The sequence below is a fragment of the Acanthochromis polyacanthus genome, chromosome 17, assembly GCF_021347895.1.
Source record: "Acanthochromis polyacanthus isolate Apoly-LR-REF ecotype Palm Island chromosome 17, KAUST_Apoly_ChrSc, whole genome shotgun sequence".
Classification (NCBI taxonomy): domain Eukaryota; kingdom Metazoa; phylum Chordata; class Actinopteri; family Pomacentridae; genus Acanthochromis; species Acanthochromis polyacanthus.
This window is the reverse complement of record NC_067129.1, coordinates 20,520,387-20,582,145: the sequence shown is the minus strand read 5'-3', so window position 1 is coordinate 20,582,145 and position 61,759 is coordinate 20,520,387. Positions and strand designations below refer to the sequence as shown.

General features: G+C 42.8%; 1 protein-coding gene across 2 annotated transcripts; it reads right to left on the bottom strand.

The window, feature by feature from the left end:
* Positions 1-6,898: 6,898 nt before the first annotated feature.
* Positions 6,899-45,992, bottom strand: nrip1b (nuclear receptor interacting protein 1b). 2 transcript variants are annotated; one of them, XM_022196619.2, is made up of 2 exons: positions 45,680-45,992; positions 6,899-13,210 (listed from the first exon to the last, which is right to left on the bottom strand). In XM_022196619.2, exon 2 carries the CDS (start codon positions 12,750-12,752, stop codon positions 9,123-9,125), a length of 3,630 nt encoding a protein of 1,209 aa, XP_022052311.1. In that variant the 5' UTR covers positions 12,753-13,210; positions 45,680-45,992; the 3' UTR covers positions 6,899-9,122. The 2 variants fall into 2 exon arrangements, with proteins under 2 accessions (XP_022052311.1, XP_051793111.1); XM_051937151.1 differs by lacking the exon at positions 45,680-45,992 and adding an exon at positions 40,789-40,844.
* Between the last annotated feature and the right edge of the window lie 15,767 nt (positions 45,993-61,759).

Here is a 61,759-nt window from a genome sequence, read left to right as displayed (position 1 = left end):
GGAAGCCAATCAGAAAATAAGTTGATGAATCAATTGGCAAAGTCAAACTGTTGCCGCTGCAGTCTGAATAGATCCTTCGCTGACAAGCTGATATAAAGAGCTCAGACTTGTTTGTTGAAGATCAAAACGGATCCTGAAAGCGAGCCTGAGGGCTGTATGATAATAGCTTCACTCACACCAGGACATTTAAAATCCCCCTTTGTATCTTATTCAGTAAATCAGCACAACTGTACTTGATTTTAAATTTAGAAAATAAATGACAATAAACATCATCAAATATTCATTACTCATTACAGGAGTTCTGTTTTAGAACAAGTACATAACCAGCCAAAAGTCTGAACACACCTTCTCATTCAGTGCCTTTTATATATTTGTATTATTTTCTACATTGTAGAATAATACTGAAGATTAACATTGTTTTTGTTTACAACGTAATTCCATATGCATTCTTTTTAGTTCTGATGTCTTCAGTATTAATCTACAATGTATCAAATAAAAATGATTGAATGAGGTGTGTCCACACTTTTGACTGATGGTGTATAAATTTATGAATATAGGAGCACAATAGCTATGTCTAATAATGCCTAGTACCTATTTTTTTGTAATACAAACACAAGTAGATACATTTCAGTCACAAATTCAGGTCATGTGATTTTTTTTGTTTGCTTACAAAGGGGCATATTTGTGTTGGAAAAACACTGTCAATTGTAGAAACACTACGGATGAATCTCAACTTGTCCTGTCATCAAACCTGCCATGTCTTTTGTCTTTAAGCTGCTCACTGAATAGAGCAGTAAAAGAATAAATTAATCCATTTCTCCTTTTTAAATGTATTAATGTGTGTGTTTTAAATGCTGAAGCTATTAGTTTGGGCATGACTTTATTTTAACCAACGAATGCTTTGGATAGATACCAGCCCCCAGCTCCAGGAAAAGAAAAGGCAGGAGTAGAAAATGGATGGATAAAAATGTTTTGACATGAGGCCATTTTCCTCAAATGTCTCATCTTTAAGCACATGATACCAATCACAGTGCCTGGTCCGTGGCTAAAATAAGACCCTTTGCAAACAGACCAGGTTGAGCTGACTCCAAGCACTCTCTCTGTATGCACACTATATTGCTAAAATGTTTTGGAAACAACATTTTGAAACATATCCATGGCTATCCCACTTGTGCTGCCCTCTTCAGTCTGTTTATGCACCTGCCAGGTTTTACTCGCTGCCCATGTTTTACTCAGGGGTTTGAGACACAGGCCAGGCTCCAAGGCTACAAACTGATACTGACACTGCAGAGTTATTGTCATATTAGTGTGAATATATTATAAAGGCAGTTGCATGTCTCTGAATTGGGCCGACAAAGCATTACCCGACATCATCCACCCACTCTAGGCCACTGTGCTGGCCACTATATGAAATTGAATTGTGATAATTTTTAGGAGTGTTTTCTATCACATTATGGCTTTAAGTCCAAATGAACTGGCACAGTCAGCATGAAATCTGATCTAACTGTAAGGAGTCCAGTTTCTGAAAGCATGCTGAAACACATATTTCACAATGTTAAAGGCACAGAGAGTAAAACTGCCTCATTAGTAAATCTTAACACTAGTTACCCAATTACACATGCTTCTAATCTGTAAATAGAAAAGAAAATACAACAGACTGAGAACATTACATCTTTAGAAGTTGCAGTGGAAAGTAGCCAATTAATCAATAAATCAATCAAATGCAGTCTTTTTCACACCCCAGTAGTTATTTCCAACATGCCGACTTATTGTTCCCCAACAGGATATTTATCTGCCATAAAACACGAAAGCATAAAAGCTGATGGGTCATCTGAAAACAGTTCTCTTCAGACTAAAGCATGGAACCATATAGAGGTCTTGGTCTTCAAATAAGCAAGATAAGGCGTGCTTTGCGGTCAGGGGAAATTACAGTGCTGCGCAGAGATCCTGGTGGTTGATTCTCATATTTAATATCACATACAGATGCAATGCTCTCCTGTAGATGCTAACATGTGATACAGATAATATGAACACAATACAAGCAGACATCAGAGCAGTGGAAGGGTTATAGTCAGTGAATATATGTCTGTATCGGTTGTTTTGTTGGAAACAGTCACGGCATCGATAATACAACATTTAATTTTAAACAACACTGATTGTGTCCTTTCCCTTTGCTATTTGTTTTACCTTAGAGTGTAATACGAGCATTGATTTTATGACAGTGTAAAGAATGAAGTAGTTAAACCCAGCGTGACTCAATGTAGGGCATCCTGACAAGATCTTAGTTTTTGAGGATTTCAGACGTTTTTCTGCATTTTCTATCCCATATGATGCCTGAAATTCATCAATTCGCACTGATCAGTCCTCTTCAGAAATAAACTACATGACAGATTTCTTCAGATTTTTTAAAAATCTGATTATTATTTAACCTGTAATAATCACTCAAAATGCATATCATGTGTCCTTTGAATGGTTTTAAAATAAATAAAAGTCTTTCTTAAATCAAGGCAGCATATGGTCACATTACTATACTTAACCATGATAGTCCAACAGCAGCATGCTAAGATGCTGATGTTTAGTAGGTTTGATGTAACCATGTTCACCCTCTGAATTTAGCATTTAAGCACTATATGTTAAGCACTGTTGAGTATGCTTAAGGTTACCATTAGTTTTGCGGTTTTCTGGTTTCAAACCAACATCATTTTGGCCTGATGGTGTTGCTAAATAAATCACTACAGTCATTAGGATACAACAGGGTGAACCCTGAATTTCTGTTGAAGATTCCATCGTAGTTCATCCAGTAGATGTTGACACTTGGTCCAGTGAAAATATACTTTTTTAACCTTGTAACATGGCCATGGAAAATGACTGAAATAAACTATCAACATCATGGCTAAGCATTTCCGCCTTTTAGCCTTTCTATCAGTGTACTGACGACTCAGAAACATTCATTCAGATTTTCAGCAGCAAACTGAAAGAAAGAATATTGTCAATTTTCAGGTTGGGACCATCTGCATCTTAATTATTATTCAGAATTAGTTTGTGATTCAAACTTGTATGGCTAAACTACTCCAATATTACAACTTGCCATGAGCACAGCACAGAGTACTTTGACAGTGTTTGAGCAGAGTCATAGGTGAGCTGGTGTGCTCATGGTGCTGTGAATAAAGAGCACTGAATGGAAAAAGAGATGGAGGCTTCATAGATCTGTCGAGCTACATCTCAGCCATTTTAGAGCAGGCACTGGTTATCATGGGGAAAAAAAACTCTTAATATCTAACTTTGATACACAGATGAGTTTTTAGGGGTTTAATAAATGACTGGAGAGGACTTAAACTAGACAAGTGAAAACTCTTGTCAAGCTGGTGGCACAAGAAGAACATCAGGTGATAATTCATCTTTTTGGAAATATGACCCCTGTACAAAGTTTTCTAGCAGTCCATCCAGTAGTTGTTGAGATATTTATACTGGACCGAGCAACAGACACACATGCTGCTGGCATGGCTAAAAACAACAAATAACCAAAAGTTAACGATTAAAATCTGAGTGATGCCAGCAGTTAGATGACAGAGACAGCAGTTATGCTTTGGAGCTACCACACTGGAATCTGGCACTTTGTAATACTGAACAAAAGCAAAGTAGCATATTTCTGTTTTTCCTCATATTTTGTAGATTGATTGTCCTTCTATATGATGTATCCCACTGTCCAACTGTAAACTGTCCTTAGCATAACATCCAAAGTTCCTGAGTAGTAACTAATCCCTCCTGAATGCCAGATGCAGCTTTATTATTTTTTCTGTATGACTTCACACTGAGCGTAACATCAGAGTGCAAACTCCACAGAGTTAAATTTGGCATGCTTCGTCCTAAATGGCCCTTAGCCCCCGCAGCACAAAGTTCACATCCCAAGCTGGTCTAAGCCAGACTGGTTGACACTGAACTGCCCTCTCTCATTCTGCCGGGGATTTTCAGAAATGTTTACTTGAAAAGTTCACAACCCTGCAGATCAAGCACAGTGTCGCCGTTTCTAATGAAACATACAGGAAATTAGTGGTAAATACATTTCCTGATGATGACATTTGTCACATGAGAGGGTCAGGAAATAGTGAGATGGTGGATAATTCTTTGGCTGTCTTAAGCTCTGAACTGAGAAGGCATACAGTTGGGTCAAGAGAAAACTTCATCACCTCTGAAAACATCCACAGAGGGGATTAGCTCCTTTATTGACCAATCAAAACCTCCGGATGTGTCAGCAAGAACTTTTGCAAAAAGATTCACAAGAGAAAGGTTTAAAAATGATCAGTGGCATTAGAAGATACTGGCAGACAGCAGACTGACACTGCTACTTTTCCCTAGCCAGTTTGTAAAACATTTACCCTTGTGCTTATCTGACATGGCAAATATCATCCATGTTCTTTCAGTGTCAGCCAAGATCCCTCAAGCTGACAGCCTGCTCTGTGGACTACAGGGACTCTCACTCATCATGAATATTACATTGGGCCTGTTTACATGCTTGTATATGGATATCAGTAAGGGAGCTTTAAAAAATAGTTGTCATTGATCGGTACTCATGAAGTAAGTGTGTATTTTTCTCTTCTTGTTTCCACCCTTTCTGCAGCCTTTCTGCACATTGAGGTAGTTAGTCTTTAATGAATAATTACCAAGTCATGTATGTAGACTAAAGGGCCATGTGAAACAGTAAGGGTCAAGAGGCTATCAGACAAGAAAGAAAAGAAGGTACACAAACCCTGCTGCCGCTTGTCATATTTACATGAAACATTAGAAGAAAGGGCTGAGTGTATTGCTCGGGAGCGGAAGAAGGGGGAGGAGGAAGGTGGGTGGTGCTGGTTGTGGTGTGTGCGCGAGTGTGGAGAGGAGGAGTAGGAAGGAGTGGGGGGCCCCACAGCTGCAGGCCAACAGTTGATCCTGTCCCGGGAAACAGGATCAGCCAGGTCAGGGCACGGGAGGTGGGGCAAAAGGTCATGACCCAGGGGGTTAAGGAAAAGACTTCACAAAGAGGTACATCTTCAAACGCACAGACCCCACTAGGGGAACTGGTGTAAGGTTGGGAAAATAAACCGATCTGACCTCTTTTCTCGGTGCAGGAGTTTCCCCAGGTGTTTGCTTTAACCTCTTTATTGTTGCCTGACTTGAGGCGCTGCTCGCATGTGTTTTGCTCTCAACCAGCCACGACAGCAGCAGTACCTCAAGGCAAAGTACAGAAGGATCCTTGCTGGTATCTTCAGGAAGACGGCTTGGTATTTTAGCATTTAGATTCTGCCTTTATTACACTCCAAATGGGGTAACCCATAAAATGCTAATTAAATTGAGAGTGCGTATGTGTGTGTGTGTGTGTGTGTGTGTGTGTGTGTGTGTGTGTGTGTGTGTGTGTGTGTGTGTGTGTGTGTGTGTGTCTGTGTGTTTACATAACATTTGAGGTCAAATCGTGTGGCTAGGGTTCAAACAGTTGCATGAGAAGTGGGTGATGAAACATCTGTGAACATATTTATCACACCAATCACCATGACAACTAGTGACAAGTGTTAGCTCTGTATGGCCTCCATGTGAATAAACAAAGCACCCAACAAGAAAGTATCTCATTAACACTAAAATCAGCAGATCATGCGTAAGAGTAGTTGAAATTTCAAACAGTCCTTGTGTTCCCATGTAGATAAACTCTCGGCTGAGCACGTTAAGTGCGGTCATTAAGTTGTTTGTCAGAGAATAAGCATGTGTAATGCCAGGAAATGGTTTTTGGAGGCCTCATAACTATGAAATGTCTGTTGTGGAACTTGTGAGTCCTTGGCCTGTATTTGAGTCATTGGAGGCCTGGTGTGCAGTGCTCACATCCTTTTGGCCTCATGCTGAGGTCAGGAAATCAAAGAGAGAAGCCACAGACAAACAGCCGATTGTCAAGTTTTACACCTTGACCTCAGCTTAAACTTGCGTCTCACTCCTTTATGTTTGCCGCTGCTTCAGCAATCGGAGGAAATCAAGAGGTTACTGGCGGTTCAGCCTTGATAAGAATCTTGAAATGGAGAAGTTCACGAAGGGGAAAGGTTACTGGGAGTTTAAAGAGAGTGCAGTCAGTCATGGGGAGGATTAAATAAAAGGGAAGTCAGGGCTGAGGAACTGTGCTGCAATTTCAAAAGTGCACTGCAGACAAAAAGCCGTCTGTTCACTTGCTGGACTTCATATTCAACCCAGTGCAAGGGAAGTTTAGCTTGAACTCGTCTTCACCTTTAGCAAGTCTCATGCTACGGGCAGCTTCTTCTCAAGTTAAGAAAATTATTACTAAATTGACTAACTTCCAGAGTGAAAACAAGAATAAAGGTTTTATATTTACTGAACAATGCCATCTATTATGTGTTCACTATACACCTGGTATATGTTCTATTTGTGTAAAATACGTCCTTGGCCATTCAATATACATCTGGTGACCTTCACATGTCCTCCCTCTTTTCTGTGTCTTTCCTGTCTTTGTTAAGACTCAGCACTGGAGTGAACAGCAGCCAACTCAGAAGCACTAGTTTTGTAGCAAATACAGGACATCCTCTCACTCCTTTAAAAGACAGAGTCTTTGATTACAGAGAGTGCTGTTTGGCTTTGATGTCCTTTTTTAACAATAATATTCTTTAATGTGAGGCCCAAGTCTGATATTGGGGAGCTAAGGTACCTCAATTTCCCTAATAGTGGCCTTGGTTTAATAAAATGTTCTGTAAAGTGACCACTCACATGAATTAGGCTGCTCATAACCCCTGAACAAATGGATCAGTATAAACGTATGTAATGTTTGAATTAATGCTGAGGTGTAATGTCTCATTTCTAGTTTGTACAAATCAAAAACAAACTTCTGAATGGCAAACTGCAAAAAGAGGAACACATTCATACTAGGTCATGCATTTTAGTACTTTATTTTTGAGATATCAGTGCAAATGAACACCAAAAATGAAAACATAAAAAAATGAAATAATGTTTCAGGTCTTCACATGAAAAAATGAAACATTTTTTTTTATATTTGCTGCTACAAATGTATTTCTTAGATGCACAATGCAGATCTATGATTGTACGTCAATCCCCCACTAGAGCCCCAAGTTCTTTCACAGAGCTTTGTTAACCAGTAACAGAAAAGAAAAATCACAAAAATATTCAATGCACGTTTATTTTTCACACATTTTTATCAACTTGCTCCACAGTCTGTGGTTATTTAGAGACTGTTCGTATTCTAAACCAACCTCTCTCTGTGATAAAAAAAAGACCTATTTTAAGACTTGACATTTTCCCCCTTCACCAGTAGGGATACACAGGTAGTTCCCATGCGTCTGCATGCAACAGGCAGCAGTGAGGAGAGTCAGACATTATTACACAACACAGCGCAGGATAGATTATCATTTACCACATAGAGACACATGCAAAGAACAAACCAACCAAAAAAAGATGGGCATTGCATCCTCTGCCTTTGTATATACACTTGTACGCATATAATTCATATTTACATATCAGGGCATTAAAAACTAGGGTAATATCTTTTCTTAAACATTACAAAATAGTCATCTTTCATACTGAAAGTACTATTTACACAAATATATTTAACCATTGTGAAAATGTATTAATAATTGAAGAGACGTACTTCATAGGTATATGTATTAAAAAGATCACAAGACTAAATGGATAAAGCAGTGTGTGAAATCAACTGAAAATAATACAGTACAATCAAAAATAAGAAGCTAGATACCAGATATCCCTCAAGACACCAAAATGTCTTGGTGATTATTGGGGGGCAGGTACACATATCCAGCTGCTTTGAAAACAAAGATGTACCTGTGGTCTTCTCTTTATTATCATGCAATTCTTTTGACTTTTTATGAGTTAAGAGACTGCCACAAAAAAAAGATGTCCATAAACCACAACAATTAAGAAATGAAGAAAAAAAATCACAAACTGTCAAATTCTCAACAGATAACAATACTGACATTTTTTCTTACATGCCATTAAATTATTCTGAAAAGGACGCCAAGGATTTAGTTTCGATAGTGCAAACTCTGAGTCCTCCTTTTGCTTTTTTTTTTTTTTTTTTACACTCAAAGTTTTTGTTTGCATGAAGAAAAGTGGAGTGGGTTTATCCAGGATGGTAAGATAAGTTTCTCAGGCGCTGCAGCCTTTTAACTGTTGCTCTAGAAACCTGTTTATACACAGTTGCTCAACTGTAAGCACCACACATGCTCTGTTGACCCATCTGCTCAAAACTGCACAGTCTGCAAACACGTTGCCCTGAATTTGCACTGTCGAATATTGGCCTTAAGCGTTCAATTCAAATAAAAGCAAAACACAATGAGTTGTGACCATTCAAACCTCCAGTGATATATTCTTTCTCCATTGGTAATTATGCCACACCATGAATCTTGAGGAAAAGCAAGACAAAGCATTCATCATGGTGGGATCCTCACTGAAGCCATTGCAGTGTGAATGTTGTTTTCAAGGTCCTCCTTTGAATGAATTTATCATGTACATTGTTGTAATAGACCGCTGTGACTGCCCTGGAATGACTTTATTTTGAATCTTATCTAAAATTGATGGGACTCTGTCTATGGAGAAAATAAATAAATGTCCACTGAACTGAGCACTAACATTTTTGGAGTCATCAATAATAAATGTTGCTTGAAATGTTCTTTCTAAATGTTTTATGGCAGGAAACAAAGAGGACATGGAATAGTGATATGTGTGCAATTCAGACACAAATAGTAAGTGTAAAACAAGAACGAATTGTAAAGGAGGACTCCATAATTGACAAAATCAAATATGTAGGGAATGATAATCACTGACGGGAAAGGTTACATTTGTGACAGTTGCACAGTTTTGGTTGTATCAATTAATCATTTTGCTAAGGTAGACCTGTTTTGTACCATTCCATGACCTCAGTATTCAAAATTGAGAAAGCAATGCAAATATGCACTTGAACTTGAGCTTGCTCTGTTCCACAAAAAAAAAAAAAAAAAAAAAAAAAATCACTTTGCATTCTTAGTTAATTGTCTCATCAAACCAATTTGGCAAGTCTTCAAAATGAAAAAAAAGAGTCAATGAATTTGCTTCAGCTTTGTATTTTTCTGTAGTTGATACAACTTCTACTCAGATGATTGGCTCAGCCCCTGGCTCTCATGGCTGTGCTTGTCATTGTGGGTCGGTGATTGAGGGGTGGAGCTCAGACTGCGTTCATAGGCATGCATGTCACTGATTGGCTCTTCTTTAACTCTGACCACAGACTGGGCTCCCTCTCCCTGATCCCTCACTTCCTTCCTCAGCTGAATGCTGCCCTTCTGCAACATGTAATACAGGATGGGGTTAGAACGTGAGAGTCGCGGAGAGTCCGGGTTTGAGTCACAACCCTCCTCCTCCTCCTCCTCTTCGTTCTCCTGACTACTCCACCGCACAGGGCTCTCAGGCTCCTGTTTGACTAGAGTAGGGGGGTCCCGTTTTTGAGTGACCGGCCACGGAGCTGGCTGGCGACTCCAGGGGCTGCGGATAGGGCTGTCACCTGCAGGAGGGGTGGGCAGTGGTCTGAGATTACTCGGAAGCCCTGAGTTGAGGGAACCATGGGGATGCCAGCTGGGCAAGTGGAGGAAGCTATGATTATGGGCAGGCTGACTGAGAATGCTGCCATTTGCCTTGCCATTGGCCTGCAGGACGGAAGGACTGGGTGCCCCCCGGGGCTGCTGGGACAGCTCCTTCAGGCAGTTGTCAGAGAGCAGCAGCTGTTTGAGCACATTGAAGCCCCGGCTCTCTCTGGTGAGGGTTTCACTTGGTGGGCTCCTTGGTGGAGCCTCCTCTTCCTTCAGACTCCTCTGCTGGTCAGACTCTACCTGAACAGCAGAATAGGCAAAAATGTTTGTGTCACCTCTATCCACTACTCTTGGAGAGCTGATATTATTAAAACTATCTGTCTGATCAGAGCAGAGGCGTCTTTTCTTAGGACTGGGGCTTGGATACTCCCTCTGTTCCTCTTTAACCTGTCTGGGCTGTGTCTCAGTCTGCATAGCAGCACTGGTATAGTAGGTAGCAGTCTGTTGCTTAAGCAGCTGGCTGAGGAGGCCATATTTTGCTATGACCTCTGCAGGCCGTGGTTCTGTTTTTAAGTCCTGCTGAGAATCTGAGAGGGGGCTATTCTTCTCATAGCCACTCAGTCTCTTTCTGTCACTCAAATCCTCAGACATGGCAGACGATGGCCCTACCTCTTCTGCGAGCTCTGATTTGACCTTTACATCCAAAGGGGGACCATTTGAGCTGTCACAGATGATGGAGGCCCCAGGGCTCTTCTCATAGCATCCCCCTGCCACCTCTACACTTCTCCTGCCACTCCCACTGGGCCTATCTTTACGGCTAACTGTAGCAGTAGTTGAGCCCGTTCCTAGAAGGAGCTGCAGAACAGTGCGCCTCTCTAAGAGGTTCTCAATTTGTGATGAAGGAGGAGAAGCTCCCTTCCGACTGAAAGGCGTGCCACTGCCTGACGCTCCTTCCGAGAGTGGAGTGGTGGTGGTCCTGTGGATTGGAGCATTGAGCCTTTCTAAAAGGGCGAGGGGCCTGTTGGCATCAACCTCCTGGCCCAGTCCTTTGCCGGAGGGGATGGGTGGGGAGGAAGAAGCTGTGCCACACTGAGCCAGATTCTGTAACAGTTTACTGGCACTGAATGCAGGCTCTGAAGCTTTCTCAGCAGGGAAGGCTTTAGACTTACACAAATCCAACGGGCTGGACTGGACATTGGGGGAGGGATAGGAAAATGGGGATAATGCACCACTCGGGTCACGACTAAGGGGGTAGAGGGGCTGAGCCGGGGCTACAGGCCTATCTATGGGGCTTTTTGTCCTGGTCTCTTCCCAAGGCACCAGTCCTTTTTGCTGGGTTCGAGACATGGTGGCCATAGTTATATCAAGTGGCAAATCTTGGTTAGCTGCGCTTTTATTAACCATCTCATTATTTCTGCGCTCAAGAAGAAGCTGCATAAGTGTGAGCTTGGGGTGGGATTTTAGGTCTGGGCTCATTTCAGGCTCCTTGTTCTTGGACACCTTTGATCCTGATGGCTCTGGCTTCCACTTGTTTATTAAAGATTCTGTGAGTTTGTCCAAGGAAGAGGTAGAGATAGAAGAGGAGGAAGATGAAGAGAGAGCAGTGGAAATAGAGGAGACAGCAGTAGAGGATGGTGAAAAAGTTGTGGTGGAGGGCTGAGCAGAAGCTTGAGGAGAGAACGCAACCGGGGTAGAGGAAAACACTGTGGTGGAAGAAGAGAAGGTAGAGGTGGAAGGAGGGGTTGTAGTTTTGGGCCCTGTGTCTTGTATATTGACACGGCTTCTCATGGAGAGGTCAATAGGAGAGCAACTTGAATAGGAACTCTCTGCATCACTGCTGTCCTTGGTCAGGCTCCTCTCCTGTGTGGAGCATTCACTGTCTGATGTGACTGAAGAGGAGCCGCTTGGTGGCAAGATGCCACAGCTGTCCTCTAGGTGTCCATTCTTGGTCAGCTGCTTCTGGTTGTTGTGGTTGTTCAGTAGCAGCAGAAGTAGGCTACTGCATGTTTGGGGGGGTCGGGTTGGACGTGAGTCAAAGGCTCGCTTCTCTCTAGGTGGCTGGCTGTGACTGTGGCTTGGAACACGTGGGGGAGTGGGAGGGGAGCTTTGGCTGTGGCCACGCAGTAAAGAGGGGCTCTGTGGACTGGACAGGGCCGTTCGAGGGAGTGTTGTTGTTATTGTGGTTGTTGTCGTCATTCCATTTTGAGTTGTTAAGGAGCTAAGTGTGTCTGTAGCTCCGGGTAGAGTCCCTCCCACACTAGGTGGCCTTTTGTCCTGGCCATGCTGCTGGTTTGCCATGGCAGCTAGTCTCTCACTGGCAGATCTTCCTGAGAGCTGGGCTTTGAGTGCGTGCTCTCTGGAGTATTGCTGGAGATGGGCTTCACTGGACAGCAGCAGGGCCAGCTGACTACAGGCCACACTGGGCTTGGGCGAAGGTGCTGGACTAGAACGAATTTTCACCATGTTGGCCACTGCCTTCAGACGCTCCGCACAGGACACGGATTCAGCAGCTGTAGGAGCGGCAGGAGGAGTGGCGCTGTGTGCTGACCGAGGTGATTCAGGGGGTCTGTCCTGACTGTGTACGCGGCGACTGTAAGGTGTGTTGCTGTGATTTTGAAGTTTGCTCTTCCTCATTAGGCCCTTTAAGCGACTTGAGGCGGTCCCATATACAGGAAGTGGCTCTTTGTCTGCAGGGGGTGCCTTGGATGGAGAGGAACACTCACTGGGGGGCTTATTAGAGTGCTGAGACATTGCCACGCTCTGAAGCCGTGAGCTGAATGATTGAAGCAGGGAAGCCAACAGGGTGCTCTCTCCAGCATGAGGAGATCCCTCTAATGCTCCATTTTGCAGGCCTCCCCCTTGGCCATTCAGCTCCGCTGGGGGTGAACTCATCCGCTGGTTCCCTGGATCATTCCAGGCTCCAGAACGGAGTAAGCGGGCCTTCTTCAGGTGCTGTGAAGAACCTAGTGTGGGCCCATTGGTTCCAGTCTTGGGAGCTGTGGGGCCATGGTTGGGCAGTTGGAAGGACCCGCTCACCTTGTCACCCTGCTCTTGATTGCTGTGGGCACCCTCTGACCTCCCACTCGCCGTGGCCCCAGGCCCGGCCACTACTGGATGCATCAGTAAACCTTCCAGATAAGTTAGAACAGCTGAATCCTTGTGTGTCTCAGGGCCAGGCTCCTCCCCATGAGTCATGTTCAATAGTAGGATCCCCTCGTATGGCTCAGCACTGCTACTGGGAAATAAATGTCCACTAGGTCATCTGGCTGACAGTGGCATGTACTTCCTAAATACCAAAAAGAGGGCAGGCAGTTGCACTGAGTGAATATGCAGAGGGGCTGAAGGATACAGTAGCTTGATGTAAACCCTCTCTATAGTGGGCACAGTCAGCACTGTGGTGAAACAGCAACCATGGTTGGAGGCAATCTGGGGCAGGTGGGCCTCCCAGGCATTGTTGTATGCCTTTAAACACCGTAGGATCCCAGAAGGCCCAGCTCCAGGCTTATGTGAGTAGCAAGCGAGGAGTCAGCGGGATTTCACCACAAAGATGTTGACACATTCCGTGGCTGTGGATGTTTGGGATGTCTGTCCTCAGGCCTGGCTGTGGTTCTGTCAGTGGCGCCTCTCAGCTTTGCAGATCTCACACGGGGGACCTATGGGAGTTAGAGAGAGAGAGAAAAGAGGGAAGGGGAGATGGTTGGGTAAAGAAAAAAGAGAAAAAGGAAAAACCATGTGAGAAGCTGGGATTTGCACAGCACTATATCACATTCATTTCACCACCTTGTCTGCCATCTCTGTTACTTAGCAACATTTCAGATTGACTGCACACGGCTCCTTCTCCTCTCTGCACTCGCCCCTCACAGCCACCGAACAGACGACAAATGTAGATTAGGCCTGATTGGATCCAAATTGAAAATTCAAGCCCACTACCTTGAAAACATTCAGGTCTGAGCAGTAAGCCCCTCACAGCGATGTCTTTCAAAAGTGAAGGGCCTTGTGAGAGCTGTGAATAATTCCTTATGCAGCTTGTCATTTCAGTGGATTATCCCACCCCACCACCTCCTGCTCCTTATGCACTTGAGCAGCATCTCACACGACGCAACCCTCGGTCTACATAAAGCAAGAGCCACCCACCCACTCACCCACATGCACACAAGTAAGCATTTAAGCCTTCATGCCTGAACACAAGAGAGAATAAGTACACAAAGACAGACATAGATATGACATGTATACGGACAGCCTCACTACTGCATTATCTTCATTAACACCTGGCCAGCTGTAAATCCATCACCAAGCTTAGCTCTTTTGACCCTGAACTGTTTTTAAATCAAAAGAGAGGAGCAAAATCTGAACTGACTTAATACGATGTGAGTGGTATTTAAAGGTACAGTACAAATGCTGTTGAGAATCAGAGCAAGGATATAACTAACAGACAAGCTGCACTCAGCTGTCGTGTGTGTGTGTGTGTGTGTGTGTGTGTGTGTGTGTGTGTGTGTGTGTGTGTGTGTGTGTGTGTGTGTGTGTGTGTGTGTGTGTGTGTGTGTGTGTGTGTGTGTATTATGGGGTGGGGTGGCTTAAGGATCAGGTGCACCTGTCACACCACACCACTGTCAGGAGGGCAGAGTCGGTGACACTGGGGTGAGCATTGTGCCAGTTGCCATGACAGTGTCAGCAGTGCTGCCCTGGGAGACCTCTGCTCTGAACCCTGTCAGCGTGGTTTCCGTGGATACAGGACACCTCCGACAGTCCTGGCTGCATCCCATAAAGGTTAATTAATACAGAGTTTCCACCTCGCCTCAGCTGCTGTCCGTGTCCTTTCGCGATGCCGTCCTCACCTTTGGTGTCCGCTGAGTGGACCGACATAGCAGGTCACACGACAGGACAGCAGCCTCTGATTATGACGAAAGGCCATGGCAACCCACACAGCCACCAGCCTAAATACTTCACAGAGAGCAGTAGCAAGGGCCAAAAACAACAAGGCAGCAGGCTTCTAATCAGGCTGAAATCCATCCCCGTGGCCAAGGTCCACAGGTTGTCATGACAGTAAGGGCAACAAGGTGGCACTTTTAATGCCACCTTGGAAATGAGCTGGGATTAGAAGCTGGATTTAAGCTGATCAGTGCACAATTAAGTCTGAGCAGCAGTAGGAAAACAATCAGCTTGACAATTTTAAGACCTTTTCAAAGCAAAGGTCCAGGGGTCGAAGACACTCTTCAGACTGTGGGGCACCATGCAGAACAGAATATCTTAACTGAGATTGGCCCATCAGCATCAATTACAGTTCAAGGCCATCTTTAAGCTGTTGACCCAAATCTGACAACAACAAAAGCCAACCTGGTCACATTGGGCCATCTGACGTCTGTTGTCATGCTAATCTTAGATGCTCAGGATTAGGACTATTTTCCCGCCAGTGAGCTTAACGCAATTATAATGGAAAGGCCTGTAACACCACGTTTGATCAGCACAGGAAACATGAGCACATATACACCTTCGACATAGCCTGGTATAACAACTAATATGCTGCGATTCATCCCCCCAGTTAGTGAAAGAAAAAATGTAAATGTGAAAGAAACACTGACACAGTTTCAACACGGGGAATTCTGTTAATCTCTCCGCTGCTGGCAGTGAACCTTTGGAATTACAGTTGACCTTGTCTATGTTTTTGCCCAAAGACACTTCTATACAGAGCAGACAAGGCAGCACAGGGACACTATGACACTGCAATATATTAATTTATATACTAAAGAGCTACTGCATTCACTATCTCATAGAAAGTATGAATTAGTCTTTAAACAAAGTGAGGACCTTCAAGCTCTTGAGAGACATGTAATGACAGAGCCGGTGTCAAAAAGCCCTGCTACAGCAAGGGCAAGAAAAAATATGTTCTCCTCAGTGACAAAGCACTGTTAACAAATAAATGACCTTAATATAGGGAAAGCTGTCCTCTATGCTGAGCCCCTAAAGCATACAGCCCTCCTCCTTTCCTCTCTCAGAATGTGTGATGTGTGCATTACTATTACATTATCTCCCCTGGTGTATACATTGAAAATGACCTTACACATCTGTTAACATGTCATCTCATCGGTGGTGGCACCCAAAAAGCCTGACCTCCACCCTCCTCCCCCACTGTGGGACACCACAGCACCAATGAGCTGCTCTACGGTTTCTGTGGTGATTATCCATTATCCTTGACAATGTCAGCCAATGACAGAGCAGGCACCATTCTAAAGTGATTTTTACCCCTACAGTCAGCCACGCACATGCAAGAGGGAGGGCAAGTGATGGGGAGGGGCGAGGCTTCATCATCCCCTGGCTGGTTGACTCTTCATCTATTTCTCTCTCTGTTTCAGTCCTCTGGTGCTTAAAAGACACCGGGAACAGCAAAGGTCACTGCACTCCCAGACGCTACCTAAGATACATGGAAGTACCAGAAGGCTGACAAAATGTGCCAATGCAGATGTCCCGAATTAGATCTCAAAATGTGTGCTTCATTCCCCTCACTGACCTCCAGATTACACCTCCTCCCTTCCCTCCATCCCCCCACCCCCCGATCTGACACAGGCATGAACACACGTGCTGATAATACAGGCTTTTTTCTATCTGACAAAAAAAGTGAGTTTCTAAATGACCTTCATCGTCAGGAATGGTAATCCATTTAAGCCATTTAAAATGTATGAGACCAAACAAAAGAATTAAAAGGGGAAGAGCCAAAGGAGTGGCAGTTAAAGTCAAGGTCATTCATGCCGCCAAGGCTTTTCCACTTGATGCAACAGCTGGTGTCCATGCAAAGCTCTGGGCGTTAATAAAAAGTGACAATGCTGCCTGAGCGGTGTGTATTACTAATGTCTGACACCAGCCTGGCAGATGTGTTCTCCCTGCATTTAAGGGGAGTCAAGGTTAACGGAATTTAAAAGGAGAGGCGATGCCTAAACACTATTATATCATGTAATCTGCAGCCCAGCCCTGCTGCACATACTCAACAGGGTAGCTCACTTACACATGCGGCGTGACCGCTATTTGTAAATTCAATATGGCCTGACATGATTAAATAAGACAAAACATAAGCTACCTGACCAAATGCAGTTGCTCCAAGCCTTCCACAAGTGAATGAGTGCACCAGAGGAAAGTTGAATTAAAAGCTCTTGTTCACCTTGAGAAAGGTAAACAAGAGAATAACATGCTTCTGAACAGCAGGAGAGCAAGAGCAAGAAAACGTTTTGCAGATAAGTCAATCAGGACAAAATAACACTGAAATGCAATACACAGAAACATGCACGCCCACACAATGAGAACTAGGGCACTCTGACCCACTTCTTGGGATGCATTGACCAAACAAGTCATGCATAGCACACACGCCCCCGTATGTGCACACTGAAACCCATGGATGTACCCCACATAAAGGAAATGTAATACACGAATACAGAAAAGTCAGACCTCTTGTGTTAAGTAGCACAGGCTATCCTGTGGGAAAAAAGCATCCTACTCAGAGCACTTGACTGTGAGGGACAGTGTGAAATGACTGCTAACAGTTCAGACTTCAGACAAAATGGGAGCAGAGTGCCAAAGTTCTTGGCCTGCATCTGGCCTTGATGAGGATGGTGGGGGCGTATTTTAACTTCATCTGTACTCATCAGTACAAAGAGTTCCTGGGGTTGAGAGAGAGAAAGCATAAAGGAATTCATGCACACTGATGAGTCATCTAAGTGTTTCAGAGCCCAGCTGAGTGGCAGAGGACCCAGCATAACTAGCCAATGCAACGATGATATCACTGCACTGTATCACAGACCTGGACACGCTCTCCCTTTACCTTACATGCCCAGGCTTGCATGGATGTGCTTACCAAAATGTTTGTGTCCATAGTAAATATTTGTGTGCCATTTGAAAGACCCACCCAAGGGCCATTTCCTGAGTGGCTGAGAATTAGTGCATCAATTAAACACACACACACACACTCTTTCTTAATGAGCCGTGGCTGTCATCAATCTATACCTGATTCATTTCTATTGGGCTCCGAGGTAATCTTCTGCTCGCATCGTCTGTCCAAAATGGTGCTCATTTCCCTCCCGAAACAACACACATTTTCCATTTGTAAACACTGGTGCTGGAAATAGGAACAGCTGATTGCCCCATGGCCAGCACGCCAAAAGGCAGAGCTCGGCCCTTGAAACAGACTGCAGTGGTGATGTCTGAGGGAAATGGGCCACTTTGCAATTGAGATCAAATGTCCCACTGTAAGGCTGCCCTGAAAGCTGGATAAAACCAGCTAAAAACCTTGGCCTTTAATGAATCATTTCCATAATATCCTTGGCATCAGCTCTAAGACAGCTATTGCTGTGAGTCAGCAAGATGTCTGACTTTATTGGGTTAAAAAGAGTGCTGCTTTTTCTTTTTACTGTGAGTAATTTAAGATGGTTTGGAGTATTACAGTGTGTGACAAAGGTCCAAGTGAAAGAAAAAGAAGAGGACATATCTGCTATCATTTTGCCTTTCATAAGGCTCCCATTGACCTACTTTCTAGTTTTTAAATCATCCTAATGCTTGCTCTGAGTGAGGTTGGAGAATGATATTACAGGGTACAATGGGTTGTGAAGGGACATTCCATTAGAATCATCAAAAACATCATTTCTATTTTTTCTCTCCTTTTACCTCGACAAGAATGCAATCCCATTCAAAGTTGCACAATTAAAGGAATCTTTTAAATCAATTAGACCCATTTAACCCAATAAAGTATAAAACAATTATGTGCAACCTTTTCTGGGAAAATCTCTCAAGCAGCACCAGTCCAGTTGGCAGGGCAGGGCTGAGTTCATGCCAGTGAACAGGAGACTTCACTAAGATTAGTCCTTCACCTGGCCCCGATGCCTGACCCAGCGCTCACACAGATATAGCTGCTGCAACCATAAAAACAACTCCACTCTGAATATTCACAACCCTTAAATGAAAGTTTGAGGGTGGTACAACATGTCTATGCATCTGTAAGTTGAATCTAGCTTATTATTTAACTAAGTATTTAAAGGACATCATGCAGAGACAAGGTGCAGATGGCACAGACATCAAGACAAATAAAGCACAGTGACATTTAATAACTGAAAAAGCCAACTCTGGTAGGAGAAAACGGAGTAGCAGCTGCTAACTATACTTTAACTCCACGAGGCGAGGGCCTTAGATAACACTGATAAAACAAGCGGCAGTATACCTGCCATCCTGACACCCCAAAGGACCTTATGCCACCCTGCACCCTTTTGTTACACAACCTGGCGAAGACCCAAATGCAAGCTGTAGACACCCTCCTCAGCTACTTAAGCTTATGTTGCAATGTGATTCCTATTCAAACAAAACACTGGGCAAAACTAATTTTAACTATTTATTAAGCTCAGATGACCCTTATCAGTTACACTGGAGATTGTAATGGAATACTTGTAAGCCTGTTGCTGCTTCAATAACAAAGTCTGAAAAGCTGTTTTTAAAATCAGGTGTCCTACATAACTTTAAGTATTCCACTGGGCCAGGACAAGACACATATACACATATAAGACACAATAATTTATGACTAATTTATATGCTGACAAAGTACGTTAATATGACCATAATTTGATATGACATACACTACCAGTCAAAAGTTTGGACAAACTTTCTCATTTGATAACTTTTTTCTTTATTTTTATGACTATTTACATTGCAGATTCTCACTGACGGCATCGAAACTATGAATGAGCACATACGGAAATATGTAGAAAACAAAAAAGAGTGAAATAAGTCAAAACATGTTTTAGATTTTATTCTTCAAAATAGCCATTCTTTGCTTTGATTACTGCTTTGCACACTCTTGGCATACGTTTCATGAAGTAGTCAACTGAAATGGTTTTCCAACAGTCTTGAAGGAGTTCCCAGAGATGCTGAGCACTTGTTGGCCCTTTTGCCTTCACTCTACGATCCATCTCATCCCAAACCATCTCAACTGGGTTTAGGTCAGGTGCCTGTGGAGGCCAGGTCATCAGATGCAGCACTCATCACTCTCCTTCTTGGTCAAATAGCCCTCACACAGCCTGGAGGTGTGTTTGGGGTCATTGTCCTGTTGAAAAATAAATGATGGTCCAACTGAACGAAAAAACGGATGGGATGGCATGTCGCTGTAGGATGCTGTGGTAGCCATGCTGGTTCAGTGTGCCTTAAATTTTAGATAAATCCCCAACAGTGTCACCAGCAAAGCACCCCCACATCATCACACCTCCTCCTCCATGCTTCACGTTGGTAAACATGCATGTAGAGACCATCCGTTCACTTTTCCGCGTTGCACAAAGATACAGGTGGTGGAACCAAAGATCTCAAATTTGGACTCATCAGACCAAAGCACAGATTTCCACTGGTCTGATGTCCATTTCTTGTGTTTCAAACAAATCTTTTCTGCTTGTTGCTTTTCCTTGGTAGTGGTTTCTCAGCAGCTATTTGACCATAAAGGCCTGATTGGTCAGTCTCCTCTGAACAGTTGACATAGAGATTTGTCTGCTACTAGAACTCTGTGTGGCATTTCTGAGGCTGGTGACTCGGATGAACTTATCCTCAGCAGTAGAGATGACTCTTGGTCTTCCTGTCTTGTGCGTTCCTCGTGAGCCAGTTTCGTCGTAGCACTTGATGGTTTTTGTGACTGCACTTGGGGATACATTTAAAGTTTTTGCAATTTTCCGGACTGACTGACCTTCAGTTTTTAAAGTAATGATGGACTGTTGTTTCTCTTTTTTTTTCAGCTAATTGCTTCTTACCATAATATGGATTCTAACAGTTGTCAAGTAGGGCTGTCAACTGTGTATCAACCTGACTTCTGCACAACACAGCTGATGGTCCCAACCCCACTAAGAAAGCAAGAAAATCCACAAATTAACTTGACAAGGCACACCTGTGAAGTGAAAACCATTTCAGATGACTATTTCATGAAGCTCATCGAGAGAAGGCCAAGGGTTTGCAAAGCTGTCATCAAAGCAAAGGGTGGCTACTTTGAAGAATCTAAAATATAAAACATATTTGGAGTTATTTGACAATTGTTTGTTTGCTACATAATTCCATATATCTTGCTTTATAGTTTTGATATCTTCAGTGAGAATCTACAATGTAGGAAGTTGTAAAAAAAAGAAAGAAAAAACACTGAATGAGAAGGCGTGTCCAAACATTTGACTGACAGTGTATATGTTTCACCATTTTTGTCAGGCAAAACAACATTCAAAACCCAGATCCTAAATGCCGCATTCACTGCCCTTTCTGTATGCATGTTCATCGAGATGGCAGTGACAGAGCTGAAGGATGATCTCAGTAAAGTGGTGGCCCGCGCTGCACTAAGGATGTGACACACCACTTTGGATCCGAGTTTAAAAAATTAACCAACACCTGACAAAGGGCTAGTGTTGGAAATAGAGAGAAGCGCAAAAGCAGGCATGTCTATCTGCTGTGACTTTTCATAAAAAAATGAAACTTTAGATCCAACACAAAAATTGTAAGACACACTGCCTGTCTTTTAAAACAGTCCATTTCCATCTCTAAAAGATATGGAGATAAATGACTAAAAAATGGTGAAGTGCTAAAGAGGCTCAGAAATATTGGAAATATGAGCTACTGTCTTCTTTTTGTCAAAGCTTTTCCTGACTGTAGACTTTGAGACTGAGAGGATTTTGCAGTTAACCATATTGCCGACAAATAATTAACAATGACTCAAACAATACTTTCAAGCATTTTTAAAGCACAAATCTTGTAAAATATCGATAATTGTTGACTTCAGACTCTCAGATGTAATAAGACATCTGCAGGCTCAATTTGGTCTCAAGAAGTTGTGATAAATCCTGTGTTCATTTCTTCATTTTACAGATTTTGTCAAGTAAAACAATAACCAAAAAGGAAAAACTCATTAGGCTGCAGCCCTGCCTGTTTTAAAATAAGATATACAACAAAGAGAATGTATGAAAACAGATACAAAAATAAGATCTAATACATTTTTCTATAAGGCATAAATACAGCAGCAAGTTAAGGTGTTAAAATGTCCAACAAACTCTCTATTTAAGAGTTAAAAGTCCTTTTCTTGGTGTGTGCCAAGATCACCATGATCTCCACTGAACCGCAGATAAATCCATATCCTATAGACACCAGGGCAAAACACACTTTATTTAGCTTGACCTCCTCCTTATATTTAAGCCTTCCCCTCAGCGATGAGTCTTAACAGCTAACACACAGTGGGCTGCACTTCTTACTAACTACAGCAGGGTCACTTCAGTGCAGGAACTAAAAAGAAGTGAGGCCCAGTCTGAGCTGCTCTTTGTCTGTCCACGATTTTGCAGATGAGCTGTCCTGGTTAGGAAGTTATTTCAAAATTTAGGTTATAAAACATGACTTGAGATATACGTCAGGCTTGTGATGGATCCTCGTGTTACTTTCCCGCTAGAGAAAGTCTACACCAGCCATTTTTAATTGAGCATTTGGAAAAGACACAATTCACCTATTAGTGTAATAAACAACTTAATGGATACAACTAATGGATCTTGGCAACGTAATGCAAGCGCGACAGTGATCAGGTGTATGGTGCCGCGTGAGGAGCGTTTGTCTCTCTGCCTTTAGATCACTGCTGATAACCTGTTAATCACGTCGACACAATAAACACACTTTCACTTTTAGGCTGGATGCTTCTAAAAGAGGGGCATTCGATAAAACTGTGCTTAATCAACTTCCATCAGTTGCATTCTATCAATGAATGGAAGGTTCATGATTTGGGTCAGGCCGCTGACATGCAGTGAATATAAAAATCCTTGCAGTAGCCACTGACTATTGACAACACAGTGCACGGAACTGACAGGCTGAACTGATCAGTGTAATTGGCTTTGAATTTAAATTTCACACTGGAAGACATGTTCTGGCCTACAAAATGAAAAAACAGGTATTTGAAGATGGAGCTACTGTTTTTTACATATTGCGTTGAGTCACCTGAAAAAAAGTCGAGGGGCAGATGAGCACAGGAATTCAAGGCAGTGGGTCTCAATTGTTGTTGTCATTACTCAGACTACTGCTGCTTTTCTCTCTAAGCAGAGGTTAATTGAAATTAATTGCCTTCACCTGGCAGCCCAGGTGTAATCAGTCCCTGATTGAGTAGCAAGAATGAAAACAGGCAGGAATTTGGAGCATCAACACCACAACTCAACCCTTCATTTGCAAGGTGTTGATGGAAATTAAAACCAAGAAAAAAAATCACCACATTTCACTTTTTTGTTGCTCCGCAATTGATCAGGTTGCCTTCACTGTAACCAATAGAAACCTGCTAATTGTCAGCTTAAATGCAGACAAGCAAGGGGCCAAGGCTCACAGGAAACGAGTCTGTCCTCCCTCAGTCAGCCATTGACTATTAAATCAGACACAGAGAGAGATAGACAAGGCCAGCACCCAACTGCAACAGGCATATTATTTCACTGTAATGAAGGAGATTGAGAAGAGAGGGAACACTATCCAGCGGTAAACGTAGTAAAAAAAAAAAGTGCTCAGCAAAGTAACAAAAAAGCGGCACACTAAGTCAAATGCTAACACACCTATTCTGCTGTGGTTGGGAGGTGAATGCAGACACACATCATGCTCCCGTACCTTGTCATCCTTAGCTGTGGAGGCTGATACAGGTAAAGTGCAGTAATCAATTTGCTCTACTGGCAGGAGTGCTCCTTTAGAATACTAATCAGGCTTCAGCCCTCCCCTCTTCCCTCGTTCCAGCCATCCCTCCGCTGCTGCCCCCTCTGCCTTTCTCCTTCCTCGTTCACCTTTCTCATGACTTGACACCCCCCCAGTGCCCCAGACCTGACCAAATGCTAAAGGAGGGCGGGCTGTCTTCTGCACAGATAACTGCTGCCACTAATCAAGCCTACGTGCACCGGGGCGTGGGATTAAAAGAGCTTGCACAGCTTGACTCAGGCACTGAATGGTGTTAGCGCGCGCACACACCCTCGCGCAAGCAAACACACACACAACCAGATCAAAATAAAAACCTATAGGGAAGCCAGCAGCGTCTTGTCCTAGAAACGCACACATACACACAAGCCTCAGACGAGCAAACAACACAACAAGGTCAACTTAAAAGCTGATGTTAGGTGAACATTCTCGGGCTATAAAAGAACACACACAAGAAGATTAGATCTAAATTTACTCCGCCAGTCAAAACGGGACTCAGTGGTGAGCCACCCATCTCTATCTCTCAGAACACATGTCACGCAGGGAGCTGCAGTGTTGTGCGCATCTAAAGCGAAAAAGAGGAACAAACTCGACTGTGAATTGACAGGGCCTTAATTCCCGTTCCTTTCTCATTTGGAGAGATGGCTTACAAGGGGGGGTCTATACACCATATCAAACACATACTGGAGTTGCCTGGAGGCTGTAACAAAGCATCCACGATGTTACACTATACACACACACATAGAAATGCAGGCAATCGGAGTGTGTGTGTGTGTGTGTCAGAGAGCGAGAGAGTGAGAGAGTGAGAGTGAGAGAGAGAGAGAGAGACAACGCCACCCTATGCATCAGCAGGGATATTTCATTATGTACATAACGAGTGCCATTAATCGCTCTTAACAAGAGGACACAACCTCACCTTGGCAGTCTCACACGCACAGCAGGAAGGTGGGGGGCGGGGGCATGGAAATATCTATAGTGCGCACAGAAATTAAAATTCACCACACTCAAGGACCCGCCGCCTCCTTTTGACCGACCACATCGCGGCCCGGGGGTGTGTGGAGGCAAGCCAGCAGTCATATAGAAGCTGCTCGTCTGATAGACACATAAAAAAAGTAAAGAAGAACAGAAGAGCAAAAAAGAAGAAGAAGAAGAAGAAGAAGGAGAAGGAGAGGAGGAGGAGGAGGGGAAGAGAGGAAATAAATAAATATATAAATAAAAGTGTGTGTATGTGCACGCGGGGGGAAATGCCGCAGTGACGGCTGCCAGCGGGGGCTCGTGCCCTTGACATACTGACATGGGTGGAGGAGGAGGGGGGTTGTGTGTGTGTGTGTGTGTGTGTATGTGGGGGGGGTGGCACCGTCATGTGACACTCTTGTCATTCGCCTGATCACCCGCCTGCCTGCCCGGCCACCTGGCAAACGGCCCCCCCTTCGTCCCCATATCTCACCCACCTTCGGGCGACCTCATCCTCCGCTGACCTGACGCCATCCCCGCCCCCTCCCCCCCCGCCCCCACCGTCACCACTCCCGCACCTATGCCCACCGCCAACACCCCCATCCCACGACTGCCTCTCTCTCTCTGCAGTCCTAGCACCCCGTCCGCCCCACCTCTAGCGCTCTGCCGTCCCCCCCCCACCCCCCCCACCCCCACCTCACCCCCTCCCTCCCCCGCGGCTGTGCAGCAAGGTCAGGCGGGTCACCGTGTCCTCATCTGTAATCCGCTGCCATTCGTCAGCAGCCCTGGCCCAGGCTGGAGGAGAGAGAGGAGAGGCAGGCGCTCCGACGAGGGGAGAATGCCCAATTAGGCAGCTGTCACACACACACACACACACACACACGCGCACACGCACACACACACACACACACACGCACACGCACACGCACACACGCACACACACACAGCTCAGCACAGCAGAGAAAAAGAGAGGGAGGGAGGCTGCAGAATCAGCCTACTGTCCACAGACAGAGGGGTGGGAGGGCTGAGGGGGTGTACATGAATCCTTTCAGCTGTGTGTCTGTGTATTGTTTTGGTGTGTGTGTGTGTGTGTGTGGAGCAGTTGGAGGGGGTCAGCCACAGTTTAGACATGTATGACTGCTATCTGAGGCATGTCAGCAGAATTACGACGATACAACAGTTGAATAAAACTTTATGATCAGGCAACTTCACTCAAAATGACATGAGTGCTGAGCATCCTGTTTAGTGCGTCTCTTATCTGCAACCTCCAGATTGATGAGATGATCAGGGGGAAGCGTCTGGTGCTACTGGGGACGGAAAAACATCACAGGGAAAGCTGTTCCTGACGGCCGGTTGGCCATTTAAACAAATCCAAAGGCTTGGTCAACAAGTACCGAGCCGGAGTGGACTGTGGACTGGGGAGGCAGCGTCACACTGAAATTCTTTACAGTCACAGACTAGCAGCAGATATCAAATGGGTGACAAATATCCCATAATTGGATCATTCATCACCAGCGAACACATCTGTTTTGAGTAATGGGAAAACTAATCAGCAAAAATGATACAGAGACGACTCCACGCCAGGCACCAGGAAGATTTATGCCAGAGCGATTCAGGACTCAAGCCTGTACCTATTGATTGTTTAGTCTAAATGCTTTTTCGTTTAATCAAAAGAAAGAGTCAAAATGGTACAATGCCAGCTGGGTGATGAACAGGTGTGATTGAACGCCCCGGTGGCTGGTTCCCGGTGGAGTTTTAAGCTGGTGAGGACACTCTTTCCACACTCTTTTTCTGCCATAGTTCCACCTTAAATGTCAAAGTTCATCAGGGTTCAGTGGAGCTTTAAATCCAGCTTTGAGTGGTTAGTGTTCAAAAGGATTGCGTCACAAGTGCGAGCGACACTTATCCGGTAAATCCCGTCTGAGTAGAAAGTACAGTTCATAGGGACTTAGACTAGATGTCATACAGGCGGGATATATATATGCTCCTCTACCCCAGAGAAAGACTGTCACTGAGCTACAGGTGTCTGGGGTAAACCCATCGTCCCCGCTAGATCGTCAGCCTACACACATACAAAATGGAAAGCAGGCCTATGCAGGCAGAAGACAAATATTGTGTTAAATTACTATAGTTAAACCATGCAAAAGGGATACACAGTGCAATCCTCTGAGCAACTCTCCACAGAAAGGACTTTCTCTGCTGCAATTTGAATGTCAATTTATTATTCAGTACTTGGAGCCACTTTTTCCAACATATCAACACTCACTTTCTATCTGAATTTTGTGGCACTGTATAAAGCCCTGTGCTGTTCACTAGCACTGTTGGGCTCCCTTAAAATCCAGTAGTTACAGTACAGCTATTAATCCCTCTAATGCCCTGTTAGATGGTTGTTGAACATCAGTTCAGTGTCTCTGCCTTTCAAACACATCTGTATCCTTTTCAAACATATCGCAGTTCAAAAAACAAAACTCACATGGCTGTCATTTTCTGAAAGAAGTCTGTCTGACAGAACATTTACGACAAATTCACCGTTCTTCTACACACAGACTTTTTAAAACTACATTTTAAAGTTTTAAGAGCTTGCTGACATGCAGGCTCCACATGGGAACAGCAAAATGAGCAAGGAACAGCAGTGAAGCACTGAAAAGAAAGATTTGGTCTTGAAAAGAAATACAACACCAGTTGTATGGAAATATTTTGGCTACAGAAAGGATGACCTTGACCAAAAACCGGTACTCTTTTGGCAGTCTCTTACAATTGTTGCCACTACACAAGCAGCAAGACACATTTCAAACGGATTCTTTCAGCTTATTCAAAATTACGGGAAACTGCAGGACTTCTGAATGGTTGTGTGCAGTCAACGAGGAAGCTAGCGGGTGTTTTCTACTTGCACTCATGTAGGTGTGGAGGCTTTAGAGTGATTTAAAGGTACAGCTGACAGCACTGGACTAAATGATAAAAAGTAATACAGTGGTCCCTCATCTATTGTGGGGGTGAGATTCCAGAACCCCCCACGATAGGCGAAAATCCGCAAAGTATCGACTTTATATTTATTTTATTACTTATGTATATTTCAAGGCTTTATAAACCCTCCACGCACTCTTAAAAACCTTTACCACGTTTATTAACCTTTCCCACACTCTTCTAACCACTTCCTTTCACAAAAACACAACACCGCAGAGCAACAGTATGCGCAGCGATCAGATATCGATGTGAAATAGACAAGGAAAGATGCAGAACGCAAGCTATACATGGGAGCTAGAGGAGACTGACACTACGGGGGCCGAACCAATCAGCAGCCAGTGCTATACGCATTTTATTTCAATTTAATATTCTTTTAATACATTTTAAATATTATTTTTTGTATTGTTTTCAGTCTTTTAGGCTAGGAAATGCTTATTTTACTACAAAATAATTTAAATTTTTAAGAAAAAATTACATATAGCAAAAATCTGCGATACAAAATTAGATATATACAATGTAAAAACATACAATGAGACTGTGAAAAGTACATTACTTTTGCTGACAATGACTCAAATGTAATTATTTTCATTGGCTAATGTGTAATAATCAACTTGTAAACAGTGTTAACTAGTATTGACATTATAGGTTAAAAAGTACATTTGTTGTTTCTATTCATTTTAACTGAAAGAAATAGCAGATTTTTTCAATTAAAAAGACATACAAAGTAAATACATTCATTATAGACCATTTATTTGACTCCCCCTAGAGTCATTTTACAACTTACAACATTAGCTTTGTTTACTTTGATGCACTGAGAGAATTTCTGTGTTAACTGCATTTTGCAACAATGTGAATAATAAATGCTTTAATCTTTGGATCACTGTAATGTGAAAAGCAATACTGTGATGGCACATTAGGCAAAAGACGTGATGAGGTCCGTTAGTAACGTCACTGCAAAATCTCTCTCAAGTCCCACAGACTCACTAGTCCCCATGGGTACACTTTTGTAATTTCTGTCAGGCTGTATCACTGTGCGGCTCCACCCATCTCTGTGATTGTTATTATAATGACTCAGTGTTTTGTCGGCCAGTTCTCGCTCCGTTCTTCCAGCACTGAAAGTACCTAAAGTGCTCCCAAAGTCTAAAGATTGTAATCTGTGATGTCATATTGATGCATAGCCTGAAGCAGCTCCATTAGCGGCCTAGGAGACTGACTTTGTGGACTCATACAATGTCTGCCTGTACTTTTACATCCACAAGGAAATTTAGATGATAGTAGGGCTATTAGTTCTGTTCCAGAAAACATAGCCTTATCTCTGTCCAAAAATCATCCCTCATTACATTCACCTTGTACTTCTTTTCCGATAGTTGTATATTGATGTAAAGTAATAGATGAAAAGCTCCTACTAATTTCTTGCTAAGTATGATAAAAACTGGACTAGTCCGGGGGAATAATACTCTCTGAAGGGTAAACTGAGCTGTATGAAATAATTATTGAATTCTATTATTAATATGAAGCAGGAATCTGAAACATTTTTCAATTCACACTGAGGTCAGAGGTCAGCTCCACAGCACAGCCCCTGAGGGTTCACTGTAGTGTACAGCATGCCGCCAAAAACAAGGACTTGAACCCATGTCCTCAGGCTGGAGGGCGCTTCTAAACCCACAACAGCACCCTGCTACCCTGAGTGCAACCCTGATATGTACAGCTGTGTTCTGTTGTAGCACAAGACATTGTTCTCACACAGTGTAATGGGCACCGCAAGCCGATACCTGATTGACGAGTGAACACATGACGGCAGTGTAAACAAAAAAGTGGATGAGCTAGTCAGCCCACCCAGAGCACACTACAGTATATCCTACACCCTATTGATGGTATGTCGTAATGGGCTCATGTCTGCTATGATGATATCAAAACACAACAAAAGAGAGACCTCTTTTAATAATGCAAATATAAAAATAGACAATTAAAAAATATGACACTTTGGAACATCAGTGCAATGAGTACAAACAAACAAAAAAACCTCTGAGTACCAGCAAAATTCATCAGTGTGTATCGTCCTTGACAAATAAACAACATCCGACAGGAGTTATCACAATTCACCTGTCAGAAAGGCCCATGTGTCATAACTTACAATATAGCAATTAATGCATATGAGAAAATATATTTTACGCTAGCTGGTTGTAACACCAGGAACCTCTTCTATGTGATGATCGGTTGGCACAAGGACAACTGATTAGATTGTGGCAGTGATGCAGCTTATAGTCTGGATCCACAGATTTGTTATAGATTTCTGTATCACTGTGCGATAGTGGCATGACATCACTGTAACTATGACAACAAGTGAACACTACGTTAGCTGCCTGTTGACGATCACGATTGTGATCCTACTAAAAATCGACCAATTATCGAGACTTATCCATCCAAAAATGATACAAGGAACAATTACTTAAACTGTGGGGGCGTTTCTGAGTCCTTTCAATTCCCTGCAGCCACCCGAGAAGGTGGTCACTGGGACTTCAGGCAGTTTCCAGTTGGAAAGCATAGAGCATTTTTGGGGTTTTGTTAGCAACAGGGCACCATGACAAAGACTTCTGTCACTTAATTGCTTCTGGCAGGCGCCCATGTACTAAATGAGAGTCATCATCTGTTTCTAGTCATTTAAGACTATTGTGTGATAACCAAGTGTCCAATGCAACGAAGCCGCTCAGACAGCAGAAGTCATATGTCCAGGCACCATTCCGATTATTTGCTATCCCTGTGCTTTTCATATGATGACGTGAAATGTATTGTGTTAAAAAGGCTTATTGTCACGCGATTACATCCCCCCTGAGCTCACCGCCCTACTGATGTTCCGATGAGCAATATGGGTCTGTAGAATAGTTCTGCAGGTCTGACATAATGTGTATGTGTGTATATTCACATTGCAGGTGCTTAGCTGTACTTGGAAATCAGTGTGATTTACAGTAAGAGCAACAGTTAAAAGCACCACATGCCAGAATGTTTGACCACAATTCTACTTCCTATTTGAAACCACCTGCTGATGTGCTACACTGTACAACAGTTTGTGCTCTCTGCAGTGAAGACTGATTGGTCAAAAGAGGTCAAATTCACTAAAGCTTAAACTCACTTTAACTTTAACCCAGAATTGAAGAACACTTGCCATTGGATCACTGTCCCTTTAAATAACTTTAAGACCTTTTTTCTCTTCTCTACCTCCCTCCCCTGAGGTTTATCACAGTGACTCTTCTCTCTTCCATCTTTTCCCCTCTCTCTCTTCACACACACACACACACACACACAAACACTGGCTGTATGTGTGGCTGGCAACTACAAAGCTGTTAGCCAAGCATCTCTTGGCTCTGTGCAGAGAGAATAAGACACTCTCATTACTGCCCTTAAAAAGCTCTTGCCCTCACAAAATCCACTGTAGACCCAGACACCAGTGCAGAAAGTCATGGGAAAGACTTGAGAAGTTAAAGGCTACTTTTCCCCCTCGCAACTCAATTCACATGCGAGTGTGTGTGTGCATGTCTGTGGTTGATGGTTTCTCTGCCCCCTCCCTCCCCGTCCCCCTTTCCTGTTCCTCTTTAATGTCACAGGGCTGGCTCATATGACCTTGAGCGGCAGCGTTGGCACGGCAAGAGCGAGAGCTGCCTCGCCTGCGGGCGCCCTTGAACTGGATCTGCAAGACAAAAAAAAAAAAAAGAAAAAAAAAGAAAAAAAACCTTCACGCGGCCTGATAGACATCTCAGCCCTCCTCCTACCCCCCAACCCCGCACCTATCCTCCCCCTTTCTCCTCAGCTCTTTTATTCAATCTACGCCACTCCTTATCTGTTCCCCCTGGTGGGAAGAGATTTATCAGGATGCTGTATCTTTAACCTCTCTATCAGACTGAGATAGAAACAGAATTTCAAAATGTCTGACCGGCCTGCGCGGATTTATTTTTAAACCTCCTCCTCCTCCTCCTTCATGCACAAGCCCTGTGCCATTTCAGGAAAAGGGATTGGGGTGGGGTGAGAGTAGGGGGGTGCTTTATGGAATACACCTGTGTGATGAGACGGCCATCCACTACGCCAGAGGTGTTGTTTACGTACAAGGAAATTCCAGACTGTTTTCCTCCTCGCCATGCTCTGAACTATTGGCACACAGTGACCTGTAGCTTCAAAACAAATATCCCAGCCTCTGTTCCAAGCATGAGCGTCAGCTTACCGGCCAATCAAGGTTCTCTGACTTAGAGAGGGGTGGCGTTTCAGAGCCGAGTGTTTTGACAGGTTGATGATGACCTGCTGGGTCCCAGTGAAGACCTCTGATTTTCTAAAGTAAACACCATGGTCCATGGTCCAAAGTCTGGTTGTGCACTGTCAAACTCTGCCTTGCCTGAGAGCTGAGCATAGTCAACTATAAAAGCACAAAGAATGGTTTTATCGGCAGGCAAATATTGCAGCACCCTCCCTGCGACTGAAACTCAGGCCACCAAGCTTCAAGTAATACAGTAAATATTTGCATTGCCCTGTTAGAAGCAATAGGTTCAATACTGGGTGTTTGAAAATTCATAAAAGGCCTTTCCTTTTGAACGTAACACACATAGTGTGTGCAGAGGACTGTATAGGAGGTTTGGACACTGGGAGACTGGCCCTCCTCCCAGCCTCCTACTGGTTCCCTTCATGCCTGACCTTTCAAAACTGTAATGTTATCACATGTCATACGCAGGCCTGCTGGAAACCATCTGCTAAAGGCACTGTGGTGGCTCCCTATCACCAAAAAAAAAGCCCCAACACAACACTGGCCGGAGTGGCTGAGTACAGGTTCTGACTGGTTTACTGCTCAGCATGTCTCACCTTCACACACACAAATACACACGTAGAAAGACAGACGGTGATACACAAACGCCCCCTCAGAGACTGCCGTTGAGCGACATGAGCCATGAGCAGTCTCCTCAATTAGTGTTAAGGGGCTTTCGCGCAGAGACATGAAGTTCTGGGGCTAAGAATAACATTAGACAGGTCTGCTGCCCGGCAGTAGCAGGGCTCGGGAGCCGCGGCACCGTGGAGAGCTGGGTGTGCGGACTAACACGGAGTCTTGCCGCTAATCCGATCCCCCGCCATGTTTAGCCCCACCTCAGGATATTATGTTATGTTTGTTAGTGTGACACCTTGGCTAATAAGGCTGTTTTTACACAGAGCGAAACCAACATGATTAGCATTAGCTGGGACTGATACAGGGAAGTAGAAACGGCACAAACACTAAGAGACCCTGTGTTTATTTGCTCCCACCAAAAACCAAATATCTAGTTTTCATATCAGGGAGATGAATGTGTTGAAATATTAAAAGACCCGCTACAGATCCCCCCCCGTAGAAGAGCCAAAAGCAGACTCGCTGTGGAGGCACCACAGTGTCCTGAGAGATTCATTACAGGCAGATTTGTTCCACATAGTGAAATATGAGTGAGCTCTACTGCCTGAAAATTGCATTGCTCCATAAGCGGACCCCAATGCCAGAATAAGCCCCGATTTTCAGTTCTAAAGGTCTTAGCTCACTACAACAGCCACAGCAATTATTTGTGAGGAGGAGATCAAACCCAGTGTTTATCCTGCTTTGTCTGTCTGAGACACAGTGGGAAGACACAAAGGCTATGAAACAACGAGCGATGACACGGCGAGTGCAAAATCAATATCAAAAATATATGTTAACTGTGGATAATTCCTTCCCATAGCTTAGGGGCAATTTTCCAAAAATTATGAGCAAAATTTACCCACCACTAAGTCTTATTAAAAAAAAAACATCAGTGATCAGTCTGGTTTTGGCAGCACCACAATGAGTTAAATAATAGCTTTTTTTTCATCACATTTCTAGTTAGAAGAAAAAATATCACAGAGAGAACATGCAAGCAAATTATCAATTCACATGCCTGTCTTTGACACAGATAATATGCAAAAGGGTCAGTGCAGCTGAATAAGCATGTGTATTGCTCATTTCTAAACCACAGTTGAACTTGGCACAGTAAATAACCTGACCTGAATAAAGTCAAGCAAATCTGGGAGAAAGGGGGCTATATTTAGAAAACAGCAACCCGTATGTCAGAGAAAGAGAAATGTGAAAAGATCCTTACTTAAAAGCATGTGTGGCTTGGGCTTTGAGCTTGTCAGGTCTGACTGTAGTAATCAAACGCTATTACTGGAGATTGAGAGGGGAAGAGAGGAACTTATAGACGGTGGCAGTGCCTCAGATACTCCTGCGCTACTGTAAGGCTAATACTATATGCGTGTGTTTTTTTGAAGTGTAGGGTTGGGGAGTAAGGAGAGACCTCAGTGCTCAGCTTGGGGCGTATAATCTATGGTTCATTTGCAGCTTTTCTCCCCGGTATGACAAGCCGTTTACAAGACGTAGCCTCTGCTGCTGACCCAGTTCTGAGTGGCTGCGTCTCGCGACAAGGCCCTGCCTCCCCATCAGGCCCTGCTCCTCGTCTAACTGACGATAACACCGCCACCCTCTGCCTCCGTGAACTGTGGGAAAAAAAATAGGTCGCCCTGACCCACTTTTCTTCTTTTTTTTTCCCCCTCCCTAAGATCGTGCAAGGAGTTCTGCAGAGCATGATCGAGGGAGACAGTAAAAGGGAGAGAGAGAGAAAGAGAGAGAGGGAAACAAAGGAAGAAAAGAAGTTAAAAAGACAGACTCAGACTTCTCTGTGATCAGTCCTTGCATTCTGCTGATGTGTGGCCTTTGGAACACAGATGACCCTCCTCAGCTGGCCTGCTGTATATTTGGCAAAAACCCTCCCATGTCTCGATACAACAACTGCTCCTGAGGTTAAACACCACCTACAGGTCCACTTCTCAATTTCTTCATCCGCTCTTCTTGGTGGCCATTATCTCATGTCTTACTCAGAATGCTAAATGGGATCCTCTGCCTTATTTAAACATAGACGTACACACTGCTTTTTGCAGTCATTTAACACCCATGAAGGTATGACATGTCATCCAGCCTGAAAAATTATGAGCCTTTCTTGGCTAGGGGAGGCATTAGTGGGCTAACTGAGCCTGGAGCTGCCCTAATGCCTGGTAGCATGACACTGGTCCCTGTGAATGCCTCTGTGTTGGTTAGGACAGCTCATGATATATCTGAGATCACGCACGGTGCTCTCATGCAACCCCTTTCCTCGTTAAGCTACACTCACTCATGCATTGCTTTTGTAATCCCTCCATACATTAACCGTGCCTCTGCTCGATGGGCATGTTCCTCTGACAACAGCTGAGAGTTTCATTCATTTAGAAAACAGACACTTAGTTCTGCAGCGTCCTTTGTATCAGTGTTGGATTCCCGTTTGAAGCCATTGTGAAATACCTAATCAACGCACACCTTTGACTGCTAATTTAAATATTAATGCGCCTGCCAAAAATCATCACTCATCACTCACTGGTGCCTTGGTGTCGCTTAGCAACCTTTGTTTAGCTTCTGTTCAAGAGCTATATTTGTAGGAGTAAGACTGACATTTAATTATTAGCTTTTAAAAACCTTTTACCTTCCTGAACTGAACCATTCTGCTTCAGCTACAGTGCACTACCTCTTTTTATAGCCGCTCTGAGCCACTTGTTACTGTGCGATTTACACTGATTTTACACATTGTAGCTCTTTTAAAACCACAGCATGTCTTGGGTAAGAAGTCCAAACACTAACGTGCCGTATGCTAGCACCCCAGTGTCACACAGTTTGCCCATACAAGAATATTAGTCCCACCAGATGCGACTAGCGACTGCATGTGTTTGCGTGTGTGCTCATTTGCATCAGCCACAGTTTGACACTTTAAAAACCAGAGGAGGGTTGACCTGCCACTAAACTCTCACCAGCTTGGTGCTAAGTCTCTGCGTGCTAATGGTGACCTAGTGCACACAGACATGTCGGTGCCTCGGAGACGAGCTATGAAGTCCGCTGCTCCACTTTCCCGAGCTGCCAGACACGCTGCAAAAACAGCAGAAGCTACAGTGCATCTTGTAAAGTGCACAGAATATGACCAGAGACAGAGAGAAAATGGCCGTTGGAAAAAAAAAGTAGAATAGGGTGTCAGGTCTCTTTATTCGGCGGGGGTTGGTGGAGGTTCTAGTTCCAGTTAAGGGGGTGGATGTAGGTCAAGCCCTGCCTCTTCGTGAGCACCAAGGTCAACGCTGAATGGAAGGGAAGGTGGCTTAGAGAGAGAGAGGCCCTGGATAAACCACATTCGTCTGGCTCCTGTGCCAGCGCTAGCCCTAAACGTGTAAACACAGTTACACAAGAAGCATGCAGCTCCACTGTGATAACCCTAGGTGTGTGTGTGGAAAAAAAGATCACACACATCACACAAGCTTACCGTAGCTTCCATTCCCTTTTATAACCCAAACAAGGCTTAACTTCAAATGACATATGAGTTAGTGTCAATGCCATCTTTGATCATAATGCAGTTATACAAGAGGAGCACATCTGATTGGATGAAGCTGAAAAATCAACCAAATTATAGAAGCTACAGATTCCGCTTGTGTGTGTATGTGCATGCTAAAGTTGTATCCAGGCGGGCAGCAATTGATGTCTGATTTTAAATGTCACATCCTGGCAGGTGATCACCTTCATTTAAGTTTTGTCTAACAAGACAACTGTCTGCACTTAATCAAGAAATATTATGAGGTGTTGGGACCACAGGGGAGAAGCAGTGCACTACCAGGATTTGAGGTAGGACACCCACTGGGGGACCATCGGAGATTTTAAGTTAAACTTAGAAAAGTTCTAAATAAACACATACTGAATCACAATTTGAATAATTGTTCAAGAAGTCTTGGCAACACAAAAGTAAAGTGTCAAACTATTAAGTGTGACCATTTTCAGGAATTCAAGCAGTGCTTTGTACATAACAGTGCAAAGGTTTTAGGCAACTGTGTTTAGATAATTCTGCATTGTGCAATACCATCAAGGAGGCGTCTGACTGGTCCAACATTCATGCAGCAGCAGGACAACCTCTGAGAATGGAAGAACTTTTAATACACCTCTGAGTGGTGGTGCTGCTTTCAAGACAAAGGATGCCTACACAAACAATGATTTAATTTAGGGTTTTCCTTTTTGCTGAACGATAAAGTTAAATGAAAAAAAAATCTAGCATTATTTGGAAAAGTATTTGCCCTACAGGTTGAGCTTTGATCAACTTGGCAGATTATCAAATCTAATACTTTGCATTTCTCTAATTATCTGTGTCATTATTTGTAATTCCCAATAAAACTGATTAATCTAACAATCGGCTACAGATGCAGCCTCCTCTCTCTGCTTGTAGTCACCACTCTGTAACTGATTGGTCACCTCATGATTAACAGCCAATTAACAATGAAGGATTGATGTTGAAAAATTGTCCTTTAATTAAACATTTAAAACAATGAAGCTTTGTGCTGCAGTTTGTATTATTCTAACCTTTGAAAACAAGATTTTCGATTGTACTGCAAATGCATAGTGGTTCCAAATACTGATTATCAGATTCCTTGATGATCAATATTTGGTATTGGTATTGGCCCTGATAAAACCATATCAGAGGCTCCGTAATCAACACTTTACTATTCGTGCTAAAACCTAGTACGTTATAAATACAAGACATCTGCTTATCTGCATTATATATTTCCTGTACCAAAGCTTCTAGTAGCTCTTGTATTGTTTTGTAGAACATCTTAGACCTTCCAGCATAAGATCAGTTAAACTATGGTGCATCTCAGTCTGTTTTCCAATAATGCTACAGTGTATCGGACAATATATGAGAATTAATGGCACTTGGCTCCACAGAGGGTAAAGAAAGAGTCCATTTCTGTAAAAACAAAGGGTGAAATTAGTCTTTGGTTCTTCATATCACTGCCCTAGCTGTCCCATGTGTAGCGTGGATGTCTTTCATGTAGCACACAATATCATGTTTATTATCACGGGATGAGAACAAATCATCCGATTAGATTGCCTAAAATTTATAGAAGTTGCACCGTGTCATTTTTTATTATTTCAGTTTTGTATTTAAGATTTAGATCAACATTTAAAGATTCATCACATTGTGTCATTGCTATTCTGCTCTGTAAATTCATCAGGCGACAACATCTTCTCCTAAGCTCTTAATAGGGCTGCTGATGGCCAAAGTGATAATCACAATTATTTTAATCAATACTGAAGATCACAGTTATTCATTATTTTGGAATTTTATGAAATATTTGCATACAGAGCACTCCTTTCACTTCCGTGTCGTGTGAATGTAACAAGGCACGGAGAATACAGTTGCAGGCTGAGGAATCTCTGTAGCACCACAACGCTTCACTATAATGCTAAGCCATGATACATTTTACTTTTATCCAAAAACTGCAGTTTCTGTAATTTGGACATTGAACTTATATTTGCAATTTTGATAACTTTTCCATTAATTGTTCAGTCCTAGGGCTGCACAGTATATTGGTGGTTGGCACTTTCGCCTTGCAGCTAGAAGATGCCCGGTTCACGTCTGCATGGAGTTTCCATGTTCTCCCTGGGCATGTGTGAGTTTTCTCCGGGTTCTCCTGCTTCCTCCCACTGTCCAAAAACAAGCTGAGGTTAATTGGTAATTCTAAATTGTCTGTAAGTGTGAATGCGAGCGAGATTGTTTGTCTCTATGTATAGCCCTGTGATAGACTGGTGACCTGACCAGGATGTCCCCTGCCTTCACCTTAAGTCAGCTGGGATAGACTCCAGCACCCCCGACCCCAATGAGGATTAAGGGGTATATAGATAATGGAAGGATGGATGTTCAGCCCCAGATGCCACCACAAAAGGTTATGGGGAAAAAAAGAAAACATCCTCCTCAATACCAAAGGGGGGGGGGCAAATTAAAAACCAAGCCACTAGTGGCACAATGTCAGTTTGGTATGTAACTAAGGAAGCACGGCCCCCTCCCTGATTGTTCACTTCTCCAACTGTAGTGTAAAGACAAGCTACATTATATACACAAAATATTCTGAAAAAGTGAACATTTACAATGCAGACATTTAGCTAAGGTTTATTAATGCAATTTTAACAAAGGAGGCTGGGATCTTGATTTACTCAGCCATATGGTTAACATATCCAGGGGGCAAAAGTGTTAACATACTAGCATTAAAATGCTCAGGAGCAGAGACAGTAGCTCGCTCTAAAGTGAGCCAGTGAGCCAGCATGGCTTAAGGAGTGGGGCAGCTGTAGGGAGTGAGTGAAGGCAACTGCAATAACACAAATCCTAGCAGCCAGCTCATTCTGGACATGAATCACTCTGGACATGAAACGACCTTTCCCTGACATATGCTGGTATCAGTGATTGTGAATTGAGAAGATGACTAAACCTGCTCAGTTTGTCACCGCACTCAAACCGGGTGGAAACTTGTGGCCGGCCACTCTCAAATTCAGATCAGGGCAGAGATGTTTGGAGCCGCACCGCTGGGTCTGACACGACCTCGACCCCGTTTGACCTTGGAGTGATTACCCAATTGAATGACAGCCCCTGTAGCTGCATGCAGGCCTGTGGCGAGTGTCTCCACCCCCTCATGAGGCTGGGTGAAGGGTGCCACATGATTGGATCTCCTTCTGGAGAGTTACTTAAAAAGCCTCCTCAGCAATCAGGTCAAGGTCACGCTCTTGCCTTAATGCCAAAGGAGAAGAGAGAAGTCTTTAAATGCGTATGGAAGAGTGCACAAATAGAGAGTAGGAGGGGGAGGGGTGATTACGTCCTGCTCTACATGTTCAGCAGTCCTGGGTCCTTGATAACTTGAAAACACAAGTTATGATTCTATTAGCTGTATTAATCTTCCTGCTTAGTGGACACTTTTATTCAAAGTCACTTACACGATTATCACTCTTGCACATCTCTTTCCATTTCTACAGCTGGATATTTACTGGAGGAATCCAGGTTAATTGCCTTTGCTCAAGGGCAGAGGGTGAGCAGAGTATGAGCCAGCAATCTTCTGGTCACCAGTCCATTTTCCCTAAGTAATAGGTCATATGGCTGCCTCCAGTCATCAGCCCAGTGCTCTCCATCTCCTCTCAAATGGCCTCTCTACTACTGGGAGCCTTCTAACACGGTTATGAGAAAGCTGTACTTCTGAACCACAGTCTTTCGGTCTGTTTACCCGGCTGCAGTGAGGACTGTAGTGAATAACGCCACCTCACTAATGGATTTACAAGTGGGCTGGAGGTTCACAAAAGGACAGCATGTTTCAGAAATTCAAGAGACCACTTTGAGTGAAAGAGGAAGACTGGGGTTATGCCAAATGTCCTCGGTCCTTCCTTTGTAGCGTAGGAGTGCATTCATTTTTCATTTAGAGATGTGCCACTTATTTAACTGCATTCTGTTAAAAGATATTTACTGAAAGTGCAATGAGTCATTTTTTTACTCATTGACAAATTTAAAATGGAAGAATCTGGAATGCCGGAGCCATTAGAAGGCCGGTCCTCATGTATCTCTAACGAGATATTATTTTGAACAAATGACGAATATTTTCCTTGGAATAACATACAAAAATAAGGTATTTCAAGGAGGACTCTAGGACATTCCTTGGTTAGAAACCTGGATAATGTGCTGCAGATCTATCTAAACTCGTAATGCTTCGACTCTCCATGGCCACCCGCACAGGTCCCTTGTTGCCCAGCAACAATTCAGCTCATCACTAGAAGCCAAAAAGTTACACAATGGCAGTTCAAGCCAAAAGAGGATTTGGGGTATACAGTGCGTAACATTATTCACTAAGTTATATCCGTGTTCTGTAAGATGTGGGTCTGAATGAATGAGGAGGTGGGTAAACCCCAGCTATGCATTTTCCACCCATCCTGCAAAGCTATGCAATGTGAAAGAGAGTTTATTCAGTAGGCTACACTGAACATCAACAAATACTGCCATAAGAAGTGCTTTAGGGGTGGTTGAGGTGGGGGCATACTAGAGCAGCTCTCAGGTACAAAGTTTAATGACGCCTGAACGTCCCAAACTTCACAGTTTTCTCAATGGATAAAAATCTTAAAGACACATCATCGAAGCGTGTGTGTGTGTGTGTGTGTGTGTGCGTGCGTGCGTGCGTGCGTGCGCGCACACACACACACACACACACACACTGCCCTCCCTCTCTTCTTCCTCCCTCCCCTGTCGTCCTGTGCAATATATCCATCATTCATTCATAAATTCTGAAAACTCCTCTTTAGTTAATTGCCTGGGAAAATTTAATTTCAAACGAAAGCTTTTAAAAGAGAAAGATATAATTAAGTTGCAGGGATCTCTCTGCCCCCTCCTTGTCCAGGGGGGCCGAGGGGACATGTGCTGTGAGCTGTGCAGCTCTGCACTGCACTGCTCCGTGTCAGGGAAGTCATACACCCATGTTTAAAGCAGAACGTTACGTAAAGCCTCCCTCACTGCACAGGCTTACTGCACCAGACGCTGTGTCCTTGCCTGGGCTGCTCAAGGTTCCCAAAAGGACAGACTGCTAAGAAGTTGGGAAGGACAGGGCCCTGTGATAGCCTGCAAAAAGAGAGGGTGGGCGGGAGGCAGGGAGGGAGGGTGGGGAGAGCTGCTGCCTGTGACAGCCTTGGACTTTGAATTCAGCGCCAGACAGGCTCATGCATCAATCCCTCAACTTACAAAGACAAGCCACTAACCTTGACGAGGCCAGGGACTCTTCAGGAATGAGTGGCATTTTCACTTAGCCCCAGCTTCTCCCCTGCACTCCTGCCACATAACCTGGTTAAAATAAGACACAGTTGAGTAACAGTCGACCTCAGTCTCTGGACTTTGTGACCTATTGTTCTAGCCTTCCACAGCCCTTAGACTTCTTAGTCCACACCAGGGACCTTTGCTATAACATGTTTGGAGGCAGCATTAAAGGCATTTAGTACACAAGGTGCAGGAGCCTTGTCTGATGCCTGTCAGAAGACGTTTTGTTTGAGTGAGGCATGACTCCAGCTCATGTGAATCCATGTTTGCTTTGATGTCTGGGATCAACGGCTCCAATATCACAGACCTAATTACAGACATCGTCTTAATACTAACAAAAGCTACAAACATGCAGACATTTATCTGCTGTCTTTATCTTCAGATTTCTTCAGAAAAAAAAACCAAGGCAGCCACATTCTCACATGCACACACAGGCTGGGCATGCCTCCTATCTGTGAGCGTCTGTCCTCATTCCCCTTGCAGCCCGCCCACTCTGTCACGCCTGTGACATTGGCCTGCTTGTGGCAAAGCAGAGACTTTCCCCTCGTCTGACTGCAGCATCCTGGCTGCACGCTTCCCACAATGGTAGAGAAACCTTCCTACTGCACCTCTACAGCCTGGGGGCAGCAGCTCTGCTGTAGGAGCAATAGAAGCAAAGAGGGAGGGAGGGAGTCAGCCACTCCACTCCTCTGCTGTGACCACACCAGCCCGGCCAGGAAAAGAGTCAGCTCCTCTCACATCACCCAAGAGGTCTGCTGCTCCACGCTACATCTCCTCAGTCTTTACTTAACGTATCACAGGAGAGGGACAGTGGAGATTTGGTGTTGAGCTGGTAGCTCTGTTACCACAGTACAAGCTACAGCTTGATGCTGTTTCCCTGCTCTGCTTCATTGATCGGCACAGTTAGGCTTCCACAGCTGTTGTTTTTGAAAGAGGCCGAAGCTTCACGTGGGTAATTTATTTGATCTGGTATATCTTGCTCTTTCAGCCTCCCTCCCATTTAGTGAGCAATTTCAGCAAAGTCTAAATAATTCACAGCAATTGCAATCAGCAGCGATCAATTGGTGGAGATAATTGAAGGGCCTGTCATTGCGCCAAGGCCAAGGTGAAGCATGAAGACAGAGGGGCGGAGAGTTGGAGGTGAGGGTGAAGGAGGAGGAGGTGGGAGAGGAGTCATTCAACAGATGAGCTCTGGCTAGAATAGCTCTCAGGGGTTGCAGAGGAGGAGTCCATCTTTCTTCCACGCATTTCGTCATTCCACCCTGCATCCAGGAGCCGTGGCTTTAAAGCAGCGTTTAGCAGTTCCTGCCTTGTCATCAAAATGAGTCCCATTGACTTTGGTTGCCTTCTGTTCATGACAGAAGCACCAACAGGAGCCGGAGTGATTGTCTCTGAATGAGATAGTGCTGCTATTACTGAGAGCCCTCACTAAAAATGCCTATCTTATAAGCAGCACACAGGAGAAATACACTCAAACTGCCCCCACACACAGTGATCTCATCTCAAAAAGCAACACTAACTTCTGTAGGTTTGCTCTGTTTTCTGATGTGGCTCCTGCTGTTCTTCTAGTAACACAATATTCTGAGAAAATATACTACAAAGACATACTGCTCAGTAAACAGCATGCTTCCACATGCATCTTTACGTATCTGCTTGACTAATTTGACTTAGAGTAGTGAGGTAGTTTTAATGTCTCTATTCATTTAACAATTCTATTTTGTTGGCTTCAGTTGCTACATCAGTCTGTGTGTGTTTACACTTTAATCACTCAAGCCCTGACATTTTAGACTAGTGTTCGTCATAACCATTTTCAGTTTTATGCAATCTGGCCCTGTTGTGGTGTAGTGGCTGTGATGTGTGTGTGTATCGCCCATTGAGAGATAAGAGTTATGGAGGAAGAGGCACAGACAAGAACTAACACACAAGAAAACTGATCGCTTTAAACCTTTGATCAAGTACAACACTGACTTCTGTCTTGTTAATTCAATCCCTCAATGAAATTTACAGCATAATTGTTGTGGTGTAAATCTCTGTCCTATAACAGCAGAGCTACTGACTTTTGTTATTAGTCGAGTGTCTACTGAATAAACAAACAATAAAGGGAACAATAAAATGATTTGGCTTAATGCATGCTCCACACCGCAGTTATAGAGCCCAAACAATTAGAGAAATGAGCTTGTGGCCCAAAGGTCTCTGGTTTGAATCCTCTGTGGGCTGACAAAGTACTGGCCTGTAAGTAGATGAGAAATGCACTTCTATTCCTCAACATCTACTGTCAAAGTGCCCTTGAACAATGTTCGGTGGCCAACAACACAAGTGCTGGGCATCTCCCAGGTCTATAATAAATCAAAAACTCTGCAGTAAATGCATGACACTTGTTCTGGTAGATTGCACATTAGTTTTTTGTTTTTTTTTTCCCCGCTGAGTATCTCAGCAATCAAAAAGCGGGATGCCACCCTCAATTTTGTCTGCCCTGTGTCTCATGCTATTGTGAGTGACAGATTTACAAACAGAGGGGTTTGAGCTGGCACAGCAGTGGTGGTTAGAGAGGCTGTTAGCTGAGCTAAGTGCCTGGGCATGTCCTCCTCTTATCTGTGGCATCATCCTGTACAAAAATGCACTACATTACACCAAATTATTGAGCGGCACAAAAGAAAGTCACAAAGTAGCAACAAGCGGGGATTCTGAAATTACTTCTGCCAGAGATCTGCAGAACGCACCTGCATGACCACAATCGCACACACGCACACGTCACAACATGCCACATTCATACAGCAGCAACAGCAGCAGCAGCGCTTTGTTTTGATGGCAGATAAGATTTGCTGTATTGAAAGGCGGCCAGTGGACAAGAGAGAAGAGTGCAGAGTCCTGTCTTGTGACTGTTCAGCAGTCTCGACATCATTTGCATTTGGCCATTTGAATGTCCTCTGGTTCTGTTGCAGGCTACTGCACATCACTCAACAGCAGCTCCCTGGACAATAGCAGATGGCTCAGTCAAATCAAGCTACATCCAATACAGAGAATCCTTTGAGTTACAGCACACAGCCCAGACCACTCAGACAAAAGTACTTCTTAAGTGCAACTTTAAAAGTTGGGCTATAAATGTGGAGGTTTTAGTTATCTATGGCAACAGAGGACAAGCTGAACTACCTTGAACATCTTGTGTAAGTTCAGGTCAAATAATTAAGCAGCTTAAATGCTCAACAAAAGAAAGGCTAAAAGGCAGACCCCCAGACACAGACAGTATTTAGAAGGCTTTAGAAAAGTTTGACTTTTCTCCACATTACTTTAGATTGTTAGTCTAAGTTACAGTGGTTTTGTGAGAGGCAGCACATTAACTGAACCTTTTTTAAGCCTCATATTGCAACATCCAAACAGGTTGCGTCTGGAAAGCTTTGTACACTGCCCTTTCAGAACCTGAACCGAAGATGTACTCTGCCCTTCTCCCTGTAACTCAGAAAACTTCTGGCCCCGACCTTTTGCCTCCACACTGATCCAAAGTCCAATGAAGCAATAGGACATTTCAGAAAATGGAACACCTACGCAAAGGCCATTCAAAAAACCTCCCTGGCAGTTACTGAAAACACATCTAAGACTTTGAAATCTATCAAAACATATCTGACATGATGACACAGTGATGTGACAGGCTGCAACAGAACAACTCCAACCGACTGTGTGCCAGTCTGCAGACTGAACTAACATCCAACGAAAAACTCTGAAGGGACTATTCAGGGATTCAGATATTTTCAGAGCTGGTGTAGGAAAACAAAACGACTATAAAACAGGGATCTCTGTATAAGCTATGAATTCAGTTCATGGTAGTTCATAAAGCATTAAAGGACCAAACACTGCCTTGACTGTGTTATAGATTTGGGTTTTTTAAGCAACCCTCGACAATACGGTTTACTGTACATGCTCCGGTGTTAGAGCAATATCCCTGCCTCCCTATGACAACCCCACTACATCACATGAAAATAAATTTTCACTATGATCAACCGCCGAAAATGTAAGTAAAATCCTCACAGTGAAATAGCTGTCATGTAATATTCTAGAGCATTCAGGGGAACGCCTTGGAGACCTTATTTGTGATTTAAGTTAAACAACGCTTAGATCTTTTGGCAGGCCTCGGGGTTCATGTAAACCTCTTCAAGATCTTTCTAAGGAGCAGGACTTGCCAGCAGTCATTTCCAGACTAGTGCAACTGTGAAGCGTTTCCCATTGGTGGTGCTAAAACTACTCCAAGATAGCAGGCTGTGGAACTATTTTGACCCAATGTGATGAACTACATTAACTGTACTAACGCCACAGTACAACTCTTATGGCACTGGACAGCCTACACTGTTATTCCACTCATCCATCTGAATGGGTGACATTCAGCGTTGTGGTGTGACAGTCGCCTAAAATGAAAATACACTCCGGATTTCAGGAGATTGAGCTGCGGTCGGTGTGCGTTTGACGGGAAATGAACATTTTACGCAGAAACACCTCCGTTGGACCAACAGAGGTGTTTCTGCGTAAATAGTATCGGAGGCCTAATGTACTGATCACAGAGGATCCAGGCAGTGGCTGCCGCTAATGAACGGCCGTGGGTGAAAGGAGAGGGAGGCTCTGGCACCGCACACAGCCAGGTTCATTCCCACTTCTTTATGCAGCGTTTTCAGCGCGGTATCCATATGCGCCTGTGTCCGCCGTACGGCACACAAACAGCCTTCCCATCCTCCACCAAACACCGTATCATCTACTATAACGCCCGACATACGCGTCCCCCCGTGCATTTTTCAAGCTCTAATAACCATTCCCCACATATGACAGTGCGTTCATGTTCAGATCCCCTACCTGCGTTGTCCACCCCACAGTCAGCCGGAGAGGCGCATCGTTATTATTCGACAAGGAGGAGGCAAATCCAATGAAAACGGTCGCGACACTTTTGGCAGGAAACTGAAATGGCGAGGCAGCCTTTAAAAAAAAAAAAGGAATAAAATTTTAGTCCAAAAGAAAAGCCTCGATTTTTTAAAATTGAAATGACTGCTGCGACTGTGAGCGAGCTGAGGTGTGGAGCGTGTAGTCTGTGGGAATTGTTTATTCTCGGAGTCCCCTCGCTGTGGAGAAGTGAGCGGAGACAGCCACACTCCTCCTCCTCTGCCTGCTGCTGACACCACCCTTAAAGGAACAAGCCTGCACTCTGCTGCTGCTGCTGCTGCCCACACAGCCCTCTGCCAGCAATAATAATAATAATAATAACGATAATAATAATAATAATAATAATAATAATAATAATAATAAAAGCGCATGCACTACTGTTCAAAAGACTGGGGTCAATTAAAATGTCCTTATTTTTTGACAGAAAATCTTTTTTTTTTCCAATGAAGACAACACTAAATTAATCAGAGATACAGTCTAGATCTACTACTCTCTTAGTTTAGGGGCCACATTCAGCCCAATTTGATCTCAAGTGAGCCAGAGCAGTAAAATCACAGCATCATAACCCGGGTCAATATATAATTGAGGAACTTTTTGTATCATAGTTGGAATTTTTTTGCTGTTTTCAGGGCTAAAATCGACATGGCCACCTAAAAGATTCTTCTAAAATATATGTTCAATGTTCGTAAGTTTGAAATTAAAAGTTATTTTTAACCTCCTAAGACCCAAGCTTTGGCTTGGTTTGCATTTTAATTTTTTCTACTTACCTGGGATAAAGAGTAATAAATATAATCACTGGATAATATCTAATATCTGATTATTTTGTTTATTGCATTTTATATATATATATATATATATATATATATATATATATATATATATATATATATATATATATTTTATTTTTTTTTTTTTTTTTACTAGATTTACATTGATATTACTATTATTATTTTTGTTGTAGTGGTAGTGGTTGAAGTAGTAATCTTAGTATTATTATTAGTATTAACAATATTCCCTTTTGGGGAAAAAAAAATCAAAAAACAAAAACATGTCCACATATGTGGATGTCAGTTCTTAAGAGGATAAAGATATTGTAGTAAACCTATTGACACACTTGACTCACACACTACTTTGTATTAAATAACTAATAAAGCCTTGTCAGTCTGTTCTTCAGGAGGAAATGACATCATGTGGAGCAAGTCATGTGATTTGGATTAACACACTTCCATAAGAGTTGTTTTTGTAATGGGTAACTTAGTTGAAAGTGATTTCTCAGACACAGATACAATTTATTATTCTCCATATAAAATTTGATATATTGCCATCCCAGAAATATCTGTCATGACTATTTCAACTTAATAAAAAGAGCACAATCAAACCAATGTTTGGTTGCTCATTTTGTTATTGCTTAGCTAATTAGAATGATTGTTAGATTGATTGTTACTAGTTATTTAGTTGTCATTTTAGTGACATCCAGTCATTTTTTATTCATAAATGATTTTGGAATTTGTAAAGACATGATCATAATGAACAGTTGAAAGTTGACAAAACATTACAAAATGATTTTAAAAAATGACACAAATGAGACAAAAAGGACAAAAGCGTGAAACAAAACAATGACTAAAACAAAACACAAAATGACAAAAATGAGACAAAAATACTAGTGAGACAAAAAGGAAACATAAAATGACAAAACAATGAGACAAAACGACAAAACATGAGACAAAAAATAAAAATCAGACAAAAAAGATTAAAAAAACAACAAAAGCAAGACAAAATATTACAAAAACAAGACACAAAATGACAAACCAACAATGAGCAAAATAGTGTTTTACTTTATGATAAAATTAACTTGTCATTGTCTAGAAATTATTTAAATTTATACTTATGCAAATTTACAATTTGCAGTTAATGTCTTCTCTGTAATTTTCAACACGTGCTTGTGTTGAAACAATGTTTAGAAGTTTGGGATCCCTTGAAATCTCCTTATTTTTGAAAGAAAAACTGTTTTTTTTTTCCAATGACAATAACATTAAATTAATCAGAAATACAGTCTAGACATTGTCAATGTGGTAAATGACTATTCTAGCTGGAAAAGGCTTATTTTTAATGAATTATCTACATAGGGGTACAGAGGAGCATTTCCAGCAACCATCACTCCTGTGTTCTAATGCTACATTGTGTTAGCTAATGGTGTTGAAAGGCTAACTGACTATTAGAAAACCCTTGTGTAATTATGTTAGAACATGAATGAAAGTGTGAGTTTTCATGGAAAATATTACATTGTCGAGGTGACCCCAAACTTTTGAATGGTAGTGTAGTTACAGTAACTTATGTTGAAATTCATTCTCCAAAAGTGAAAAATACACAGAAGCGGAGTTATGGTGTTGTCAATGGTAATTCCAGCAGATTTGTGGGGGGGAAAGAACAACAAAATGACAATAAATGACAATAAATGCTTCAATGCAAACTATAAAAGGGAAAGCTTTGGATTTTGTTGGAGGGCCTGATTTGGCTCACAGGCCACTATTTGCAATAACACCTGCCCGTGTTATTTGTTTAAAGTGCTTATCTTAAAGGTCCCATGTTGTGCCAATTTTCATCAGTTTAATAGAAGTCTCACTTGCACGCACAGAGTAACTTTCAGTTCTTTAGCATAAAATACCCCAAATATGGTTAATTTCACCATAACTGTTAAACTCCTGGTTTAATCTCTGTAGACTGTTTCAGTGTTTATAGCTTTAAAAACAACTGAGCTGCTGCTGTCCCCGCCCCCTTTAGGAAGAAGATTGGTAAATAGCAGCTGACTCTACTGAAGCACAACAAGCAACATAAAACCACATCAACCCAGCCAGTCCTTGTTTACTGGTTTTAAATTAAAGTTCTGAAGAAGTAGAATGATGCGGAAAACCACATAGTGAAGGACGACAGTTGAGAAGTCCCTTAAGTTTGTTGTAAATGAAGCCCTGGAATGTGTCTGTGTCTTTTAGACAGTCATCAGTACACTGCAGTTTCAAGCCATTGTGCTGACTGCTTATTTCACTGACTTTTAGTTACTTCTGCTATTTGTGGAACATCTCCTACTTGTACCAACAACAGAATATAATTAAACTACAACTTAAACATACATAAATACTTACTTAGGTCAGTCAGCGTCCTGTCTAATGAAAATCAAAGGTTTTACCTTGCAAACATGTCCAGCATATAAAAACACCACATGGACATGTTTGCAAGGTAAAAACTTTGATTTTCATTAGACAGGACGCTGACTGACCTAAGTAAGTATTTATGTATGTTTAAGTTGTAGTTTAATTATATTCTGTTGTTGGTACAAGTAGGAGATGTTCCACAAATAGCAGAAGTAACTAAAAGTCATGCCTGTACAGACAAGTATTTCAGAAGCAGTAGTTGCAACAGTATCGGCATTATACCGTAATTGGTATTTTGATGAAACATGGCGATCATCAAAGAGCTATACACTGAACTTCACTTCTTGGGCAAACGAGATAATGCTAAGAGGCATTTCTCCACCAATAGTCTTCATGAAGATTAGCTGTCAAGTCACTTGAAACAAAAATATCAGAAGCTGTCCTCTGTGGGTAAAGCCTGATAAAATAATCCTAATGACAACATCAGGGTAACACAAGTTAAACATCTTTTTCCAGAAAGCCAAGGACTTTGGAGCCTGGAGAAAGAAAGTTGCATCTTAACACATTTAAGATCCAGTGTTTTTCAATTTTCACTCATCGATAAAAATGTTTTTTCAGGGTCAGTATCATTACCGATTATTGTCAATCAAGGAGACAAAAAACTGATATTTCAAATTGATATTAAATATCACTCAAAAGTTTGGAATCACTTCGAAGTGTCCTTATTATTCAATGAAAATCATTTTTTTCAATGAAGATAACATTAAATGAATCAGAAATACAGTCTAGACACTGTTAATGGAGTAAATTCTAGCTGGAAACGGCTGATTTTTAATGGAATATCTCCATAGGAGTACAGAGGAACATTTCCAGCAACCATCACTCCTGTGTTCTAATGCTACATTGTGTTAGCTAATGGTGTTGAAAGGCTAAGTGATGATTAGAAAACCCTAGTACGATAATGTTAGTACACAAATAAAAGTGTGAGTTTTCATGGAAAACATGAAATTGTGTGGGCGACCCCAAACTTTTGATTGGTAGTGTATATTTGCAGTAAAATGAACATTCTAGTGTCAAAATTTGGAATAATACAAATGTTGTCAAAATGCCTCATATTTTTCATATAATTAATTAAAAAGAACTCTTTGTTATGTATTCTTCCGTGACATGTACTCATGTAAACAATCAGCGCGGTCCGGGACATTTTCTCAAGACCAGAGTCGTGACTACAGGCAGAAAGAGGCAGCTGCATCAAAGACAAAGCACATGTTTTATTAATTTATTTTACTGAGAATCTGTGAAAGTAATGCCAGTAAATGGAGAATTGCTGAATATTGGATCTGATCAATTATGTCCTAGTACCAAAGACAAGACATTTGGTTCTAAGAAGGAATTGTTTTTAAATCTGATTCTCTCAAGTCTCCTAACTCTGTGTAAGTGCAGTACTAAATTACTAAAGTTACATGTTGTAGGATTAATAGAGAATAATCCTAAATTCACTTCTGCTTTATTTATATGGGAGAAAGATTGTTCGCCTTCTTAATTTAACGTCAAACCCAATGGTGAAAATAGAATTTGCATAATTTATCACACCACCGTTAGCACCTGTGCACACAGTCTTCACCTGTTTTGTTTTCCCATGAAGAGTCAGTTAAAAATTGAATTTAAAAACCCTCATGGAGACGACACAGTAATTCCTTCGTCTATCTCCTTTCATACACACAATACGGCCTTTCAGTTAAATGAAGAAATACGTAAGAAGTGCCCCAACCTTTATGTCAGCATTTTCTAAACAAATCGTTAGACCACTACTTGGATGAATTCCAAAATATAAGAGTTAAAAGAGTATATCTGCCTCAGTCCTGAAGATTTACTACCCACGTCAGTACACACTGACCAAGTGGAGAAAATGAACAACATAAATGGCATCGAGGTGCCCTTGAACAAGGCACTGAGGCAGCTCCCAGGTGTGAACGTGTGTCACTTCAGTGTGAACCAGGGTGTCATTCACAAACAGCAGATGTGCTCATAGAACATTTTTCAGTGACGACTAGAAATACCACATTTTTCGGTCCTCGTTAATGCCAGCGGTGTGAATCTAAACCTCTGATTGTGCAGCAGATGCTTCTAAATAACTTTTTTTTGTCTTTCTTGTGCTAATCTGTGCTATCAGGTCCACTGGCCTGCAGTCTGTCATCTCAACATGGCCTTGAACAAAATGTCTCTAAGGACCTGGGGAACAGCAGTGTACTCGTGAATAAGAACACAACAACATAACCTACTTCCACCCATCCCCGTCTCTATTTCCCTTTTCAGATCCAGGATGGGGGGTGGTGTGTGTGTGTGTGTGTGTGTGTGTGTGTGTGTGTGTGTGAGTGAGTGAGTGAGTGAGTGAGTGAGTGAGTGAGTGAGTGAGTGAGTGAGTGAGTGAGTGAGTGAGTGAGTGAGTGAGAGAGAGAGAGAGAGAGAGAGAGAGAGAGAGAGAGAGAGAGATTGTGTGTGTGTGTGGCTCCTCCTCCTCCTCCCACTTGTGTGTTATCACATCATGCTGTGTTATTGGCCACTTGTATTCAGCCAGTTGGATACTGTGCCTTCTAACCTGCTGTAACCCCACTGTGGTGTTTAAACAGTAATTCAGTTCATTGCCAGTAGTATAAACAGAGGCGGCACTCAACATGTCAGTCAGCTAAATTGGATAGTTTTCTTTTACAAGGCTGTTGTTCACAATAGGTCTTACCTGCAATTTGCATTTTGAGTACAACAGCAGTTAAAAGTCTGATCAAAGTCCTCGCCAAAGTGCTATTCATAAAAAGTTGATGTTGCTGCATTTATTGTTGTTGTCCGATTGCACCACGAGTTCTGCTCAGGACATTATTTTGTGTTGAGCCGCCAACAGCAGCCTCAAGTTAGACGAGCAGACTCGGTTTGGTAATTTAGATGGTATCTCACCTTGTAACCTCTGAACTGAAGTGACCTTTCATCTTTGAACCCTGACCCTGAATGCCACATAAATGGAGATACAATATCCTCCCTTTCATTCCTCCCTCTCCAAGCAGAACACGCTGAACTTTGCTCCTGAAGCTTTTCACAGAAATGCAGTTCAGGAAAGTCTGTCCTTTGACCTGGAATATGGGGACAGACTGCGGCTGACAAAAAGGAGTCTGAGGCCTTTTAAAAAACATTTTGCCATGAGGTTATTTATGTATGGGATGTAATGCATTGTGTGAAGACGGCTGGTTACAGATGGTTACTGGCTGGCTGGGGCTGTGGCCAGTGATTAAAGACGTGGGCGATATGGAAAAAGTGTGATACTTTACAAAGGCGAAGGTTAACAAGTGTTTAAAAGAGGTCCGGAAATGGACTTTGTTGTTTTACTAGACTGACTTTTTACAATCTTGTTAACACGATGTATGCAACAATGCCGGATCGGGATTAAAATAGCATTTTGTAAAAATAATCCACAGCTAAGAGGGGAAAAAACAAGACGTTTACTTTTTTCTTTGGTAAACATACAAAGAGAGAAAATGATCAGGCATAAAAGGTCAAATCATTTCCTGAATTTAATTTCTTTAAATAAACAATTGAGGATCTGAGAGCTGTTGAAGTGTTCTACGGAAAAGCAGAAATACCTCATTGGCAAATACATATATTTCCAAGCTTTGCACCACATTTTTTCATCTGTATAATGCTGTAATATAGCTAGTTCATTACCTTTCGGGTCAGCAAGAGTTCACTGAGTGGTTACTGGGGTAGATTATCATTCAAATCTTTGGATGGGATATGCAGATTTGATTTGTTCTTCCATTCTGGAATAAAGTAATCTGACCCCAGGCCTCTCTAGAATTGGATTTTTTATACACTTATACTGCATCCAGCTGAATATTTCAAGGTAAAGAAGAAAAAAAATAGATGGAAAACATATGAATGCGTGGGCAAAGGTCAGCTCTGCAGTGGCGTTCTCTTGGCCCAGCAGTGCAAACAGACGAGAGTTTAGATTCAGACGCCTGATTGTCTCAGAAGGAGGGAGGCGGAGTGTCAGCAGACATTAACCCTCCACCTTTGACCTCTACTCCCCAATTTCAGCCGCAGTATCTCCCAAGGTTTGCAGTGAACTAAGGCCCTCCTGGGAAGGAGGCAGGTGCGAGCTGCAGTGGGAGGGCCCGCTGGAAGTCACACCATACTGTAACCTTTGAACTGGAATTCGTATGAGATGGTTGTGACATTCCCCACGTATACAGCTGCAGGCAAGGTTCTACTAAAACCATATGACACAGCAAAAACCTGCCGACGCAGAGACAGATGAGGCAGGTTGGAATTCTTTGACTGTTTTGCTAGAACGAGTGAATAAACACAACAATGCAAATGAAGCAGGTTATTAAACTTTACTCGGCAGCCTGCTATTTAGAGAGTAATTTCATTGTATAAATATGGCACTAAAAGAATGCCATCAAATGCCAACCAGTGCTTAAATGTAGGTACAGAGGAATAAAACACACATGAACAGCATTTTCCTTACAGTGTAAATAAAGAGTAGAAATGTGGAGCAGCCATATATAATTTTACAGCCCACACTCTGTCATTTCTGCGTAATATTAACTCATTAACAAACATAATTGTGAGAGAAATTACACAATAAAAGAGGGGAGGTCAGCTACAGCCACAAGGATTTATTATCAGCTCCTTTATTCAATTATCTGATTGGAATTACTGACTGTAAATAAAGGCGTTAGAACCCTTGTTTACTTGTCACTCATAGATTTCTTGCTTGGATTGGCTGACCCAGCTGTAGTCATCGTGGCAATGCCTGACTCGGCCTAAGTTTTGTCCAATCCCAAAGTGATAGAACCCGAGGCAGCTGCACTCAAAGAGGCTACATCCTTTATTCCGCATAACACATTTTAGCCCTTATGCAATCTAAATGAGTGGTTTGTGTAAATGTCCATCCCCTGTTCAGTTGTGACGAATAGGGGAATTAATTAGAGAGACCAAAACCTGTATTTGTTCCAGTAAACATGTTGATTTCAGCTGTGAAGTTGGACGTTTTGTCGTGAAGGTACATAGGGGATGACTCAGTTTTGAGGCTGGCCTCAAGTGGCTATTGGAGGAACTGCTGTTTTTGCACTTCTGCATTGATTTATGTTTTTCATTCCAGGAGATTGACGCTTATTTTGAATAAGGAGATAGAGTGCAAGAAGTGGGACTATTTTATTGAAAATGTGCATTTAGCCAGAATTCAACCAGATATATTGCATCTCATAATAGGTATGTTGGGGTTTACAATAGTCTTTTGTAAAAAGTTAGCCTAGCCACGCTAGACCCATGCTCTGAAGACGCAAGGGTCTAGGCACACTCGACAGGGAGGGAGGCGGGCTAAAAGGTTGTCTATCAAATCACTCTGCATCAATTGGGTAGGTATACAACCAATCAGCGCAACGAATAGGCTCCTAGAGCGCCGGAAATCAGAGGATGCGGTAGTTCGGTGAAACCTTATTTATACAGTCAATGGGTGAAGCTCAAGTATATTACAGACATGTTAACAGAAAGATTATTCAGAGTCGGTGCTAATGGAGCTCAACGACTGTTGTCGTTTTTGTTGTCGACCCTGGCAGAGAATTAAATTCGTTGCTGTGGGTTGTCTAGCGCGGCTAGGCTAGTTGTTTCTGGTTGCTTCTGTCAGAATCGTCGCGCCTCTGTCGTCACTTAGTTACGCCCGCCTTCTGACTCTACACTTCAGTTTTAGGAGCATCCAACCTCGAGCCTTATGGAGGGTAACTAGACCCACCCTGGCAGAGAATTAAATTCGTTGCCGTGGGTTGTCTAGCGCAGCTAGGCTAGTAAAAAGTACAATTATGGAAGGTTTCTATTGTCATCCAAGGAGAAAAACTGTAACAAAACAAAGACATGTCATCTGTCATTGGTATGCTTTCATATGCAATACTTAGACTATTGCCTGCAAACATTTGTTCTCTAACTGCACAGAAATTCTCTCTGTTCACAAGATCATTTGCTGCTGTCAGTTCCATACACTCTTACTGAATTGGGTAAAAGGTTTTTGTTTTCTCTGCACCTCTTGCATGGAAAATGTTGCAGATACAAGTGGAAATTGATCAAGTTAATCTCACTGAGCGATTTTAAGTCCAAACTGCGAGTTCTTGAGGCTGACTCCACAACATGCTCTTGTTTTTCATAACTTGCCGATAAATTTCATTTTTGTTAGTTTTTTGCTTGCGTTTTAATTATGTTTTAACTGTGTACATTTTGTAATTGTGTTTTGTATTTGCTGCTCCATATCTTGGCCAGGACTCCCTTGTAAAAGAGGTTCTTGATCTCTATGGGATGTCTCCTGGTGTAAAAAAGGTTAATAAATAAATAAATAAATGTAAAAAATATATATATAAATAATACATGCACACACTCGTATTAAGGCATGTGTGCTGTAGTTGTTCTAACCTTTTCAATCTTCAAATCTGAGGTAGTTTTTATTGTATTTTATTCTCTAGCATTGTCAGAAATTAATGTGGACTTTTATTTTTGTAAATTTAAAACACATTCTTTTTGGTGGGAGGGTGTTAGGACAAATTTTATTTAGCCTTTGTCAGGTTTTTGCCTATCCCAGTTTTAATGAGACAATAAGAGAGGCCTGTTAACACGATTTTGTCCAAACTTTTATTTTATTGTTGTTCCCCATATTGTTGTTGGTCAGAATTTTACTAGCACTTGATTCACAAGCCAAAACCATATAGTAAGCCGACTGCTGTATTATAAACTGTTGCAAAATCTAGGTTCTCTTGTTAAAGTAATGTTGTCAAGGCCTGAACAATACTGTGAATCTGACATCCCTTTTTACAGACACAACCCTGGCCTTGTGATGAGTGGATTATTCATTAACGAGTGAAACTGTCTTTATTGGCGCAACAAACTATGGATGGAGAAGAAAATGCATGACCTCTGTTCAAAATAAACAGACAAGAGTGATTATGAGTGGATTATGGCAGACATGCTAAACAGCCATCTCAGTCGTCTCAGTAAATATTCCACTTTTGTCCTTGAAGTGTGTCAGGGAGATGAAACTGTGTCTGATAGACAAGACAGATAATTCCACTACAACGTAGCACTGCGCTAAGAGAGGAGATGCATGAAAGTCACAGCTGCCACTATCAGAAAAGGTGCGCCAAGCCACTGATTCAATATGATGACCTCTATCTCTCCCACTTCACATTATTTTCCTCATCAGTCTCACAACAACTACGTTGTGCGAGTTTTTTTTAAAAATTTGAGCTGCCAGGAAAAGCCGCGCCAGGAAAGCAACATTATATTTGACTGAGGTCACCATAGGATGTTGAGAAATGTCTTCAGGGCTATTGACGCTCAGACAGTTGATACCGCGGTCACCGTCCAGGTATGTCAGTGTTATTTAGTGCAGCAGCTCCGTGTTGAGTTTCTCTGGAGAGCCAGTGATCTGACTGAAAGGATCCACACTCAGCGCAGTGCTCTGCGGAGGGATATCATGATGTTGGCCTCACAATAGAGCTGGTGTCTGCTTTCCCATTCAACAGTGTCTTCAGTCTGTTACTGGCACAGAAAAGAATAGACTTCATAAACACCTACGGTTAGAAAAAATCTCCATGACCATCCTGCCCGGAGCTGTTTTGTTAAGGTGTGACTGTGAGATGTTATTCAATAGGCTGCATCGTCTAAACTCTCAGAGCATGTAAAGTTTAAAGGTGAAACAACTAGCTTGCTCCAAAAAAAGACTGTTTAAACCAGTTTCATCATATTATCATTTTGCTTTTACCCGGCAAAGCAAATGTTCTGCCAGGGAATCAATTGTAAGGCTGCTGACAGCAGTGGGAATGTTTACATCTCCCCACGCCTGGCCTCATATCTAATGCTTAACCCATACCCACTTGCTCTGAAACAGAAAAATCAAGAGGAATTTTGGAGTTGTTTTTGGATAACTGTCAAAGTATGGGAAAAGAGGTCACTGCGTAAGCGTGGCTGCCTCTGTGTGAGCGCACTGTGTTTGTGTATGTGTGTCTGAGAGCGAGCAGGCAAGACTAGGCCAACTCCTGTGTGGGTGAGTTGCCTCACGTCCCCCTGAACATGCACTGGCCCCGCATCTTGTTGACCTAGTTGGTGCTCTTTGACTAATCCCTGACGATTCTGCGGGTGGTCTGGGAGGAGCTCTCCTCCAGTTTCCTCTGCATTTGAATATCAGATGGCAAAGGCGGGGCCTCGCGGAAAAAAAATCTCTGAACTGCCAAGGGATTTGACTGGAGCGCCTGCCAACACAACACGCAATGTTTTTTTAGTGCTCCCTGCACCTCCTCTCCCCCCTCTCTCTCGTGTGCTATCATGGGTCTTCTGCTTTCATCCTCTTGTCTGACATAAAAGGCACCCATATTTTTTGCTCATATTGACCCACTGGTTCAAAGCGACACTGATACCTTCACTGTGTGTGTGTCCAAGAGTGTGAGTGTGTTTTCTAAAGCCCAGTTGTAGTCCTGATCATGTAGCCATCTACACTATTCAGCTATCAGTGCTGGTCTCTCAGCTTACATGTGTAACAGGAGTTTTCCCACTGACACACAGCTGACATGCTGTCTTCTTGTATGAGGTTTTATTGCATATGTTTGGGTGATCCAATTACTCTTTCACCTTGTGGTTTATGGCTCTTCTAACCCACTCATTCACTCACTGTGGTCCATTTGCAAGCATAATGAGTCACAGATATGTTGTAAATGCACACACCTTCAGGCTGACATCCGCTTGGGAGTGAAAGTGTAAAAACCAGCCTCACTTTGAAGCCAGCGCCAAGTTTCTGTCATTGTTTTTTGATTTGACAGTGGACATATGATGTGCGTATTTGTTTAACATGCGTGCGACAAATGTAGCAGTGAAGCAACGACTAATCCGTAGTCAAAGCTGCTGTGTTGATGTTGGTTTTGCACTGGACGAGCTGCTTTGTTTGATTGAGGCTTTACTGGGAGGACACAGCGGGGGCTGAGCTCAAGAGTCAGATATCAGGGACAGAGGCACCTTACTGTCCCTGCTGCACAAACACACACACACACACATAGACACACAGATGGTGGTGAGCGAGGACAGTGAAAACACAGCGCTGTGTCCCTGGGCCCTCGTCCTTGCTCCACCCATCCACCACCAGCCAGCCGTTCCCACGGGGCCGTTAACATCCTATTGACCCTGCTCACTCATTATCAGATCAGCATGGAACACACTGGGGCACTTTAACCCACCCTGTATATACACACACACACACACACACACACACACACACACACACACACACACACACACAACACACACACAACACACACACAACACACACACACACACACACACACACACCCTCACACTCAGTGCAAACACACCAGCTACAGATTACACTGCTCCCAGAACAGTGTTTTGGCCTGCTGCTTCATAGCAGCCCTACCCTCAAACCCACAGTAGGGCACTAAGCTAGTTCCAGTGATCACTCCTCAGTGTTGCTGCGTTTCGACAGAGTGCTCCATCAGGAGCCCAACGCCCACCGGTAAAGTATCCTCCACAGATGCTGGCGGGCCCCGTGGGACGGCCACAGCTTCTCAGCATCCCCCCTCTGATTGTAAGTAAATGTGTTGACATAAATGTAGTGTGGCTACTAATGAGCTGCCAACCAATACCCACTGTCAGCTCCTTAAGACCTGTCAATATAAAACGGTGGCTGATTTTAGCTCATTACGCGAGGATGTCTAACAATAGATTAAAGCACAGGGCTCACAGTATTTTATTCATTTGAAGGCCACATCATTAGCCAGGAAACCATCTTAAAGACATTAGAATGCAGCGTGGACATGGGCAGTCTGTGACGGCCCCCTTCCAGCAATTGAAATTCATGACAGGTTCGAGGTGGTGTGATACTCATGTAGGCACAAAGCCTGCACATCTGATGTTTATTGATAGCAAAGCCTACATAGGCTGTTATTATTTCAAGGCAGTATGGGAAGGCTTAGTTTCAGTGTCTGCATGTGTGTGCGTGTGTGCCATCTGTGTGTACGTGTGCACGGCCTCGGTGTTTGTTTGTGTCACACAAAAAACAGATTAGTGAAAACACTGAGGTAAAATAAGCAGCCTGACCTTGCTCTGAAACTGAAAGGCAATCCTCTGAATGATCCGCGGGTCAGTAGCTTTGTCCTTCAGACAGTTAAAGTCTATCCTTCTCATCCCCTCCCTCCCCCCCGCCTGTCTCACTGTTTCCTCCTCTATCCCTCTCTCTCTTTGCCTTTCTTCTACATTAGTTGTACTCACATTAAATCCCTTATTTTCTGCACCTTATGTAAAACTTACGCTCACATATCCCCGCGCAGCTGTCTGTCTTAATGTGGCACACACACACACACACACCCTGACACACAAAAACACATTCAGAACTCTTGATATGCATGTCATCTTTTCATGTCTGGTCTTTGAACACGGCTGTTTGTGTTATTTCAAGACGTTATTGTTCCTCATGACAAGCCGTGATGGCACTGATGTGTCTGATCTGCTGCTACGCCTCAAAGGCAGACGAGCAAGACGCAAAGGCGGCAGCAGATACTACCAGCCATATTAAAGACTTCCCCCGCAAACTCTTTGAGCTGTGAAATGTTTGACGCTTTAAGAGCGTAGCCAAAGCGGGTTGCCAGGTGAGAGCTGGCAAACCCCATCAACCCAATCCACCAACCCCCCTCTGCCCATCCCTTCATGCAGAGTGCTGCATTCACTGAAAATTGCAAGTGTGTCAGCAAGTTCCAGATGTCAGTTATGCAATCTCTAATTACAACAAGAAGCATGGGTTGTTGTGTTAGAAAGTATTTGTATGCATGTGCATGTGTAAGTTTAATATAAGTGGAGTTTATGTTTAAAAAGGGCAGGATTGTATTCATGTGCAGCACAAGGCCCATTGCTTGAACACTTGTGTTTTAAAGTTGCTGTTCACAGCATTCACTTCAAAGAAGAGTTTAGATTTTACAGATTATATCTTGTAACTGCAAAAACCAACAAGGCATCCACATCATCTAGCTTGCACTGATGTCTGTACACTTTTAATCTGCTGTTGTGGGTGTTGTAAAACAGAAAGACTGACTGGGGCTTTTTCACCGAGCTGCTGAATAACTAGATCGAGGCCAAATCAACAGGATATACAGAGCAAGAAGATTCATCACAGCATCTGTGGTTAACCAGGGTGATTAAATCATTGAGAGGTTAATCCCCAGATCATGAAGGAACATTAGCATACCTTACTTGAGCTTAGCTGTATCCTGTGATAAAACCTGTGAGAGACAGACAGACATATCAGTGCCACCCAGGATTGCGTGCTTTTCTTAGAATAAGATAATTTCAGTTTATGCTGCTCTTTCATAGTGCTATGCTGATGACAGCCAACTGTATGTCAGAGAACAACTCCATGTCAAAGTCACTGTGAGGAAATGATAAAGTTTATCTTATTTTATCCATTTGTTTTTTTTGTAGGTCAGGAGAAATTTAGAAATTATAATAAGATAATTAGTAGAAACAGTGACGGAGTAATATTTGAAGTTACTTTGGTTTGATTCAATAGCGTTATCAATACAACAGGGAGATGGAACAACAAACATGACACACACAACCATGTATGCTCACGCTCATCTTCCTATGGCCAATTTAGAATCACCAGCTAACCCACCATAGAAGTGTTTAGACACCGGAGCGCACACAGAGGCACACCTAAACCCATGCAGGACAGTATTAAGTTAAAAAATCAGCTACACAAACTGCAGCTAGCATCACATCAAGTTCCATGTCCTCCATTTATAAGATGACTGCTTCTCAGCTAAACTCCTACAAAGTGGGCCTTAAAGATTGCCAGGGTGTTGCGTACACATTTGTGGTGCCAAAATAGGTGACAACTGAACCGATCACCAAAGTAATTCTCATTACTTTGGTGATTTATTTTCCCTTTCATCAACTGACTCCAGCAGGTTCAGATTTGCGATTGACCTTGGTGCTCTCAAGATGTAGGAGCTCAGAAAGGGATATGCTCATGGTTGACAGGAACTTCTAAAGTTGGTCCTCTTCGTGTTGTTTTTTTGTGTCAACATTTGCATTCTGCATGCATGTTGTAGTGGTCGAGTAACTCACAGATTGTAAATTGCAGGTATAAGGATGCCATTGCCATTTCTCCTGTCCTTCCATTATCGTGGTGTTCACTACAGGAAACTTTTTAAAAATATATTTGCATAACTCAAATTCAATCCTTAGTCAATGAGTAACAAGGGTTTGCTGCAGTGTGGAACTGAGGTGACATAAGCCTGACATTACCAAAATCTGTAGAGTAGAGGCTGTTGGCTGAAACATTGTCCAGGAAACCAGCTATTACTATAGGTTCTCTGTGTACTACTAATTTACAATGGACTGATCATTTGCAAATTGTTCTTCAGATGAAAATGTTGGAGGCCCAAGAACCAAACAAGGACAGAGCAGAAGTCACGACAGCCAGGAGGGGACAGTTTTAACCCTATAAACGGTGATTCTGAACTATGCATTGTTGCTGATGTTCTGAAGTGCAAATTGGGGTTAAACTTAAGAGTCATTATTTGTAAGTTTAAATTTCTGTGATTGTTTTGACTCCAAAATAAAAGATTTCTGCTTTTTTCGAACATAGTAGCTGCAGACTATGGAGTGCTGAGGTTCAGGGGATCTTCTAGACAGAGTCTATTCACAGTGTTTGAGAAACAAATTAGATTTAAATAATACACAAAGCACTTAAAAGAACTGGACACTTTTTTATTATCGGTGAATGAACTTTACATTGGCACAGTTTTGAATT

What these genes read in the sequence shown, in the direction of transcription:
- nrip1b (XM_022196619.2), bottom strand. Translation starts at nt 12,752, where the DNA reads ATGACTCATGGGGAGGAGCCTGGCCCTGAGACACACAAGGATTCAGCT.